The following is a 72,089-nucleotide window of genomic DNA, read 5'->3' on the forward strand; positions in this document are numbered from 1 at the left end:
ACTCTATGGTATACAACAACAACAACAACAACAAGAAGTACAATAATATGTAGTCAATCTTATTCCTGTGCAGTCCATCAAGTATAATTGCTGTCTGTGTTTCTTCAAGAAGGTATTTGCAATGAATAAGTCATTGAATGTAGAACTAATAGTGTATGTTGCTAGTAGGCACTGTGGAGTTGCCTTTGACTAAAGACCCCACATACAGCAGATTGAAACCTTACTTGTTCTTACACGTTCCCTCCTTACAATCTCCACTGCATTTAAGTTCACAGTTGCAGTTGCAGTGTCAATCATCTAATGAAGGGTCTTCCTCTTTTTTGCTGACCCTCTACTTTTCCAAGTATAACATCTTTTTATAAGAACTGGCCTCCAGATAACATACTCAAATTATGTGAGACAAGGTCTCACCATTCTTGTCTCTAACAGCACCCTGGCTGTACTTGTTCCAAGACAGATATGCTTGTTCTTTGGGCAGTCCGTGGGCTATTCAGTACTCTTTTTCAATGCCACAATTTAAAGGTATCAATTCTTCTTTGCTCTTCTTTATTCACTGTCCAACTTTCACATGAATAGGAATATGTATTTCATTTTTTTACATGAAGTAAGTTAGTAGTACCTTGAAATAGATTTTTATAAATTTAAGATGTATAATAGAACACTTAGGGCACTAAAGTAATGAAATATTGCTGGAAAAGTAAGACAAGAATTGAAGTGGGATAATAAAACATATTTAACACAAAATAACATAGTACAGTAGTAACAAATTAAAAAAGAGGGTGAAATGAGGCAAATAGAAAACAAATAACAAAGTGACAGACATATATCTCTGGAAAAAAGTAGAAATTGCAATCACAGGGCAGAGATTATCAGACTAGACGAATGAAAGCTACAACTATATGCTATATATGAGTGTATCCTAAATTTAAAGATATAAATAGTTTAAAGAAATGACTGTACCATGCAAATAAAATTCATCAGAAGGGAAAAATATAGTTACCAGAGACAAATACAACTATTTCATAAAGGTAGAACAAATAAAATTATTAATGTTTTTATACCCATCAACAGAACCTCAAAGTACATAAAGTAAAAACAAATTTGAATAAAGAAATGGAAAAAGTAAAATTTATAGTTGGACATTTAAATATTTTTATTTCAGCAGTTGGTAAAATAAATAGAAAAACCTTCGAGAACACTGGAACTGCCAGGAATTAAGTTGACCAAATTGACATCGTATAGGACACTTCCATTATCTGTGAGAGAATATCTTTATTTTTTAAAAATGGGAAGATCACAGAGTAATCCATATGTTGGTAAATAAATGTCAACAATTTAGAAATCTGAAGCCATACAGAAGATATTATTTGATCATAATGATATTAGAAATTAGGAAACACAGAAGCATGAGAAATCCACAAATATAGGGAATTTAAACAACAAACTTCTAAATATGATCAAAAGAGAGCTCACAAGAGAAATGAATTTATCCAACTGAATGAAAATGATAGCATGACTTACATTTGTGAAATGTTAACTAAAGCAGTATTGCTGTCAAGTTGAATATGATCATAGTGATCCCTTGAACAACAGATATGAATCTGTCCTAGCCTGTGCCATCCTCACAATTTCTGACACAGTCAAGCCCATTGCAACAGTCACTGTGTCATTCCATCTGTTGAAGGTTTTCCTCCCTTGCCAACTTTGCACCTTTCCAAGCATGATGCCCTTTTCTAAGGAACAGCATTTCTTAGCAACATGCCCAAAGTATGAGAGACAAAGCCTCACCATCCTTGCCTCTAAGTAGCTCTTTGGCTGCACCTTCTCCAAGACATATCTGTTTGTTCTCTGGCAGTCCATGGGATATTCACTGCTCTCCTCCATACCATGGTTCAAAGGCACCAATTTTTCTTCTATCATCCTTATTCTTTGTCCAACTCTTGCCAGCATAGCAAGTGATTGAAAAGACTGTGGTCTGAATCAAGCACACACCTTGTTGTTGTTGTTGTTATGTGCCATTGAATCACTTGTGACTCATAGTGACCCTATGTACAACAGCCCCAAACTCTGCTCTGTCCTGTGCCAATCGCACTGTCTCCAATACACCCATCTCAATTACCCCAGTCACTGAATCAATCCACCTCATAGAGGGCCTTCCCCTCCTGCACTGTCCCTCCACCCTACCAAGCATGACGTCCCTCTCCAAGGCCCGGTCGGTCCCTCCTTACAACATGTTCAAAGTATGTTAGACAAAGCCTCAGAATGCTTGCCTCCAAGGAGCAGCCTGATTAACCCTCTCCAGGATGAATCTGTTTGTTTTCCTAGCAAGTCCATGGTACCCTCAATACTCTTCTCCAGCACCACAACTCAAAGGCATCAATTCTCCTTCTATCCTCCTTGGTCATTGTCCAACTCTTGGATGCATAACAAGTGATTGCAAATACCATGGCCTGTATCAGATGCTCCATTGTCTCCAGAGAGATACCATTGATCTTCAGAACTTTGGAAAGGTCCCTAACAGCAGACTTTCCCATCGCAATATTTCTTTTAATTTCCTGGCTACTGGTGTCAAGAGTGTCGACTGTGGAGCCAAGCAAACTAAATCTGTGAACAATCTCAATCTCTTCTTCATCCATCCTGATGTTGCCAGTTGGCCCAGTGGTGAGAATCGTTATCTTCCTGACATTGAGCCTCAATCCATATTGAAGGCTGCAGTCCTTGACTTTCTGCAGCAGGGCCTCCTCAGTTTCAGCAAGCAGGGTTGTGTCATCTGCATAATGCAGATTGCTGATAGATCTTCCACCAATCCTGACCCCACATTTCTCCTCATAGATTCCACCCTCCCTGATAATCTGTTCTGCATACAGGTTGAAAAGGTATGGAGAGAGGACACATCTCTGGCATACACCCTTCCAAATTTTGAACCCAGCAGTGTTTCCTTGCTCTGCTCTGATGACTGCCTCTTGGTTCAAGTATAGGTTTCACATTAGCACAATCAAGTGCTCTGAGATTCCCATTCTTCTCAGAGTCAGCCACAGTTATGATCCACACAGTCAAACCACCTTTGCATAGTCAATGAAACACAGATAGACATTCCTTTGGTATTGCCTGCTTTCAGCCAAGATCCATCTAACATTAGCTATAATATCCCTAGTACCACAACCCCTTCTAAACCAGCCTGGATTTCTGGCAGTTCTCTACTGATGTGCTGTTCCAGTCATTTTTTTTTTATAATCTTCAGTAGAATCTTGCTTGCATGTGAAATCAATTATTTTGTTCTATAGTTTCCAAAGTGCAGAGCAATGGTATCTCTTTGGAGACTAAAGTGCGTCTGATACAGGCCATGGTCTTTGCAATCATCTGTTATGCATCAGAGAGTTGGACAATGACCAAGGAGGATAGAAGGAGAATTGATGCCTTTGAGCTGTGGTGCTGGAGAAGAGTATTGAGAATACCATGGACTGCTAGGATTTGTCCTGGAAAGGGTTAAACCGGGTGGCTCCTTGGAAGCAAGGATTCTGAGGCTCCGTCTAACATACTTTGGACATGTTGTGAGGAGAGACCGGTCCTTAGAGAGGGACATCATGCTTGGGAGGGTGGAGGGACAGCGTAGGAGAGGAAGGCCCTCTATGAGGTGGATTGATTCAGTTACTGGGATAATTGGGATGGGAGTGTCAGAGACAGTGCAATGGGCACAGAACAGAGCGGAGTTTAGGGCTGTTGTACATAGGGTCACTATGAGTCGCAGGCGACTCGATGGCACACAACAACAACAACAACATAGTTTCCACACTCTGTGGGGTCACCTTTCTTTGGAATGGGAACAAATAGAGATCTCTTCCAGTCAGTTGGCCAAGTGGTTGTTCTCCACATTTCTTGGCACAGCTTGGTGAGCACATCCAGGGCAGCATCTGTTAGCTGAAATTTGTCAATTGGGGCCTTATATTTTGCTATTTCCTTCAAAGCAGCCCGAACTTCTTCCTTCATCATCATAGGCTCTCACTCATATATTGTTTCACTAAATTCTTCTGCGTCTGCCAATTGGGAACAGAGAAGAAGATTCAATAGTTGGAAAACATGGACTCGGTGATAGAAATGAAGCTGGAGAGAGAATGTTTGAATTTTGCACAATAGATGACTTATTCATTGAAAATACGTTTTTAAAGAGACATAAGCGCAGGTTATACACATGGATTTCACCTGGTGGTATGTAAAGGAATCAGATTGATTACATCTGTGGAAAGAACCTCTGGAGAAGCTCAATATCAGCTGTGAGAACAAGGCCAGGAGCTGATTATGGAACAGACCACCAACTACTCATATGCAAGTTCAAGCTGAAGCTGAGGAAAATGAAACTGAATCCACAGGAACCAAAATATGACTTTGAGTCTATCCCACCTAAATTTCAGAACCCTCTCAGGAACAGGTTTGAGGCCTTGAACACTAATGAGCGAAGACCAGATGAGGTGTGGGAGGTTATCAAGGGTATCATTCAGGAAGAGTACAAATGGTGGTTGCAAAGACAGAAGAGGAAGAAAAGACCAAAATGGATGTCAGAAGAGACTCTGAATATTGCACTGGATCACAGAGAAGTCAAAGCAGAAGGAAGAATTCAAGATACTAAAGAGCTGAATAGAAGATTTCAAAAGGCAGCACGGGATGACAAAGCAAAATATTACAATGAAATGTGCAAGGAGCTAGAGTCGGAAAATCAAAAGGGCCAAACTCACTCAGTATTTCTTAAGCTCAAGGAACCGAAGAACAAATTCAAACCTCGAGTTGCTACAATCAAGAATACTTTAGGTAGAATATTAAATGATCCAGGAGGTATTAAAAAGATGGAAAGGATATACTGAGTCACTGTATCAAAAACATACCTTAGTCCTCAATATTGTTCCTCAGTATTTTGGAGAGGTTCCTGACTGCAGACTTTCCCAGTGCAATATATCTCCTGATTTCTTGACTGCTGGTACTAAGGTTACTAATATTGCATATTCAAGTAAGATGAATTCATTGACAGTTTCAATCTTTTCTCCATCTATCATCATGCTGTCTATTGGTCCAGTGGTGAGAAATTTTATTTTTTTGACATTGAGATGCAGTACATATTGAAGGCTGTAGTCTTTTATTTTCTTCAACAAGTGCTTCAAGTCCTCTTTACTTTCAGCAAATAAGGCTATGTCATCTGCATGCTGAAATTTATTGATGAGTCTTCCTTTAATCCTGATGCCACATTCTTCATAGAGTCCACCTTTTCAAATAATTTGCTCAGCATACATATTGAATAGGTATGGAGAGAGGATACAGCCCTGATTCACACCTTTCTTAATTTTAAACCATGCAGTGTGTACTTGGTCTGTGTGCACAACAGCCTCTTGGTCTAGGTATAGGCTGTGGCCACCAAGGATATTTTTGCTGGGTCAGAGGGATCCTGGCTGAAAGCAAAGAATACTAGATTTCTTCTATTTATGCTTATAGACTGTGCAAAGACATTTGACTGTGTAGATCATAACATCTTATGGCTACCATTGAGAAGAATGAGAATCCCAGAACATTTAATTGTGCTCATGTGAAACTTTTACCTAGACTAAGAGGCTGTTGTGTGAACACAGCAAGGGAACTAAAGCAGTAGTTAGAGGGAAAGTTAGTTTTAAACGCTTATGTTATAAAACTTTAAAGGGAGCTTTGGTGGCCTAGTGGCAAGAAGCTGCACTGCAATTCCAGAGGTACGCGGTTCGAATCCACCAGATGCTCTGCTGGAGAAGGAGGGGCAATCTCCTTCTGTACCAGTCAGATCTGGTTTGACGGTACACACACAAAAGAATAAAATAAAACAATAAAAAAAAAACCCAAAAGAACTTTAACAGTCTAAAATAAACTTCTATTTTTTTAAAATCTCATTGCCATGGAGTTGGAACTAACCCATAGCTGATCCTCCACTGGGTTTTCAGGGGCTGTAAATGGCATAGGAGAAGAGTGCCCATTTTTCTTCCAAGTAGCAGCTGGTAGATTTGAATCACCTCCTTTTGGGTTGGTTACAGCACATTTTAGTTACCTGGGGGTGGGGGTGGGGTGGGAAAGAAAGAACAAATTAAATAGAAGTCCAAACCAAACAGTGTTGTGGAGTTAATTACAGCTCCTGTTGTTGTTAGGTGCCGTCAAGTCGAGTATAACTCATTGCGACACTATGAACAAAAGATCTGAACCCAGTTCTATCCCACCCCATCCTCACACTTCCTGACACACAGGAGCCCATTGTGGCAGTCACTGTGTCAGGCCTCCTGGTTGAGGGTCTTCTTCACCTTCACTGACTCTCCACCCTTCCCAGCATCATAGTGAAGGGGAAAAAAGTTCAGCATGTTGTAATTATGTGCTGTTGAGTGTACTATGACTCATAGTGACACTACGAACGATGCTTTGAACCTTGTCCTGAGCCAACCTCACCAATAAAAGTGAAAATGTAAAAATAATGGAGAATAAGGGTAAGCCAAAAGCTCCTTCTTTGCAATGAATAATAAAACAGACAAACCCTAATGACTAACTGCTCAAGTGAAAAAAAGCAAAGTTATAATCAATTATGAATGATTCAAGGAGAATTACTAGATCACACATACACTAAAAGAGTAACAAAAATAATAATAATAATATTAACTTTGTGCCAATCAGTTTGAGAATTTAGATCAAATGTATTGATTGATATATGCAAATTATAAAATCTACTGAAAAAGAAATGGAAAATCTGAATAGCTTGATAGAGTTAAAAAGAAAAAGCACAATTTAAAGATCTTTGCAGAAAGAGCAGTCTGGACCTACATGACTTTACCTTGTGAGTTTTATCAAACATTTAACAAATGACTAATACCAGTTTTATAAAATTCTTTCAGATAGCAGAGAACAAAGTAGTAATTCCCAACTTCTTTTTAGGAGGCCAATATTATTATTATGATAGAGTCAAACGTAGATATAATATAGGGAAAAATGTAACTAAACACCCTGCATGACTATATTGCAAAAATCCTTAACAAAATATTAGCAATTCAGATACAGAAATACCTAGTGTTAGTTGCTGTTGACTTTGCTCTAGTTCATACAGATCCCATACACAATGAAACAAAATGCTGCCCAGTCGTTTTAGAGTCCAGTGCTCTAGGGGTTGCACCTCCTCCAAGACAGGCTTGTTAGCTCTTTCAGTTGTTAGGTGCTGTTGAGTCAATTATGGCTCATAGTGACCTGTGGACAACAGACTTGACCCTTGCCCTGTCCCGTGCCATCCTCATCATCTCTGACATGCTCAAGCCCATTGCCGTAGTCACCGTGTCAATCCATCTTGTTGAGGGTTGATCCATCTCGTTGAAGATTTTCTGTCTCTTTTGCTCATCCTCTACCTTTCCAGGATCTCCTTTTCCAAGTGGTAAGGAATTGCTCTGCCAGCCAAAGGTATACAGTTCAAATCCATCAACTGCTTATTGGAGAAACAGAGGCAATCAATTCCCAAGCAGTTTGCAGCCTCTGAACACACACTAGAGGGTCAAGCTATGAGTGGATTCTGACTCGATGGTACACAACAACAGCAACTTTTCTTACCAACTGTCCATTTTCTCCCTTCACTGGCTATGCTCTGGCCCTGCTGATTCCCTTGTCCTGATAACTAGCAAGCTCACAGCCTTTGCCTAAATTTCTTCCTTTGTCTGGAATAATCTTTCTTACCAACCAACTTTGATTCCAATCCACTTGTACCTGAGGGACTTTACAATGGCTGAGTTTTCAAAAGTACATTTTCAAGTCTTTCTTCCAAGGTACCTCTGGATATATACTCTCCAAGTTTTTGGTTAGCATCTAGATTGCAGTTTACAGCACTCAGAGATTCTAAGCAGAGACTAAAACCCAAGATTCCAGTACCTCTTTCAAAACTCTTTTCATTCCACACATTGACTTAGGACTTGATCAATACTTATGTTGCAATGTGAAACATATCTTAACTTTGCTTTAGCTTTAGTATTTTTTTTAAAAGCCTGTGCCTTTAGGGAGGTGTGTAGTTTTGTATATTTTGACAACAGAAAGAAATGAACACAACTATCCTATTATTGTGTTAAGTGAGATGTCTCCAAATCTCTTGTCAGGGAAGTGCTTCCTATCCACCACATTCACGAGGATGGCTATAAACCAATGCACCTGGATAAAGCACATGATAGTTTTTAAACTTATATCCTTAATCTCTGGTTTCCCCCTGCCCCCAATTTCTGCTTGTGATATATTTTACAGTAGCTCCACTGGCCAAAGCAAATCACGTGATCAAAACAAGAAGCCTTGTGGGAGGAGACCACCCATGGGCAAAAAAACAAAAAGAGGAATCATGGGAACAATTTTACAAGCAATCTATCAGAACCTCAGGGTGAGTCTAAACTGTCTAGATTTAAATTTAAAGCAATTTCGGCTAGCAGAAAAAGCAAACAAATTTTAAACTTTATTGCTTTCAAGTCAGAAAGTTTCTGAGGCAGCACATCCCTTGGGAAAAGATTGCCTGTTGTTCTCTAGTGCATTATTCTATGGCACATTATTCTCTACAGTCTCTGATGGATTCAAAGCACTGAGGAGTAAACAAATGCAAATAATTTTAACCATCCAGAAACCTTGGGACTGTCTAAACTTAGGATCAGATCCTGCCTCTCTTACTCACTTGCTGAGAATGGGAAAGCTACTTCTCCAATTTGCAATTTTCTTCATCATAAAAAAGAGAATAAAAACTTACCTTAGAGAATTGTGAGGAGGACTGAGTGGATATGAAATTGTTAGTTCACAGAAATTCAATTAAAGATCTTTCCCTTGTTACTGATGACAAACTATGAGAAGAGGTAGTTTACTAGCCTTCATGAGGGCCAGGAAGCTCCTGTGGGACCTTTCTGAGCAAGGGACACTCATCTTCCAACCCCTCCCACAGCCTGGGCGTAGCCTCTACAGGCTTTGTTTATTCTGTATCCTGAAAGTAACACTCTGTATCTGAACCATCCAGGAACCCTTTGTGCCTCCTGAGCAACTGAGATGTGGCCACTGACAAAATGCAAAAAGAGTTATTTGTAGAAATGTAAAGTTGAGGAACCACATTCTTAATTTTATTTCATTTTAAGTAATTTAAATAGCCACATATGGCCAGAGACTGCCTTTGTATAGCTCAGTCTTAAAGACGTCAGCTTAAATTTACGCGATTCGTCCAGTGCAACTTCCAGGGAGTCTCAGAAGACTTCGCTAGTCATGCAAATTCTCCAGCCTTACATTAAGCTGCTGAATCAGATACTCTAGCTAGGCCTGTGTGCCTTCTAGGTGACTCAATGTGCCTTCCAGGTGATTCTGATGTATATTAAAATGTGAGACCCAGTACAGGGCTTCTTAACTAATGTGTAGATATCATAATACAGAGCTTTGTAAAAAAATGCAGGTTCATGTTCAGTCGGTCTGTGTAGGACTGACAGTGCATTTCTAACAAGCTCCCATGTGGAGCTGATGCTGATTGGTGGAGGACTTCTGGAGAGAGCATGGAATCCCCGCCAAATACTTGATAGTGAGTCAGTTTCAACTCACGATGACCCCATGTGTGTCAGATTAGAACTGAGCTCCACAGGCTTTTCAGGGCCTTAGTTTTTGGAAGTAGACCACCAAGCCTTTCTTCCAAGGCACCTCTCTTAGATGTGAACCTCTAATCTTTAGATAGCAGCTGACCATTTTAAACATCTGCACTATTCAGGCGCTCCGCTTGGCCTATAAACGCAAACTCTTTGCTATGGAGTCAACACCGATTAATTGGTGATTTCCAAGTGGGTTTTCAGGAGGCTGTAAATCACACAGGAGGAAGTTGCCTATTTTTGGACGCTGGTGGATTAGAACTGCCAGAGCTGCACTGCCTTCAGGTTGTCAGTGTAACTCCCTATGGACTATTAACACCAAAGTTCTTACTTGACGTACAGTGGATGCTTACTACATTTATGTTGAATTGGGTAAATATTTGTTACACAGGAGGATTAATGTTAATATGGGACAATTCCAACAATAATACACCATAAACGGGTGAAAATGACCACGGTGAGCTTCTCTTTACAGAAAGTCTTAAAACTCACTGGAAATCCTTTGAACAGCGGTCTCCTGTTACTGGGGGTGGGGGTGGGGTGGAGGGGGGAAATGATTCAGGTGAGTTACATGGGATGAAAGGAATTTACACTTCATCTCCCTCATGCACTTGCAGTCCACTGACTCCTAGGGAGAGTTAAGAAAACTGAGGTGGAAGTAGGGATTTCTTTACCACACCGTTGGATGACGTTTCTTAAATCCCATTATGAGCTTCATCAAAATTATTTACTGACAGTATTCCTGTATAACATTTCTCTCTTGCAAGTAGTACTGCCGTTTCATGTTATCTTCTGGAGTGCAAGAGTGTTAAAAGAGTACAAACTATACAAGCCATATATTACTGTAGAGGTCGCTGGGTGCTGCGGGTCTGTTCAAGTACTAATTCAAAGGCTGGCTTTTCAAACTCACTCAGTAGCATCTGAGAGGCAAGGGCTTGTGATCTTTGGTAAAGATTGTTGTGCTGTTGAGTTACTTCTAACTCATAGTGACCCTATGTACCGTACAGAACAAAACATTGCCCTTTACTGTGCCGTCCTCACAACTGCTGCTTTGTTCCACTCTTGCAGTGTCAGTACATCTTGTTGTTGTTGTTATGTCCTGTCAAGTTACCTGTGACCCATAATGACCCTATGTACAAAAGCTCTGAAGCCTGCCCTGTCCTGAGCCAGTCTCACTGACTCTGACACAACAACCCCCATTACCCCAGTTACTTTATCAATCCATCTCATCCCAGGTCTTCCTCTCCTGGACTGTCATTCCACCCTTCCAAGCATGACATCCTTTTCTAAGGATTGGTTCCTCCCGGCCTTGTGCCCAAAGTATGTGAGATGGATCTTCAAAACCTAGCCTCCAAGGAGAAACGTTTTTTCACCCTCTCCAATACAGACCTATTTGCTTTCTTGGCAGTCCATGGTATGTTCAAGACTTTTCTCCTGCACCACAATTCAAAGGCATCAATTCTCACTCTATCATTACCTTCATTTTTACTAAAAATGACATCCTTCTCCAGGACTGGTCCATAACTTTTCCAAAGTCTGTGAGACAAAGTCTCACCCTCCTTGCTTCTAAGGAGCATTCTGGCTGTACGTCTTAGATTGATTTGTTTGTTTTTCTGATGGTTTATGGTATAATCAGTATCCGTAGGTAAAAATATAAATGCATCAATTCTTCATTCTTCCTTAGCCATTGGATTACAGAAAATCGGATGGAGCAGTTCTGCTCTGTAAATCGTAAAGGTTCAATGACAGAACTGACTTGACAGCAACCTCTCCCCTCTTAACATATAGGAGGCATTGGTGGTTTAGTGGTAAGGACTTGCACTGTCAATGCAAAGGTAAGTGGTCCAATCCCCAGCTGCTGTGGGAGAAAGATGGGCACTCTCCTTTTCAGTAATTACTTACCCTTGAAAAGCTGCTGGAGGGTTAGCTACGGGTCATTTCCAACAGGATGGTACACAAAAACAACAACAGATTACTATAGAGTGTATATACAGAGCACGGTGGCTTAGTGATAAGGAATTGTGCTGCCAACCCAAAGGCACACGGTTCAAATGTACAAACTGCTGCCTTGAGGAAAGATAGACAATTTCCTATTGGGTGATTTGCTGTTACTTGGCATTGAGTCAAACAAAGCCAACTCATAGTTGGCTCTCTGACTTGTAGCTGACCCTTCAGTGAGTTTTCAGTGGCTGTACATCATAAGGGAGATTACCCATCAGCAAGATTTGAACCTATGCCTTTGGATTGGCAGTACAACTCCATACCACAAGGCTGTCCCACTGGAGGGTTAGCTAGGAGTTGGCTCTCACTCAACGGTACTAAAAACAATCATGAGTATACATACAATCAAGTATCTTTTTAAAAACTAGGTTAACATAACTCTGTTAACCTAAAGGCAGAACATCTCTGGCGGTTCGAACCTACCAGTGAGTGGCTCCTCGGGAGACAGGCTTTCTCCTCCAGTGAGATCAACGGCCTCTGGGCCCTTTACTTCAACACAGTAAGTTTGTGGTTTTTTTGAGCAAGTTCTGGAAGTGATTAAGCAATCATTGACCACAAGGGGGCAATATTGCTCAATAAAGCTTCCTTTCCGCTGGTGGAAACCCTGCAGTTTCTAACCTGCTTGCTTTCAAATATGTCCTTGTGTTTGCAACAGATCAAAATCCTCTTTGTTCTTATTTCTACTAGGACCTTTCAGCAATTAATGACATACTTAAGAAATCTGTATGTGTTGGACCGTTTAAAATGTCTGTTGATAGTTTTTTTAAAAAATATTTTAAGGATTTCTTTTGAGTTCAGATTTCTTCTTAATGAGGCTTTATAGCTCACTATTACCGAAGAGAAAAAAAAAAACACCCCAAACTCACCAAAACAACCCAATACTTGCCTGAGAAGATACTGTACTTTGCTAGCAGCTCTGGAACATTCAGCCCTGCAGATACTAATTTACTAAGATTCAGGAGTTGTTGTTCCCTGAGGAGAAATTGATTTGTGTGGAAGCCGATTGATTGAGAAACTCAAGACTGTGTTATTTCATTTGTTTCAGTGGTTGCTGCAGTTGCTTCTGAGTTAAATCGTCACTCGTTAAAACTGATCACAGCTTACGATTTTTTGCTCCTAGCACCCCTCAGGTGGTTACGATTTAGTTCACGAGGATTTCATTTCGGACGCGTTTTTTTTTTTTGTCCCGCCGCATCCTTCCCACCGTTGCTCTAAATGTGCCCCCTCTTAGACTGTCTGCGGCGGGTGGGTCAGCGCGGACCCAGGCGACTGCGTCCCATTTGACTGCGGCGCTGCGGGGCTGGCACCATCCTCCCAACTGCTGATGCGCAGGCCCCCCTTGTTGGAAGCCGCTGTGTCCTCCGAATGCTTTCCAGCCTAAGGGACTCCTTCTCCAGCACCAAACTGGACAAGATCCCATTGTGATCCATAGAGTTTTAATTTTAATTAGCTAGCGTTTGGAAGTACTGTCACGTTTATTGTGACTTAACCACACTTGTCTCTTTTTAGAAGGCCTTACCTATAAGTTGTTGGAATGGCAACTATTTTTCTTACTCTGTTGAGCTATTTATCTGCCAGGTGCTGTTCCACCGGCCCCCACTTAACAAGGCTTTCCTTCTTTCCTTAATTGCCGTGGCCCTCACCGGCCTCCACTCCAGATACTGACTTCCCTCCCCCAGTATGGTTTCCATATGTGACCCCACGTGCTCTCGCGGCCACCTCTGAGGAGGCAGGCCTCCCAGGTACCCTCTCTGGAACAATAAATTGTCCTGTGTCTACTGGATTTCCTCTCAGCAGCCTTCTCCACTTCACACTTGGCCACACTTCAGAGCAATCAAAGTCGAGGCAGCAGAGGGTCCCAGCAGGTTTGATTCCGGGCCTCTGCCTACTCGGGAAGCTGAAATCACCATGTCCACGGCAGAATTGTTTTTATTTCGGGTTAACTCGCCACAATGCCGTCTCTGGAGTCTTCAGTCAGCTGAGAGCTCTCTCCTTAATGCAGAGACCAGTGAGCTGCTGGGAGTTGAACTCTAGGACTAGAGTTAAGTCTTTCCGAACAGAGAGACGGTTTTAAGTCAAAGTGGAATTCTCACCTTCTATTTGGGGGATGCAATTTGATTCCTGCACTGCTCCCCATCTGTGAGTGAAGACTTTCTGTGTGTTGCCATGATGTTGAGCATGTGTCAGTGGAGTTTCCAGATTATTATGAACAAGAAGAAAGGCCTGACAATATATGGCCAAATATTATTCAACAAACATCTTAGGATCACAGTGGTCTGATCCCTAATTAATCAGAAGCATGGTTTAGGGCCAGGCAGGATTTTATTACTTTGTGCATGGGGTCACCAAGAGTTGAGGCTGACTTGACAGCAGCTGACAAAAACGTTGTGCAAATGACACCGCCTTGCCTGCTGAATGCTAAGAAGTGCTTACTGAAGAAGTTGAAAGACTACAGCCTTTAGTAAGGATCACACACTTCAACACTGGGATAATCAAAATCCTCACAACTGGACCAATAGGCAATGTCATGATAGATGGAGAAAAGATTTATTGTTGTCGAGGATTTAATTTTACTTGGATCCTTAATACCCATAGCAGCAGCAATCAAGATGTCAAACGACTTGTTGTGTAGGGCAAATCTGCTGCCATTTAAAAAAAAATTCTAAATAGCAGAGATGCCTCTTTATAGACCAAAGTGTGCCTAAGCTGAGCCATAATATTTTCAGTAGTCCTAAAGAATGATGATGTCAGCCTAGAGACTGAGGTATGACTGATCCAGGCTGTGGTCTTCACAATTACTTGCTATGTATCAGAGACCTTGACAATGACTAAGGATGACAGAAGAAGAATCGATGCCTTTGAGTTGTGGTGCTGGAGAAGTCTTGAACATATCATGGAACACCAAGAACAAATAGGTCTATCTTGGAGAGGGTGACCATGTTTCTCCTTAGAAGCAAGGATTTTATTCATAACAACAACAATGCACATGTGAACATTGGATAATAAAGAGTAATACTAAAGAATTGATGCCTTTAAATTTTGATGATAGAAAAGAGTATTGAAGTGGACTGTTAAAACAGCAGGGAGCTCTGGTGGCCTAGGTAAGGAGCTGTGTTGCAAACGCAAAGGTGGTTGGGTTTTTTTGTTTGTTTGTTTGTTTTCTCTTTAATTTTTTAAAATTTATTATTAATTTCAATGACAATTTACAGAGACTTTGGATTTCCCTTCATTCATTGTTGCACTTTTCTCCCCACCCAACCCTCCCCCCTAAGTACACTACTCTCTTGGAAAAGTAAAATAAAAATTCTTTCATTGTTTTACAATCCCTCCCCCCAGGTCCACTCCACTATGCAGCCTTTGCTCTAGACTCCTGTCATGACAAAAATACCTAATCACATATCCCTTTGATACAGTTTCTCCCTCATCTCTTTCAGTGCAGTATGCATTATTGAGCCCATCTTTCTCAGTCTCCCCCCAACCCCGAGGTGATCCTGTTTTACAACAATGGCACCATGCAGTATTTGTAAAGGTGGTTGTTGTTATGTGCTATTGAGTCACCTGTAACTCATAGTGACCCTATGTACAATAGCTCTGAACCCTGCTCTATCCTGTAGCATTCTTATTTTCTCTGACACAACTACCTTCACTACCCCAGTCTCTGAGTCAATCCATCTCATCAAGAGTCTCCCTCTCTTGTGCTGTTCCTCCACCCTCTCAAGCATGACATCCTTCTCTAAAGACCTCCTTGTAACATGCCCAAAGTATGTCAGATAGAGCTTCAAAATCCTTGTCTCCAAGGAACAGCCTGGTTTCACCCTTTCCAGGATGGATCTGTTTGTTCTCTTAGCAGTCCATGGTATATTCAATACTTTTCTCACATACCACAGCTCAAAGGCATCAATTCTCCTTCTGTCATCCCTAGACATTGTCCAGCTTTCTTATGCATATAAAGCACGTAATTGCAAAGACCATGACCTGGTTCAAGCACACCTTAGTCTCTACACTGACATCAGTGCTCTCCTATACTCATGATTTGAATCCACCAGTTGCCCTGTGGGTGTAAGATGCACAATTTCCTCATGTGTGATTACTCTGAATATCCGCTGGAGGGAGGGTCAGTTATGAGTCAGTTCCGGCTGGACAGTACATAACAACAACTGAAACAACAAACGTGGATAGAAGTCATCCAGGGTGCTCCTTAGAGACAAAGATGTCCTTTGGGCAGGAAGGGCCAGTCCCTGGAAAAGGATGCTGCACTTGGAAAAGTAGAGGGTCAGTGAAGGAGAGAAGGACTGTCAAGATGGTATGGCACAGTGACTGCTACAATAGGCTCAATCAAGCACAGCAGAGAACGTTATGAGGGTGATGTGGAACAGGGCAGGGTTTCCATCTACTACATAAGGTCGCTATCAGTTGGAGTTGCCTCGAATAGAGTTGGCACCTCACAACATAACAGAAGCAGCAGTTTGCTGAGAGGACTCAGAGACGAGCAGAGGCAGCCCTGCTGTGTACTCTGGGAGCTGACATTGCAGGAGACACAGAACTCAGCACTGTATCTGCTAAGTGTAGGCTGGTGTGGTGGGTGAGGGTGGTGGACCGACTTGCCTGAAGAGGTCAGAGTTCCACTGCTGACTGATTCTGGAGTCATCTCTGGGTTCATATGGACACAAGAGACCCAGGGCACTGTGACCCGTGAGTGACTCTTCACTTGGGAGTGTGTTTCTACCAGCAGCTCTTGGGGCAACCTTACTGTCAGCACCTGTCCACATAACTCAAGTCCAGCTCAGTGTCTTGCAGACAGTTTGGTTGACCAAAGAAAGTTGAATGCTCATGGACTTTGGTAGTTGTTTTCAGCCTGAAAAAGGAGTGGAGCATGTTCTAAGAGTTTTTGTTTGAGTGGGAGAGACGTTGTAGGAAGGTGGGGACTCAGAAGTGTCATTGAGAATCCCACTATTTATATCTTTTTATCCCACTACAGGAACAGTCTGCCTTATCCTTCCATCATGGCAAAAAGACAACTGCACAACTCAGCAGTCTCTTCAAGAATAGTGCGGATAGGACAAGGGGTGATGATGCTTTTAACCATTTTATTTTTCTGATTGTTGAGAATATATCCAGCCAAATTTACAGCAATTCAACAATTTTTACATGTACAATTCAATTACATTTTTAATAATCATTGTGCAAGTCTCATCCTTTTTTCTGAGTTATTCCTTCTCCATTAACATACAGTCACTGCCCACTGCTTCTAACTTTGCATTTGCTGTTGTGAATTTGATTCTACATAAATAGATCTTAAAAGAGCACAGTAAGAATTCAAGGTATACTTTTTTTTACTAGTTAACCTGAACTACTGTTTGGTTTTAAGAAAGTTTTAGGGTATAATTTTGGCTTTAAGGTGTAAAGGTTACTTTGAGTCAACAGTCCCAGCACCTTTGACTCTAGTAAGTTTGGAGTTGATGAGAATTTGAAATTGTGTTCTACTTTCTCTTTTTCCTCAGGATTCTTCTGCAGAATCTTCCATGCTAATGTTCCATAATGGAAACGGGCACTGTTCATTTCTGGTCTCACGGCAAAGGAGATGGATGACGCTCATATAGGCAATTAGACAAACATCCCATTTCCTCCTCCTGATCCTGACTCTTCGATGAATAGAGACCAATTGCGGTCTTGGATGGCTGTCTGCAAGCTTTTAAGACCCTGGACAGTAGGTAATGAATGAGGAGGTAGAGATGGAGCACTAAACATGTTATCATTATTCAGCTAATTAACTGGATTGTCCCATGAAACCATGACATTTAAACCAAGAAACTAAATCATAAATAGTCTCAATAGCCACTCTTTTTGGTCACACAACTTTTGCCAATTTGATTTTTTACAACTGTACAACTTATTACCAGAAATTACAATATTCAGCTGTGCAAGCAGACCCTCAGTGCGATTTCCCCATCACTGTTAATCCCCTCATTTCGCCTCCCATCCACCTCTGGCAAATTTCTTTTCTGCAGAGTTGCTTTTTCTTCTCTTTTTATATAATTTAAACCATGCAATTTTTATTCTTTCATGTCTGACTTATTCTACTCCTCACGCTATGTCCAAGTTTCATCTATTTTGTAGCATGTAGCCACACTTTGTTTCTTCTACTGTCTGAGGACTAAAGGGTTCCCAAGGATGTTCCCTTTGTTTAGGACAGGGTCTTCTAGAAGGCCCTGCAGGGACGATCCACTTGTATCTCTTTGGCCTGAACTGCATTACATGGTCGTTCTACATGATTCCTTAGGTTAAATAACTGACAAGAAAGAAGAAATTTTCCATGACTCACTAGACCAGGGAGCTCTGGTGACCTAGTGGTCAGGAGCTGTGCTGCCAGTCTGAAGGTACATAGTTTAAATCTACCAATTGTTCTGCTGGAAAAAGATGAATAATCCCTTCTTGTGTAATTTACTGCCTCTGAAAACCCACTGGAGGGTCAGCTATGGGTTAGATCTGACTCAACGACCCATAACAACAACTTAACACTTGGCCCATCATGGCCCACTTCTAGCACTGGATAAGAGTTACCCTTCATTGCTTCAGAACACAATGGGATTGATTAGTAGAGAAGTGTGTGTGTGTGAGAGGAAGAGAAAGAGAGAAGAAAAAAGCGTATATTAGTGTGTGAGAAATGTGTGTGGTTGGTGTTGGGTGTGTGTATGTGTGTATGAGAGAGAGAAAGCCCATGTTAGTGTGTGAGTATGTGAATGTGTGTACGAGCACATACATGTGCATGGGGGGTGTATGACTATGTGTGAGAGTCTATGTGAGCGTGTATCAATGTCAGTGTGTGAGGGTATATCTACGTGATTGTGTGTCTGTGTGTGTATACATGAACAAGTATGTGAGTTTAGGTGTGGAGTGAATGTGGAGAGATAATGTGTCTGCTGTCCACAAATCACAATATAAGACCATTTTCTGGCAATAAATGATCTGAGCTGGCCAGGGAAGGGGATTCCCCTTTGGAGGGGCTTAGCACCTGGTGCTGCCATAGTGGGGCCACTAAAGGGAGCTCAGGGTCAGCTTGAGGAGAACAAGCCCCTTGAGGTTAATTGCCACATGTCTGTTACAGACATAGGTTTGAGGGGAAGGATCACTACTAGTTCAGAGAACTGATGATGGAGAACGCTGGGCTGGGCCTAGGCTGGATGGATAGATGTATAAAAGGTTGTTTTAATATATAACAGTATCAGAGACAGTTAATCATCCTTTACCCTTCATTTGTCACAGCTCTGTGGTAGAAGACACCCCAACTCTGAAGTTACTTTTTGAGCTTCTCTTGTAGCCAATCAAGACCGGCCAGTGGGATGAGAACAAACATGAGGTTAAAGGAAAGATCTCTAAGTCTTTCTCTTTCCTTCTTCTGAGGGAGTTGAGTCTGCTGCTGCTGGCTGGCCCTGCCAGTCCAGGATGCTTGCACCTGTACTGATGATATATGAGTGAAAAGAAAGGTCTTTCTCGTTTAAACCAGTGTTACTTTGGTGACCATTGTTAGTTATCATTGAGTTGGACCCTGGCCCATGGTGACTTCAAACACAACAGAAAATATATGTCTCGCAGGGTTTCCACTGTCTGCCTTTCAGAAGCAAATCACCAGACTTTTTTTTCTAGTCTGTCTTAGACTAGAAGCCCCACTGAAATCTATTTGGTATCATTGTTGTTGTTGTTGTTAAGTACCATTGAGTCACAGAGAACTCATAGTGACCCTATGTACGATAAACCTGAACACTTGTATAACTTTCATCGTTTCTCCAAGTTCATAGAGTTTCTGGAGGCAAGCTATTTCTGAAGTGGGTGCCATTCCTGCTTCCAAGCTTGTTTTAATTGGGAAGCTCCACCAAACACTGTCCACCATGGGTAACCATTATCACATTTGACACATCAGTGTCACAGTGTTTAGGATAACAACAACCACGGGTTACCTCTGTATAGCAAATGGACATCATAGTAACACACAAATCACCACTGACAGACGGTGGGGGCTGCACGTGAGGTGCATTGGTTGGAGTTGAATCTGGTCCCCTTAATAAAAGCTGAGAATTCTACCGGGGAGCCACCAATGCTCTCTATTATTTTGATTACAGCTTTGTTTAAGCTGTGAAGCTTTACTATAATGAAAATAATATACTTTAGTGTTTCTTGAAAGCCACTTTAATCATACTTACCTAAATCGATGCTCACTTAGCCTTGCAATAAGCAGTAAGCAATATTGCTTCCTTTGTAAAAGGAGTATTCTGCCTTATAGTTGCCTGATGATGATTGCAAAATTTCTGGAGTATACTTTTTTGACTATCCAGCTTGTTTTTTGTGTCTGAATCTTCCTAGCAGCTGTCCATCTACCTGACAGGTGTGGGGGAATGTTGTTAGGTGCCGCCAGGTTGATGACAGCTCATAGTGACTGTGTAGAATGGGGGAGAGCTTCCCTAGAGAGTCCTTAGGCTGTAATAATTACCAGAGCAGATCCCCAGTTCTTTCTTCCCTCAGAGCTATTGGGTGGGTTCAAACTGCCTACCTTTTAAGTAATAGTCAAGTGCTTAGCCATTGTTCCATCAGGGCTCCTGCCTATCTGGAGCATTTGGAAATGTTGAGAGGTAATTTCCCATGGCTTTTGCTCTTTGTCCTCGGACCCTTCTTTCTGATGGGCTTTCATTGTCTCAGAAGGCGTGAAGCAACAGAAAGAGAAAAAGAATTAGATTTTGGATTCTAATTTTCAAATGCTCAACCTTTGCAAAAACTGGGAATTCTCATACATGAGCATTGACAGGGTGCCCTATGAGTAGAGAAGAAACACTGCCTTTTGAAGGAGAAAAGGCAGTAACACCAAGAGAGGTAGCCCCAAGGCGTGAGGATTGACTCATCACAGACTGCTGTGAATGAGGGGGTCTCACCAACAACCAGCTGCTGCTCCCTAACTCCTACGAACTCTGAAAGTAACTTATAGCTTAGCTGCACCTTGAGAAAGTGAGGGGCTTGCACTGGACCCAGTTTCTGCCACTGATAGGATGAAGACTAGTGCTGGAAATTACCCTGAGTTGTGAAGGAGTAAACATAGGCACGTTTCTTACACATCTAAATTTATCTAACCCTGCTTGGCTCCACAATCAACATTCTTGGTATCAGCAGCCAGAAAATGAAAAGATGAATTGCATTGGGAAAGTTTGCTGTCAGAGACCTCTCCAAAGTACTGAAGAGCAAACATGTAAGTCCTGAGACTGAATTGTGCCTGATCCAGGCCTTGGTCTTTGCAATTACTTTCTATGCATTAGAAAACTGGACAATGACTAGGGACGCTAGAAGAATTGATACCTTTGAGCTGTGGTGCTGGAGAAGAGTATTTAATATACCATGGACTTCCAGGAGAGCAAATAGGTTCATTCTAGAGAGGGTTAAACCAGGTTGCACCTTGGAGGCAAGGATTCTAAGGCTGTGTCTGACATACTTCGGGCATGTTGCAAGGAGAGACCAATTCTTGGAGAGGGACATCATGTTTGTAAGTAAGGGTGGAAGGACAGTGCAAGAAAGGAAGGCCCTTGATGAGATGGATTGATTCAGTGTGTCTGAGACTATAAGTTTGGCACAAGATAGAGCAAGATTCAGGGCTATTGTGCATAGGATCACTGTGTCACAAGAAACTCAATGGCACATAACAACAACAACAACAACAACTCTCTCATTGCCACTGAGTCATGACTCAATCCATAGCTGACTGTCTAGCAAGTTTTCAGAGACTAAATCACATGGAATAAGATTGCCCATTTGTCTCCTGAAGAGCAGCTGGTAGAATTGAACTGACTGCCTTTGAGTTGGCAGTACAACTCCTTATCCACTAGGCTACCAGAGCCTAAATTTACAAATGAATTAATTATACCACACAAATATCAGACTATTCCCTCCTTTCACTCTCTAGTCTGGCTGCCAGAGTCCTAGGTGGCCATATTTGAAGGTCTTAATGCAAGTCAGCCTTTGGAAGAGAACAGGAACATATAGGATCTATGGAATGAAAATATGGGTTCCCTTTGCTGCCACACCACCACCGATCTGTCCATTTGTTTTACTGTAGCTGTGGCCCATGTGTTTCTATGATTCTGGAAGCTCTACTACCGAGATTCCAAATACCAGCAGAGTCATCCATCATGGACACATTTCAGAGAAACTTCCAAACTAGGACAAACTACAAGTAAAGGCTAAATGGTCTACTTCCCAAAATTGTCAAGCAAAACCCTTATGGGTCAAAACAAAATGTTGTTTCATCTCTTATGGAAACAGTAGCAGGAGGGTTCAATTGTTGGAAGAGGGCATTATATTTGGTGAAGCAGAAGGTTAGTGGGGCGAGTGAGGCCTGCTGTGAGACAGACAGGCACAAAGATGGACTTGAACGTGCTGGTGGCCACGAAGGTGATGGACCAGGCAGTGTTTCATTCTGTTGTACATTAGCTCACCCTGATCTGGGGTCGCTTTGGTGCAACTTCTGTCTCCCTTGCTAGTTTTCAATATGTCCTTGGGAGCTCTGATGGCCTGCTGGGTGGGTAGGGAGTGGCTCTCAACCCAAAGGCAGGGGGTTTGAGTCTGCCAGCTGCTCTGAGGGAGAGAGCTGGGCAATCCCTCTGGAGGGTGAGCTGTGAGTTTCTGAGCGACTGCAATGACTCTTTTGTTGCCAGCTGCCTGTTTTGCACAGAGCACTCACTTTACCCAGATAGAGGATGTACTAAGTATCTCCCGAAGGAAGGAAACACTGCATTTATCTGGGATTTCCCAATGACTTTGCCTTTGTCTGAGAGGCAGGCACTTACCAGCAAAAGGGAAAGAATCTTGTTGACATGATGACAGTTTTCTATTTGAAAGTAAACAGAAAGACAGCATGAGGGTGACCTCTGAGGAAAACACTTGATACCACAAAAAGTTGTACTCTGTACAAGCAAGGCCTTCAAGAACGGGAAGAAACAGTTTTACCTCCTACATGTGAATGGTGCTGATTCTGCACCAAAAAAGGCTTTCCACGGAAGTTTATTGCTTATCTTGGAGCCATATTAAGACTCACATATTAAAGGGTGAAAATAATTTGCTGAAATCCTACTTCTTCCCCTTAGAAAGTCACTGATGAGCAAAATTGTGAACAAATAGCTTTCTAAGCATGTCAGCAGCAAAACAGTTTATACAGACAAATTACCCCGGTAGTGCAGAAAAAGTTGTGAGAAAGTAGAATGCTTAACCACAATAATGTGCATTATTATGAGAGAATTTGTGGATGGAATTTTATATAATCTTGGAGGGAGAAGGTCTTTCTAGTCACGACATAAAATTCAGACCCTGCCGAGGAAAATGTTGATAAATTTGATTTCTCATAAACCGTAAACCAGTTTAAAATCCTAACCACTAAATAGCCATCAAATTAAAATGTGAAACCAGCAATTTTCCATGGTGAAGAAAAGATATTTGCAGGCATATTTTGGTGGGAATTGATAGCTGGTTATTCATTATGTTTCTTTTCTTTCTCATTGTGAAGAAATTGTAGAGAACCCTGCATGGAACCTTGGACAGGCCCTGTGGTCAAAGTGCATATTCTTGTGTGGATTCTCCTTGAATTGGACTTGGGACTTGCTTCTAGCTGTTAGGATATGGCAAAGGTAGTGGTATGTGTGTGTGTATAATTTTTTTTTATAGAAATATATTTGAATATAGACACAAAGTTGTAGCACTCGATCTTGCTGGAATATCTCTCTTCCTTGCTGGCTTTGAGGAACAAGTGTTCATGTTGAAATAAATCTATGTGATGAAGCCTCTGGGAGCTGAGGGAAGCCAGGAACTGAGGTCCACAATCCTGCCTCTGCAAGTGAACTTGGAACTACTTGAGTGAACTTTACAAGCAGATCCTTCCTCAGTCAAATGTCAGACGAGACGGCATTCAACCATTTGATTTCAGCCTTCCAGAGGATCCAGCTAAGTCTCATCATCATATGGCCCTTGGAAACTGTCGTGATAAGCCTTGTTTTAAACCAATAAAGTTTTATGGTGATATTAGGCAATAGATAATATTGTTGTTGTTGTGTTATGTTCTGTTGAGTTGCCTGTGACTCATAGTAACTCTTTGTACAACAGCTTTGAAGCCTGCCTTGTCCTAAGCCAGTCTCACTGACTCCGATGCACCTATTTCCATTGCCCTGGTTACTGTATCAATCCATCTCATCCGGGGTCTTCCTCCCTGCGCTATCCTCCACCCTTCTGATCATGACACCCTTCTCCAAGGACTGGTCCCTCCTGGCCATGTGCCCTAAATGTGTGAGATGGAGCTTCAAAATCCTAGCCTCCAAGGAGACACTTGGTTTCCCTTTCTCCAAGACAGACCTATTTGTTTTCTTGGTGCTTTAGCAAGAGATAATATTATGGGTTGAATTGTGAGCCCCTCAAGGTTATACTGAGCTTCCTCATCATGTCTTTTCACAGATGTAGTCTGTGTGTTTCCTGGATTAAGTAAAGTCCATATGTACAGCTTCTTTATGCTTCTTTAAAAACTTTGCAATGAATAAATCATTCATTGTACTAAATTCCATTTGTGATGTCCAGCCTCATTTTTGTCCTAAAGACCATATTTTCCAATTACCAGATCTCCTTCTTTATTTCTAACTTGCATTCCAGCCATTAATTATTTTGAATATATCTTGATTGTGTGTTTGATCAGTTTCAGGCTGTACAATTTAATAGAAATCCTCAGTCTCTTCATCCTTAGCTTAGTGGTTGGTGTATAAATTTAAATAGTAGTGGTATTAACAGGTCATCCTTATACACATATGGATGGTATTCTGTCACTGACAGCATTGTACTTCTAGATAGATGTTGAAATGTTTATTGATGATTATAATACTATTCCTCTTCAATTTGTCATTCCTGGCATAGAAGATTCTATGATTGTCTTATTAAAAATGATCAATGCTAGTCCATCTCAGCTCACTAATACCTAGGATCTTTATGTGTTCCATTTAATTGTTTAAAATCTCCAGCTTTCCTAGTTTCATATGTTACACATTCCATGTTTTAATTATTAGTGGATATTTTCAGCTGTTTATCCTCATTTTGAAACTTGTCACCACAGGAAATGAAGGTCTTTTGTTGAGTAGAAGCTCTAATCCATAACTAAAAGTAAACTCTATTTTGAGGAGACAGTTATTCCCAGTCATATTTTGAATGTCTTCCAATCTGAGGAGCTCTCATACATCCAGCAATGTTCTCGTGTTATTCATAGGACTCCCAGAAACCTGTTATTTCAGAAGTGAATGAAGCTCAATATCAGAAGACAAAACTAGAGCAGTTGCTGACTGTGGAACACATGTTAACTACTTATGCAAGTTCAAATTAAAACGGAAGAAAATGGAAACAAGTCTTGCTTACTGCTGAGTCAGTGACCCATAGCTGACCACCTCGTGGGTTTTCAGAGGCAGTTAATCACACAGAAGATTGCCCATCCTTCTTCCTCGGAGCAGCTGTTGGCCTCGGACTGCATGCCTTCAGGATTGTACCATAGCCTCTTGCCAACAGGCCATCAGAGCTCCCTTGTTTATCTCACTTGAATGCAAGAACTATCTCAAGAATAGGTTTGATACATTGAAGACTAGTAATTAACGACCAGATGAGTTGTGGGATGATATCAAGAACAACATCCATGAAGAAAGCAAAAGGTTATATTACAAAGACGGAAAAGAAAAAGTACACCAAAGTAGATGTCAGAAAAGACTCTGGAATTTGCACTAGGATGTAGAGAGGTAAAACACAGGGGAGAAATGCTGAAGTAAGAGAGATGAATGAAAGATTTGAAATAGAAGTGCTAGAGAGCAAAGCCAAGTATTATAATGATATGTATGAAGGGTTGGAATTAGAAAACCAAAAAGAAAAAACATGGTCAGACTTTCAAAGGCTGAGAACTAAAGAACAAATTCAAGCTGTGAGCTGCAACACTGAAGAAGTGTGTGGTCGAAATCTTGAACAGTGCAGGAAGCATCAAAAGAAGATGAAGGGAATATACAGAGTCCTTGAGTCAAAAAGCATTGGCCGACAGGAAACCACTGCAGGAAGTAGAATAGGATTAAGAATTAGTGGTACTTAAGAAAGACATCTAAACTGTACTGAAGGCATTGTTGTTGTTATGTGCCATTGAATCTCTTGTGACTCCTAGTGACCCTATCTATGTACATTAGCTCTGACTCCTGCCCTATCCTGAGCCAGTCTCCCCATCTCTGACAGACGTAAGCACTTTTTTTGTCACTGAGTCAACAGTTCTCACCTGTGACAAGCAAGGAAGCAAATGGTGGTGGGATGGGGGAGGGTGAGGGGTAGGTGTTTTCCTGTCCAAGGTCGGTGGGCCAATCTCTCTGCAAGGAGCCCAGCGCCAGTTCCCATCAGGTGGCTTGGCGGAACACCAATTGAGATGTTTCAGGATACAGTGTAGCCGTGGACATGCTCACTAGACTGTACCAATAAATTTGAAACAATTGGCCAGCTGGCCGGAAGAGATCCATATTTGATTTCATTAAAAAAAAGATGGTCCAGTCGAGTGAGGATCTGATTCTACAATATTATTAATATTATGTGCAAGTTAAATATCACTGAAGATTATTAAAAAACAACTGGAATAGTGTGTCTGCAGGGAACTTCCAATCCACAACATAAACAGTCTTCCAAGCATCCTGAAAAATCTACAACCAGGAGAGGATAAAATAGATGAATGGGACCTTCTAAGATTCAAATTCCTATGCACATTCAGAAACTTCAACAGGGTAAAAAGAGAAGCCACAGACTGGGAAAAAATATTTGTTGATGACATGTCAGGTAAGGGACTTATATCTTGAATTGATAAAATACTTGAATACCACAACAAGATAAAGGTAAACAACACAATTGAAAAATGGGCACAGAATATAAACAGACAGTTCACCAAAGAAGACATTCAGATGGCAAACAAACACATGAAGAAATGTTCAAAATCCCTAGCTCAAAGAGAGATGCAAATCAAAACAACTATGAGATATCATCTCACCCCAGTCAGAATAGCAAAATTTAACAGATCAGCATACAACACATACTGGTGAGTTTGTGGAAAACCTGGAATCCTTATTTACTGCTAGTGGGAGTGTAAAATGGTCCAACCACGATGGAAGGCAGTATGGCGCTTTCTCAAAAAAGTTGCAAATAGAAATACCATTTGAACAAGCAATTCTGCTACTGGGAACAAAGAAACCATAACTGCCACCCAAGCAGATATATGCACACCCATGTTTATTGCAGCTTTGTTCACCATAGCAAAGAGTTAGAAGCAGTCTAAGTGCCCATCAATGAATGGATAGAGAAGCTGTGGTATATTCACACAATGGAATACTATGCTGCATTGAAAAGCAAGGGACTCATGAAATATTATTCAAAATGGATGACCGTGGAGGACATTAAGCTGAGTGAAATATCTCAGTCACAGAAGGACAAATACTGCATAGTGCCACTGTTGTAAAATAGGACTGACATCAGGGTTGGGAGCAGATTGAGAAAGATGGGATAAATTATGTATACTGCATTGAAACAGATGAGGGAGAGAACTGTTTAAAAGGGATATATGATTAGGTATTTTTGTCATGACATGAGTCCAGAACAAAGGCTGCATAGTGGAGTGGACCTGGGATGAGGGATTATAAAACAATGAGAGAATTTTTCTTTTACTTTTCAAAGAGAAGAGCGAACTGGGGGGTAGGGGTGGGCAGGGAGAAAAGTGCAACAATGAATGAATAGAAATCCAAAGTCTCTATAAACTTTCATTAAAATTAATAATAAAAAAGCAACATGTATTTGAACAACAACAGCAAAAAACGCTGAAAACAAAACAGGGAACTTCCAGAAACTCAGCTGAGTTCAGCAGACACTGCGGAGATATGATGGATTTCATTGCTGATATAGGATGGATGTTTGCTGAAAGTAGAGAACAACAGAAAGAGGTTTTCTTGTATTTTATTGAGTATGTAAGGACATTTGTGTCTATCATAGCAAACTATAGCTAACATTGAGAAGAATTTGAATGCCAGAACACTTAACTTCGCTTGTGTAAACGAATTCACAGACCAAGAATCTGTTGCTTGAACAAAAGAACATTTCCTCATTTAACATCAGAATACATTTGTGTCTGAGTTTTATCTTTTCTTCATACCTGTTCAGTTTGTATGCTAAGCAAATCACCTGAGAAGTTGGACTACATGAACAAGAATGTGGCCTTAGAATTGAAGAAAGACCCATCAGCAAACTGTGATGCAGATGACGCAACATTGCTTGTAGAAAGTGTAGAAAACTTGAAGTATTTGCTACAGAAGAACAAAGACTGTAGGCTTCCCCCCCGCCTTGTTATGGATCTGACTAGAACATGAGGAGATTGCCCCTCCTTCTCCAGTGGAGCATCTGGTGGATTTGAACTGCGTGCCTTCGGGATTGTAGTGCAGCTTCTTGCCACTAGGCAACCAGAGCTCCCTTGACTATAGTTTGAAATATGGATTACATCTCAGCATCAAGTAAACAAAAACCCAACTGCTGGACCAATAGGCAGCATCACAGTAGACAGAGAAAAAACTGAAGCGATCAATTATTTCATTTTACTTGGATTCATAATCAACATCCATTGTAACAGCAGTCAAGAAAGCAAAAAGTTGTTGCACTGGAAAAAAAAATCTACTATCAAGAACCTCTCCAAAATGCTAAAGAGCAGGAAGGACAATTTAAAGTCTAAGGTGCTTCTGATCCAAGTCATGGTGTTTGTAATTACTTCATGCACATCTGACAGTTGCACAATAAACAAGGAAGATGGAAAAAGAATCATTGCCTTCGAATTTGGTGTTGATGATGAGTATTGAATGTGTCACAGACTACCAGAAGAACAATTAAATCTTGGAAGAAGTGTGATCAGGGAGCTTCTTAGAGTCTAAGATGGTGAGACTTTGTCTCCCATGCTTTAGATATGTGGTCAGGAGAGGCCAGTCTTGGAAAAAGACATTATGTTGATGATCAAAGTGAGAGGTTTAGCAAAAGCAAGGAAGACCTTCAATAAGAAAGACTGACTCAGGGATTGGAACAATGGGCTCAGGCATGGTGGAGACTGGCAGGAGGACGCAACTTAGAGCAAGGTTCTGATATGTACTCAAACAGGTACTATTAATAGTAGTCACTCAAAGGCACCTAACAATGATGAGGGAAAAACTGCTGGAACTTCCAACTATGAGTTCATCGACAGCAATGAGTTTTTGAGTTCATACCTGAACCAAAGTTGTGCAGTAACTTGTTGTTCGGTTGAACAAAGTTGTTCAGTAAGACTGAAATATTGATGTTTTTGAATTGTGGTGTTGGCTAAGAATATTTTCTTTTCATGTAAGTGAGATATTACTATGCTTGCCCTTTTGTGATTGACTTAGTACACTTAGAACAATGTTTTCTACTTCAATCAATACTGTAGCATACACCAAGACTTTATTTATCCTATTGGCTGAGTAGTATTCCACTGTATGTAAGCTTCATTCATCCATTGTTGGGGATTTAGGTTATTGGCTGTTTATTTTATTATTTTTGGGTTATTCAGTTAACCTTTTGGCTATTATGTGTAATGCTGCAATGGATAATGGTATACAAGTCTCTGTTTGAATATCTGCATTCAGATTTACCTAGGAGTAGAATTTTTGGATAATAAGTTGTTCTAATTTTAATGTTGTGAACAATTATCATACTGTTTTCCAAGATAATGGAACAGTTTTGCATTCCCACCAGCAATGGGTAAGCATTCCAATACGGCCACATCCTTTCAATATTTTTTATTTTCTAGTTCCCCCCGCCCCCCTTAGTCATCCTACTGGGCAGCCTGTGTTGATCTTTAATTATCAATCTCATGATTAAAAGTACTTTAATTACCCCTTGGTGGTGGTGTGTGCCATTGAGTTGGGACCTATCCACAGCGGTCTCTCCTCCAGCGGGTTTTCAGAGGCAGTAGATTGTATGAGAGGAGACTGACTATTTTTCTCCTGTGGAGCCACTGGTGGATTTGAACCATGTACTTCTGGGATTGCAACACAGCTCTTACCATTAGGCCACCAGAACTCCTCTCATTATCCAGTTAGATAAAAGAAATGTTAAATGAGACCTTCCTTATGCTTAGGAGAGAAAAGAAGCAGCAGAAATATATTTTTATCTCCTTGAATGGTTCTACATAAAAAGGTTTAGATTTGGAAGTGCTTAAAAGTTCAAAAAAAAAGAACAGCCATTAAGTAAAACAGCAAAGGATTGGCAGGGATACCTCACACAGGCTGATAAAAGAAGTTTCCTGAAATGCACATGAAACAATGCCCAAATCCATTGCTGTGAGTCAATTTGACTCACCTTGATTCTGCAGGTCGGAGTAGAAGTGCCGTTAGAGTTCCCAAGGCTACAGATCCTTACAGAATCGGACCACATTGTTAACCCAAGGGAAGCCTGGTTGGTTTCAACATATTAGCAGTGGGATTCCTAACCACTGTGTCACGAGGGCTCCGTAAGGTACACATATGCCCTGGAAAGCATATGGCTCCATGTTTTGTCAATTTGATCTTGTGGCTTGGATATTTAAGTGTATGCATCATACACAGATGTATTTACATCATAACACAATTCTCCTTTGCTTACTTAAAATGTTAGATTTTATTTTTTAAGCTACAAAGTCCACTCATTTAAAGGCACATTTACACTACAATTCTACTACTGAACATTCAAAATAAGCTTTCTCACAGTTTTTACTGCTAACAATTGACATTTGGGACTAGATGGCTGTTTTCTACATAGTTTATTTTGTACATCATAGGAGGCTTACCAGCATCCCAGGCCTCTACGCACTAAAAACCAGCGGCACCTTCCTTCCCAGTAGTGGCAATTACTATACCTCCAGACATTGCCAAATGTTCCCAGGAGAATCAGCCTGGTTGAAAGCAACTGGATTAGAGAGTAAAGTTGGGGAGAGAGCAGGGATGGGGGGGGGGTGACCATGTCTGTGCTTTTACTGAGCCAGTTAATGACCTGACCCTTGACCTTTCTTAAAACCTCCTCATACCCTAAGCATACCTGGTCAGGGTGCAGAACTTCACCAGACAGTGTGGGAGCCAACAGGGGTTCAGAGTGTTCAGAGCTTTCATTTTAGCCATCTGAGGCCGCCCGTGGATCCTGTGGTGAGTGTGGCTCTGTACGGCATGCTGAGAGATCAGGAGCAGAGGGTAGTGGTAAAAGTCATATACTTAGTTGGTGTTCCCCCACTCTCCACAGGACACAGATTTTACGTAAGCTTTTCTAGTGGGTGTGTACACCGAGTGAAGTTTCTGGGTGAAGGAGCTGCTCTTTTAGCTTTAATAGAAAAATGTCAAATGGTTTTCTGAAGTGATAGACTCTGGTCACTCCTAGAAGCCAGGCATGAGGGAGTTCCTTCTGGTGGCTTCACATTTTCACCAACAGGTGATATAACCCATGTTAGCCATTCTGGTGGGCATGTATGATTTTAGGTTGTGTTTTTTATGACTAAGGATGTTTAGCATCTTTTCAAATGCTTTACTTTTACAATTGTTGTTGTTATGTACCATTTAATCAGAACCAACTTATCGCTGATCCTCTAGTGGGTTTTCAGAGGCAGTAAAAGGAGGTTGTCCACCTTTTTTGGTCAATTTGCACAGAAGCTGGTGTATTTGAACTATATGCCTTTGGGTTGGCAGTACAACTCTTTACCACTAAGCCACCAGAGCTCCCTATATTTACAATTAATTGTTGTTGTTGTGTACCGTAGAGTCAGAACCAACCCATAGATGATACTTTAGGGGTTTTTCAGAGGCAGTTAATTGCAAAGGGAGAGATGGCTCCTCCCTCTCCCGTGGAGCAGCTGGTAGATTCAAACCATGTGCTTTCCGTATTTCAGTGCAGCTTCTTGTCACTAGGCCACCAGAGCTCAGCACAAGTACACAGGCACACACTCCATATATGTGTGTATATGTATGTGTGTACATATACATATACATGTGTGCATATACATATACATGTGTACATACACATACATATACATATATATGTATATACATAAAAATATTTCTATTTCCCGTCTCGTTTTTATCACTAAGCCTATATTTTCCAACCACTTGGTACCAGCAGTTCAGGAAATAAGGAGATGCTTTGCACTGGGAAAATCTGTAGTTAGGGACCTCTCCAAATTATGAATGTATGCATGTATACTTATTAAAAAGGAGGTTATAATGATATAAAATAGGGGGAGCACAATTGTGAGGTGTATTGAATACTTTCAGCTGTTGGGGTGTCTGTCCTAAGCAACACCTCAAATGGCATCCCGGGCTCCCCAAGTTCTAATAAGAAATGGATCTGTGGTCCCTTTTCTGTACTTTAGGATCTGGATGTCTCCCCCAACACAGGAACAGTTCAGCGGAGCTGCCTCTAGGTGGCGCTGGATCCTGGCAGGTTGGAAGACCGCTAATTCAGCCTATAAAGGGAATCTACTTTGTTTGGCTGAGAATGTGTCATATGCGCTTCTGAGTATGTGTAGGAAAGAATATTATATGCTTGTCCGTATGAGTGTGATTGTGTGTGTGTGTGTGTGTGTGTGTGTGTGAAATAGAGAGAGAGAGAGAGAGATGGAGAGATGGACAGGGGAGGGAAGGGCACTGTTTGCTGCTGAGAGTTGTACCAAGATCTCTTGGAAGATGCCTTGCTTATGGGACCACAAAACCACAGCAAAATATTAAAGTACAAAATCCCAAAGGGAAATGCAACAAAAAGCATTTCCTCCCACTCTGTCTCCGGAAACGACTTGTCCATATTCTGTGGTGGGAATCAATGAAAGCCTGTATGGGATTCTGTTTGGCGATGATGAGGGATTTTGCATGGTGGTGACGCACCTCACCTGGAACCCTGGGAGCAGCTCTTGGCAGCCTTGGCCCTGCAGCTCCATGGGCCCCTGACCCACTCACTGTACATGGCTCTTGGGGCCATGAAAAGGAGGTGACTTTCTGGGAGGCCTATGTCCTCTCCTTCCCTCTGAAAGCACACACTCTCATCCATTCTTTGGCATTTATTCCAGACTCAGTCATTTACCAGACTGGGCAGGGGCCTCCCAATAGGAATTCCCTTCCCCTTCCCCTGAATATGGAAATGTTCTCAGCACTGTTGTTTCCTTTCCTTTGTTATGCTTGTCTCAAATGGAAAAAAAATCATAAATAAATTCAAAAGGAGAATTAGCACACATTTGACCCCTAGATGATTTGAGGAACAAAAGGTCAGATTTCTTTAATTAGAGTTTCCATCTGAGCACTTTCTGAGTCTTGGTGTTAAAAATAGCAGTTTTCCTACAGTGTGGCACTGAGGCTGGACAGGGTATCTGCTCTGACCACAGGGCCCTGTGTGGGGAGACAGGCTTTGAGGTGAAAGGCTCCCAACACAGCTGCTCTCTGGGCTGTGTGTGTGCTGTGTGTATGTGATGTGGGAAGTGCATGCATGTTATGTGCATGATGTCTGTGTATGTGGTGCCTGAGCTACATGTTGTGTATATATGTTCATAGACTGTGTTGTCTGTCCATGTGGTATATGCATGAGCTGTATGTATGTCATGTGGATGTGACATGCGTGTGGTGCACACGTGTGATATATGCTTGGTGAATGTAAAGTGTGTGTGATGTATGCATGGGATTTTATGTGCATGTGATGTATATGGTATGTGATGTGTAAGAAGAATATGAACGTGATGCATGTGTAATGTCTATTCAAGTGATACATGCACATGCGTGTTGTGATTACACATGTGATGTGTGTTGTACATGTTGTTGTTATGTGCCGTTGAGTCGCTTGCAACTCATAGTGACCCTATGCACAACAGCCCTAAACCCTGCTCTATTCTGTGCCAATCGCACTGTCTCGGACACTCCCATCCTGATTACCCCAGTCACTGAATCAATCCACCTCATAGAGGGCCTTCCCCTTCTGGCCATCCCTCCACCCTCCCAAGCATGGTGTCCCTCTCCAAGGACCGGTTCCTCCTTACAACATGTCCAAAGTATGCCAGACAAAGCCCCAGAATCCTTGCCTCCAAAGAGCAGCCTGGTTTAACCCTCTCTAGGATGAATCTGTTTGTTTTCTTGGCAGTCCATGGTATATTCAGTACTCTTCTCCAGCACCACAGCTCAAAGGAATCAATTCTCCTTCTATCCTTCCTAGTCATTGTTTAATTCTCTGATGCATAATAAGTGATTGCAAAGGCCATGGCCTGTATCAGACGCACCTTAGTCTCCAGAGTGACACCATAGCTCTTCAGTATCCTGAAGAGGGCCCTCACAGTAGACTTTCCCATAGCAATACATTTTTTGATTTCCTGGCTACTGGTGTCAAGAGTGTTGACTGTGGAGCCAAGCAAACTAAAGTTGTTAACAATCTCAATCTCTTCACCCTCCATCCTAATGCTGCCAATTGGTCCAGTGATGAGAATCTTTGTCTTCTTGACATTGAGCCTCAATCCATACTGAAGGCTGCAGTCATGTGCATGTGATGCATGTGTAATGCATGTGCCTGTGGCATATGCATGTGTGTTGCACATGATGAATACATGTGGTCTATGGGTGCATGTGATGTGTATTGTGTGTGACATGTGCATTAGCTGTACTTAGATGTGTACATGTAATATTTTCATGTAACACATGTTACATGTAGTTACTGTGTGTGATATGTGTGATGTATATGTAGGTTTTGAAATGCCTGATACTGTTTCGAGAAATAAGTCTGAGGAAGCAGTCATTGGTGGAAGTGGTAGGAAAGAACTTGCTTCCTTGGTGACTATGACTCTGAACAGATGCTGGTTGGGTCTTCCTGCATTTCTTGGACACGTATCACATCTTTTTGGCTCTAAGTTTGAGTCTCCTTCTGTTCCTCTGACCTCTGTCAAAAGATGGGCTCACTGTGGCTTGTTAAGATTGGCCACGTGTGCTCTGTTTAAGTAACAAGTAGATTTTTATTTTTATGAGTCCTGCATGTGTTGACCTTCCTGTTGACCAGACTGCAGCCCTCTAGACCGGGTGCCTAAAGTTAGCAATAGTCCACTGTGGCTTGCACAAACATGCTGATCATTCCTCTCTGCTCAGTACCAGCCTTTCATTCTAATTGTATGCTACCTGAACAGCTTGCTGCAGAAGATCAAGGACTGCAGCCTTCTATATGGATTGAGGCTCAATATAAAGAAAAAAAAGATTCTCACCACTGGGCCAATTGGCAACATCATTATGGGTGATGAAGAGATTGAGATAGTTAACAGTTTTAGTTTGCTTGGCTCCACAGTCAACACTCTTGGTACCAGCAGCCAAGAAATCAAGAGATGAATTGCATTGGGAAAGTCAGCTGTGAGGGATCTCTCCAGAGTACTGAAGAGCAACAACATCAGGCTGGAGACTGAGGTGAGCCTGATCCAGGCTATAGTCTTCAAAACTACATGTTATGCATTGGAGAGTTGGACAGTGAATAGGGATGATAGAGAATTGATGCCTTTGAGCTGTGGTGCTGGAGAAGAGTGTTGAATATACCATGGGCTGCTAGGAGAACAAACAGGTTTGTCCTGGAGAAGATGAAGCTGAAATGCCCCTTGGAGTCAAGGATTCTGAAGCTTCGTTTGACATACTTTGGGCATGTTGCAAGGAGGGACTGGTCCTTGGAGAGGGACATCATGTTTGGCAGAGTGGAGGGGCAATGAAGGAGAGGAAGACCTTTGATGAGATGGATTGATTCTGTGACTAGAGTGGTGGGAATGAGATGGCTAGGTTGGCACAGGATAGAACGGTGTTTAGGGCTCTTGTACATAGTGTCGCTATGAGTCACAAGCGACTCGGTGGCACATAACAACAACAACAACAACAACAACATACCATGGACTGCTAGGAGAACAAACAAGTTTGTCCTGGAGAAGGTGAAACCAGGCTGCTCCTTGGAGGCAAGGATTCAGAAGCTTCGTCTGACATACTTTGGACATGTTACAGGGAGGAACCAGTCCTTGCTAGGAAAGTCATGCTTGTAAGGGTGGACAGATGTCACAGGAGAGGAATACCCTTGATGAGATGGATTAATTCAGTGACTGGGGCAATGGGGGTGTCAGAGACAATATGGTTGGCACAGGATAGAGGAAGGGTTAGGGCTTTTGTACATAGGGTCACTATGAGTCAAACGCGACACGACAGCACATAACAACAATAACAACAATCCAGATTGCTAGAAGGTTCTGACTCTTCTTTGGGAGTCTATGACCAGCTGAAATGTGCAGACAGTTCCTGAGTCTCTTTCACACCCCGTGAGAAAGCGTCTCATTATTGGATGGTATCAAGCAGGTACTAACTGGCCCTGTGACCACAGGCACTTGTGAGAGTCAGCCGCTATGAGTAAGCACATAGACTATAGACTTTTCCTTGAAGGCCAGAGTGAAAGCAGACTCAAGGGGGTCCCATGCTCATGATGGCCCAGTCTGCATGTCAATATTTCCTGAGCCTCACTTGACTCCTGGCCCAGGCTGTGGTTTCCCTCTGGTCAATATGACTGTTGTAACAAAGAACCACAAATTGAGTGGCTTAAAACATCAAAAATATATACTTTCCAGGTTCTCGAGGCTACGACTCCAAACTCAAGCTGTGTAATGCTCTTTCTGAAGGTTCCAGAGGCCAGTCTCCTGGCCTGTTTTCAGTCGGGTATCTTTACATGTTCTCTGGCTGGCAGCGGTATCACATCACTTTGGTCTGTGCCTCAATCATCACACGGCCATCTTCCCTCCATGTGGCTCTGCCTCCGTCTCTTTTCCTTTCACATACGGACACAAGTCATACTGGATTAGAGTCTCCACTTATCACCAGATCAAAACAATGTTGTGTAAGTTTTTATTTCATTTTTTGGTGAACTGTGGCTTCTTGTGCTGCTTGGTAGAAAAGGTTAGTATTGGCCTACTAACCTAAAGATAGGTGGTTCAAACCCACCTAGGGTTAATGAGGAAGAAAGGCCTGGTGATCTGGTTCTGTACAGATTACAGCTGAGAGAACTCTCTGGAACAGCTCTATTCTTTAACACATCAAGTTGTCATGGTCAGAATTGAGTAGTGGCATTAGGTTTGGGTATGGCTTTGGCACTTACTAATGTGTATTTACTATGATATTTCCCTAGTGGTGGGGCTAATAAGGTTACATTGATAAGTTTCAGGAGTAAGGACATCAATTTTCAACTTATTTTGCTTGTACAACATATCTCAATCCATTCCATTGGGTTAACTGGGGAACAATTCTGTCATAGGCCATGGGCTGAGCATGGCTGAGGACTACAGACGTGAATGGAGGTCAGTTTCTGCTGATTGTGGCTTGCAATCTGGATGGTGTTTGAGGAAGTCCAAATAGATGCAAACCAAACCTATTGCTACTGAGTCAATTCCAAATCATAGCGACCTTCCTTTGGGTTTCTGAGGCTGCAAATCTAAATGAGAAGAGCCTTGCCATTTTACTCCCACAGAGTGGCTGACTGAACCCACTAGCTGAGTTTAACATTATAACACACTACGTGTGGCACCATGACAGCTCTCCCATGGATACCATTCACTCATTGCTGTTGAGTTGGAGCAGACTTACAGGTGACCCTCCAGCAGGTTTTTAAAGTCTGTGAATCACAGGAGAGATTGTCTTTCTCCCATGGAGCTGCTGATGGATCCAGATAGTGTCAGGGAAGTCCTGGTAGAAACCAAAACGAACCCACTGACGTCGAGTAGATTCCAACTCATGGCTATCCTTCCTTAGGTTTCTGAGGCTGTAAAGTTTAAGGGCAGGAGACTTGTTGTAGGATGAACTGTCAGAAAGGTGCTGCTGCCTTCAGGTTGACCATGCAGCACTTGTAGATTACACTGCCAGCACTCCCTTATCTAGATCCCTGCAACCATAAACGGGCATAAAGGACTCAATGATAGAATTCTCTGTCCATGTAAGAAGAGATCTAGATTTCACCCTAGTCGATGCACTACCCACCTCTCATTGGTGACTGTGTGCTGCTGAAGCACCTAGGCTGAGACAGGCTAGAGGGACGCACTAATGACTGCTTCTGAAAATCAGCCTGTGAAAACTACAGGTTTCTGTGGTCGGACTCTGGGGTGATCATAGGGATGGTACAGGACCGGGCAATGTTTCCTTCTGTTATGTGTGGCGTTGCCAGCCACAACACTGTGTGAAGAAAATGGGATGAACTGAATGATATGAGTGGGCTGTGAGCACACGAAGGTCCCAGGACCAGCATCTCGAAGGGAACTTAGGGAGAGCTACTTGGATGAGGGCCTGGAGTTTGGAAGGTAAGAAGGATCCCATTAGGTTTAGCATATAGTGAGGCAATGAGGAGGCACCCCTAGCTTTGTTCCTTCATCCTCAACTCTGCCCTTTGACTTAGGATGCCAAAGAAGTTGGAAAGACCTGGGGCTCACTTGTGTGCTTGAAGCTGTGTGATGCATGGAAGACCCTCAACAACCCCTGCCCTGGGGTGTATGCCTTTCCAACTAAGGTTCTCAATCCTGCCTCATTGAAGTAGAAGCATTGAGGGATAGGAAGGGAAATGGGACTAACTGGTAGAGTATAAACTTCATTGGACGACTCATTTCTACTCTGCTGACCCCAGTAGCAAGTTCAGGGAGTTAACCTCCCGATGTTCAAATACAGAGATGGGACATCTGTCTTGTGCCAGCACAGAGTGTGAGTAAAAGGTTTCTGCCCAGGGCCGTGTGTGAGTCAGCACTATATATGTTTCAAAATCACTCTTTTTCTGGACTAATTTCTGCTGTATGATTTGAAGGGTGGTCAATATTTTCACAGTGAGGTTTTGTTTTCTACTCATCTGCTTCTGCCGCCTAAAAGGAGTAAGCTATCCTTTTAAGCTTTCTCTGTGAGTGACACAGCACCGTCTTTGAGAGGACAAGACATTCACTGAACATTTAAACCCTAAACAGAGATGCTCTCTGACAGTGTGCGGGTCAGAGGGAGCAGGCGCAGCCGGGTGTTCAAAGTGATAGCTCCTTGGCTGGGTGCTGGGTTGCAGAAGGCACCCCGTCAGGCAGTGTTCAATGGCCACCGCTGTTCATTTCCAGATTGCATTCTGGGGTCTGAAGACAAGAGAGCTGCTGGAGAGGGTTCACCTCTTAACATGCTGAAGGATGCTGTGTGAGAAGGTAGGAAGGAGGACTACGTGGAAGTGGCTGTGTGACTAAGGTGGTGTGTCTTAGCTTAGGTTTAGGGTCAATGCTGCCTCCAGGTCAAGTCAGAGGAGTGTGAAACATCTGGGTGCTGATCCCAATTGGATATACCTTTGTCGGCTTGAGACCATTACCTGAAAGAACTTCTTAATTTCAGATGCTATTGTAAAGTCTCTTCTTCACCTTGCCATTGAATTGGAATAGACCCACAGCTGACCCTCTAGGTGATTTTCAGAGGTGTAAATCACACAAAAGGAGATTGTTCATAGTCTTCTGAGTAGCAGCTCTGGTGGCCTCGTCTGTGAGGAGGTATGCTGGCAATCAAATGGCAGGTAGTTCAAACCCATAAAATCCACCAGCTGCTTCAAGGGAGAAATATGGACAATCACTTTTTGTGCAAGTTCCAGTTTCTGGAAACCAGCTGGATGGAGGGTTAGCTATGAGTCAGTTGTGTCTCACTGACAATGTAGTTTGTTTTTTTTTTTTACTTTGTAAATGCATATAAAAAAGAAACTTGAGCTTTGCCCTATCCTTTCTCATCCTCATGATCTCGGATATGCTTACCCCATTGTTACAGTCACTGTGTCAACTCATCTTTTTAAAAAAATGTTTTAAAAAATTTATTTTTATAAAAGTTTACGGAGACTATGGATTTCCGTTCATTCATAGTTGCACATTTTCTTCCCTGCCCACTCCTCCCCTCCAGTTCGCTTTTCTCTTTGAAAAGTTAAAAAAAAAATTGTTATATAATCCCTCCCCCAACCCCAGTCTACTCCACTATGCAGCTTTCATTCATTCTTATGACAATAATACCGAATCATATATTCCTCCTAAGCAGTTCTCTCCCTCATCTGTTTCAATGTAGTATACATTATTTATCCTCTCTTAGTTTCCCCTCAACCCAATGTCAGTCCTGCTTTATATCAGTGGCACTACGCAGTATTTGTTCTTTTGTGACTTGAGATGTTTCACTCAGCATAATGTCCTCCAGGGTCAACCATCATGCATATTTCATGAGTTCCTTGTTCTTCAATGCAGCGTAGTATTCCATTGTGTGAATATACCACAGCTTCTCTATCCATTCATTTGTTGATGGGCATTTAGGTTGTTTCCAACTCTTTGCTATTGTGAACAAAGCCTCAATAAACATGGGTGTGCATATATCTGCTAGGGTGGCAGTTATGGTTTCCTTAGGGTGTATCAACTCATCTTATTGACAGTCTTCCTCTCTTTTTCTGATCCTTCACCTTTCCCAGCACAATAGAGTCTCTATGAGTCACAGTCAATTTGACAGCACCTAACAACAACAACATCATATGGAGAAATATGTAGTGTCATGATTGGAGAAAGACTTACCAGCAATTTGTTCTGCAGTTCACATAACCTTGCTTGCAGAAAGTGAAGAAAACTTGAAGCACATAGTGAAAAAGATCAAAGACTACAGCCTTCAATATGGATTACAACTCAACTCAAAAGCAAAAATTTCATCATTGGACCAATAGACATTATAATAGATAGAGAAAAGATTGAACTTGTCAACTATTTCATTTTACTTGGATCCACAATCAACACTCATGGTAGCAGCAGTCAGGAGATCAAAATATATGTTACATGGGGAAAATGTGCTGTCAAAGACCTCTGCAAAGTGCTAAGGAGCAACAATGTCAGTTTAAAGACGAAGGTGCACTTTATGTAAGGCATGGCATTTTCAATTGCTTCCTATACATCTGAAATATAGACAATGAGTAAGGATAATGGAAGAAGAATTGAAGTCTTTGAATGAAGGTGTTGGAGAAGAATACTGAATTACCAAAAGAACAAATCTGTCCTGGAGGAAATGCAACCATGGAGTTCAGCAGGGGCAAAGATGGTGAAATTTTATCTCACCCATTTTAACTGTGTTGTCAAGAGGGGCCAGTTCTAGGAAAATAATATCATGTTGGGAAAGGTGGAGGGTCAGAGAAAGAGAGGAAGACCTTTAATCAAATGGCTTGATACCGTGACTATAACAATAGGCTTGAACATGTTGGGGATTATGAGGATGATAGAGGATAGCATGAGGCTCAGATCTGTTACTCGTAAGGTTGCTATGAGTAGTAGTTGACTCAATAGCCCACCACCACCACCATTACCACAGTTATCATTTTAGAGGTTGTGATTTACCTGTATGAAGAGGAAGATAATATCATTAAGGAGTGAGAATGGATCATAGTCAGGCAGTCTCCCAGTTTGGTGAGAGTTCTGTGAATGCAAGTTTTTGGTGGGCTGTGTTAAATCAGCATACATGGAGAGTTTGACCTTGCCTGGAACTCTCTTGAATCTGTGACTGTTCTTAAAAGAATCTCAGACAAGAAGTCATTGTTCCCCTCATCACAATATTACATGATTGCTAAATACTTTCACCTTAGTGGGCTGTGGTTGAATAGATAGAATCTTTGCCTTATTTCCCAAAGAGTGGAGTAAATTTGTTCTGAGACATTCTTCATAGACTTGTTCTCCTTGTGACTTGTACAAAGCAGTCTGTGGCACACCAATAGGGCCTACTATTGTGGTTGTTAGATGCTATTGAGTTGACTCTGTGTTATAGCAATCCCACGCACAACAGAGCGTAACCTTGCTTGGTCCTGTGCCATCCACACAATCTCTGCTGTGCTGGAGCCCATTCTTGCAGCCACTGTGTTAATTTATCTCCTTGATAGTCATTCTCTTCTTCAGTGACCCTGTACTTTACCAAGTGTGATATCCTTTTCCAAGGACTGGGCTCTCCTGATAATATATCCAAAGTTTGTGAGACAAAGTCTTACCATCTTAGCTTCTAAGGATCACTCTGGTGTATTTTTTTCCACACAGATGTGTTTGTTCTTTTGGCAGTCCATAGAATATTCAATATTTTTCACCAACACCACAATTAAAGACATCAATTGCTGTTTCATCTTCTTCATTTGGTGTCTAACTTTTACATCCATATGAAGTGATTGAAATACCATGGCTTAGATCAGATGAACTTTAGTCTTCAAAGTGGCACCTTTGCCCTTTAGAACTTTAAAGAATTTCTTCATGACAGATTTACCTAATGTAATACATCAATTTATTTCTTGATTGCTCTTTCCATGGGTGTTGATTATTGTTGTGTTGTTATGTGTCATTGAGTCACTTGCAACTCACAGCGACCCTATGTACAAGGCTCTGAACCCTGCTCTATCTTGAGCCAATCTCTTTGTCTCTGACACACTTTCCCCAAGTACCCCATTCACTGAGTCATTCCATCTCATTGAGGGTCTTAATCTCTTGCACTGTCCCTCCACCCTTACAAGCATGATGTCCCTTTCCAAGGACTGGTCTCTGCTGGCAACATGCCCAAAGTGTGTGAGAAGGAGCTTCAAAATCCTTGATTCCAAGGAGCAGCCTGGTTTCACCCTCTCCAGGACAGACCTATTTGTCCTTCTAGCAGTACATTCTTTTTCTATTATCCTTAGTCATTGTCCAGCTTTCTGTTAAATAACAAGTAATTGTGAAGATTATGGCCTGGATCAGGTATACTTTAGCGTGTACTGTGATTCTCTTTTAAAGCAGTTGTATCCAGAGGATACATAAATGGATCTTATTCTTTCTTTCTTTTACCCACCATCCTTCTGTTATTTTGTTGTATTGTGGCAACTTGAATGTTGCTGTGATGCTAGACGTGATGCCACTGATGTTTAAAAATCCCAGCAAGGGTCACCATGATGCACAAATTTCAGTAGAGCTCTTAGACTAACATAGATTAGAAAGAATGGCCTGGCAATCGCCTTTAGAAAATTAGCTAATTAAAAGTATGTAGGAGTATGCAATGAGGGTTGTAGAGTGGATTATATTTGGGGCTAGGGGGTGGGGTTTGGGGAGGTGCAGGGGCGGGGGGGGGATTGTGTACCAATGAGGGAGTTTTTCTTTTGCTTTTCAAGGAGAGGAGCAAATGGGGGGAGAGGGGGGAGGGGTTTGTGCGGGGAGAAGGGTGCAACAATGAATGAATGGAATTCCAAAATCTCTGTAGATGTTCATTGAAATGAAAAATAAACAACCTAAATTAAAAAAACAAACAAACAAACAAAAAAACCAACAACAAGCGAACGAACAAAAAAAAAACCCACAAAACAAGGCAAAAAAAAAAAAAAACAACGAAACTGGGAGGGAATGGAGGGAAGGGGTAAAATGTGCAACAATGAATGAATGAATAAAAATATAATTTTTCTGTAAACTTTTATTTAAAATCACAATTAAAATAAAATTCTTTTTAAAAAAATAAAAAGAACTCAAAACACACACACACACACACACACACACACACACACACACAAAGTATGAATCACTACAGAACGTTGTCTAATTTTGTGCTAGGAGATATGATCCCTGGTAAACATATTGGTGAACTCATTGTCTGTGGAGATGAATGAGGTAGCATCTTACACTGTTGGGCATGGAATCGCTATGAATTGGAGCTGAGTCTATAATAACTAGCACCAACGACACACCTATTCTATTGGAGTTTTGTTAATGCCTGATAAAGTTTTAACTAATAGTGAATGAATAATACATATTGGAGTAATAATTATAATTGATTCTCTTTAAGACAATGATGAGCTGAAGCTGGCTTGAATGAGATTCTAAATGGTAATTTTTAGATGTTCAGAAATTTTGTGATCTGGTTTTTAAACTGTGGATAGTTTGACAGCGAGCCATGATAAAGATATTTATGCCACAAATATTGGTAGTTACCACAACTCACGGTCCCCACCCTCACTTAGAGAGCTGGATTATAAGCTCACTACTACTGTAAATGAAAAAAAAAACCCTTTTGTCATTCATTCCTGGAGAAACTTGAGGAAGGCATTTTTCTCTTTGTTTAGTGGAGAAAACCCAATTATGCTCTTTGTTTCTTGGAATGATTTTTTTCCCCCCTCAGGAAAACTATTAAGTTGCTCTGGGTAATAGATCCAAAACAAAATCCAAACCACACCATTGAGCTATTGCCAGCTCCTAGTGACCCTATGAGACAGACAACTGCTCCCTAGGGTTCCCAAGGATGTGTTCCTTATGGATGCACATTGCCACAGCTGTCTCCTGTTATGTGTTAGCAGCCTACTACTTAATCCACCGTGTCACCAGGCTTCTTTGGACCACAGATGAGCAGCTGGAAATAATCATAATATTCCCAGGCACATGTGCCATCGGAATAAAGCCGCCCCCTCTTCCTCCACCCTTTCTCATGAAAGCTTTGAGCCAGGAAATCTTGCTGAGAAAATGCAAGCCCATAAAAACTGAAGGTTTTACTGTCATCATTTTAGACACTTATTTACTTTAAAGAAACTGTGGGGCTGAAATGTGAAATTCAGTTAGCATTCAGGTCTGGTTTGCTGAAAATAACTTGCCATTGGGGAGGATGATAAAGGATGTTAATCTCAACTGTTTGGCTGAATTCTCTAGTAATGTTTTAACTCTGCCAATCTCAAGATTAGGAGCAGAATTTCCCAAGGAATGATTCATTTATAGAGTCTTCCTTGGGCTATGAAATTTCAGTATGCCAATGCTAAACTATTCCTTTTGGGAGAAGTAGTCTCTCTTAAGACTCTCCAAGGCTCAATGTTGCTGGGTTTGACTGATGCGCAAAACATTGAAAGTCTTATTTTTTCCCTTTCAAAATATATTTAACTTCAGTAAACCTTAAGCCAAGCCTCTTGCAGATGGCAGACAGCTTAATTGCTGTGGTAAACTTGTGTGACGTTTTTGGGGAAAGTTTGGGTGCTAAAATAATCCACCAAACCCAGAGAAAATAGATTTCAACCCACACAAAGACCTGCATATGGTTTAGCATCGTAATTTAGCAGCTCAAATTTTGTCCAAGGGTGTTCCTTTTCTCTGTTCTCTTCTCTTCTCAGAGTTTCTTGAACAGCATTGCAAGTCCAATCTGTATTATTTGGACAGCAAATTAAAAGAGAGGCCCAAGATGAAATGAATCAGCGTCACTGTTCCTTTCCCCACCCCATCTGTCTTCCTGGAAAGTCTGAGCTGGTAGATGGCAAGAAGAATTGACTACATTCATGTATTCTTTTTATTTATTTACTTACTTGTTTGAAACTTCACAGGCGCTATATGCTTCTAGGTAGCTTAGACCTTGGTGTAGCAATAGTGTCATGTCTTTCTTGAGGACCACCCATGTACCTGCATTTTATAGGCTTTGCTTTCTCCCACCCCCTTTATTTTGAAATTATTTTATGCTGGTAAAAAAATCTGTATAAATAAATTAAAAAATGCTACATTTTCACATGTACAATTCAATGACTGGTTATGTTCACCATCTGGTGCCACCATCATTATTATTCAATTTTTTCCAGTTAAGTCTACCACCTTAATAGAAACTCAGTGTCTCATAAAGGAATGACCTCCCCTCTCCATCCCTTCTGCTGACCATAATGATAACCACTTCTATCTCTTTGCATTTATCTAGAATAGATATTTCATATAAGTGGAATTTACTCACTAGGTGTCCTTTTATTTTACATTTACTTCACCCAGTGTAATGCTTCACTCAGAATAAGGTACATCCATGTTATAATGTGTGTTAAGACTGTATTTCTCTTTAAGGCTGCATGATATCCTGCATATTATTCTGGGCAAGGTGGAGGGTCAGATAAAAAGAAGCCCTCTAGAAAGATGGATTGACATGGTGAATATAACAAAGTGCTGAAGCATGTCAGAGATGATGAGGATGGATTAGGAGAGGGCAAGGTGCAGACCCTCAGTTTGTAGGATCACTATGAGTTGTACTTGACCTAATAAAACCTAATGACAACAACTATAGTCTGTTGTCCAGATATTCCAGTTGTTTCCACATGTTGGCTGTTGTGAGTAATGCTGCCATGTAGATTGCTATGTAGGTTTCTGTTTGTGTTCCTACTTTTCATTTTTCTGGGATTGGAGTATTGATGGCCCATTGGTTAAGTCTGATTGTTAACCAAAATGTCCATGGCTTTGAAGGGGAAAGTACCTGTGATCTGTTGCAGTAAGTGTTACAGTCTAGGAAACACAATGTGGTCGGAGGAATTGGAATTAATTTGACTGCACATGACAATCCCCTGGGATTGAGGCTGCTGGCTTGGTTATATGGTCGTGGTGGTGGCTGTCATGTGCTGTTAGAATCAACTTACAATTGTTCCTCCAGTGGGTTTTCAGACACTGTAAGTCCATAGGAGGAAATTGTCCATCTTTTGCTTAAAAAGCAACCGATGTATTAACCCTGTGAACCTTAGAGTTGGCAGTGTAATTCCAACCACTTAGCCAAAAGAGGTTGGTCATAGGTAGTTCTAGGTTTGACTTTTAAACCACCCACCAAACTTTTCCACAACCACCATGGAAGGTGATCTGGTGCTTTCTCAAAGAGAATATACACTAAGGAAATGATGCAAGAGATGTATGCACACCCATGGCTATCACAGCATTATTCACAGTAGCGAAGAGATGGAAGCAGCCCAACTGCTCGTCAAAACAAACAAACAAAAAAACAAACAGACAGACAAACAAACAAACCAGGTAGAAAAACTGTGGTACATTCACACAATGGACTATTACGCAGCATTGATACATAGTGACCTTGTAAAACACTACACAACATGGCTGAGTCTGAAAGATGTTATGCTGACTGAAATCTCTAAGTCACAAAATGACAAAAACTGTATAACACCACTGTTATAAAATAGAATCAAAGTGTGGGTGGGCGGGGGAGAACAGGAAAAAGTGGAAAGGAAAACTGTTGTTGATGATTGCCTTCGAGTTGAGCACGACTCATGACTTCCCTATGAACAAAAGAGCTGAACCTCCTCTACAACTACTGACATCAATCAAAGTTCATAGAGTTTCCAGAGACATGTTATTTAGGAAGTGGATGCTACTTCTGCTTCCAAACCTGTCATAGAATGTTATTGGCTGAGTTGCCTCTGATGTGTAGTGACCCTATATACAGCAGCTCTGAACCCTTCCCTGTCCTGAGATAGTCTCACTGATTCTGACCCACCAACCCCCATTGTCCAAGGAATGTATGAGTAGGCATTATATATGTGACAATTAACAATCTGGAATAAGACATGCATAACAAAGTGAATTGGGGGAGGGGAAAAGAAGAGGGAGGAAAATGTGCATCAGTGAATTAATGAAAACTCATCCTTTCTGGAAACTTTCATTAAAATCACAATTTTAAAAAAAAAGAGTTCTAATTCCCCCCCCCCCCCCCCAATTCTTGCTGACCTCTGTTATTTGCTGTTTTGGAGTTGTTGGTGGGTTTTTTTCCCCCTTTCCAAATCGCAGTCATTGTAATATGGGGAAGTGGTGTCTGGTTGTGACTTCGTGTGCATCTACCCAGGATCTGTTTGTTTGGGTAAGAATATCTATTTGTCTGTCTTAGAAAAGGAATGTTTTCTGAGTGAATGACTCCTGACTCAACACAGAATTTTTAATCTCGGATATAAGAATATATTCATCATGAAAGCGGCAGCTAATCACTGCCAATAAAATTGTTATTAACTTAATGACTGAGTTAAAAGTAAAACTTATGAGAAAGTATCCTTGTTTACTTCAACTCCAAAAGTTTATAAAGCTTGAGTACTTCCCCCCTCCACGGTGTTTATCAAGACTGGCAAACACCCTGTTTTGTGAATAGCCAACCAACCCATGTTTATATTTCAAATGGATTTATTTGAACCATTTTCCCTTTGATGTGTCACTGTGTGTACTGTTGAAGAATACTTGGTTTAGACCAGTGCTTCTCAAATTCTACTGGGGAGCTTGTTAAAGCATGCATTTCTGGGCCTTGCACAAAAGATAGTTTGGTCAGTATTTACGGTTCCAGGTAATCTGCATTTTTGATACATCTCCCAGTGGCTGTAATGCTGTGGTGGAGGTAGTCAGTACATCACACACTTGGTAAAATTCTGGCATTATAGCTCACAGTATCATCAACATGGTTGGAAGGTCAGTTTAGTCACATAGTAATGGTGTGTCCCTTGGATAAGCCATTCTACCTCACTCAGTCTTTGTTTCTCAGTTTTTGAAAGCAGTGGTACTAATGTATCAGTTGGGTTATATTCAGCTGCAAGTAAAACTTAACTTTTAGTGGCCTTGGCTATTTAAAAGTTTAGGAATGGGTGCATATATTAATCAGAGTTGTAAGCACCAAAAGAGGGAAGCATAGTAACACAAAGTTTTACTTCTTGCTCACTGACTATCTGGGCAGGTTGGTGGGGCCCTGCATGCCCAGTGCAGAGAGCCTGACCTCTTGTAATAGGACCATCTTAAAGCGTGGCAACTCAGAGCTTCCTGGGCTGGAGAGAAGGTTGGGACTGGCTTACTGGCTCTTAACTTTTTTAGTCATATTATTTTAATTTGTCGTCTACTAACTAGAACTATATAAACCCTGGAGGCATAGTCATTAAAATGCTTGGATGCTAACCTCATGATGGATGTTTCGAACCAATAAGCCCCTCTGCAGGAGAAAGATGAGGTTCTCTGCTTTTAAAACTTACATCTTGGAAATCCTACAGTAAAATTTTACTCTGTTGGAACTGACTCAACAATGATAATCCTGTTGTTGTTAGGTGCCGTCAAGTCACTTGCGACTCATAGCGACCCTATGTACAATAGCCCTAAACCCTGCTCTGTCCTGTGACAATCGCACTGTCTGACACACCCATCCCCATTACCCCAGTCACTGAATCAATCCATCTCATTGAAGGTCTTCCTCTCCTGCGCTGTCCCTCCACCCTTCTAAGAATGACGTCCCTTTCCAAGGACTGATCCCTCCTTGCAAAATGTCCAAAGTATGTCTGATGGAGCTTCAGAATCCTTGCCTCCAAGGAGCAGCCTGGTTTTACCCTCTCCTGGATGAACCTGTTTGCTGTTTTAGAAGTCTGTGAGGGCAAATAGGAAATATAGGTGAGCACATGGACTATTTTGTGAACATTAACTGCTTCTTCCATATTGGAGGTGAGGTACAATTAAATGAGGTATAATTGGGTTGGTTTCTCTACACTGCCCTACTTTTTGCACTTTCTTTATCCTTAAGTTGGTGTCCTTCTTGGTTGCAAGATGGTGGCTGTTATAGATTTAATTGTGTCCTTCAAAATTATGTGTTGAAATCCTAACCTCTATACTTGTGGATGAAGAATTGGTGCCTTTGAATTATGGTGTTGGTGAAAAATATCAAGTGTACCATGGATTGTCAGGAGAACGATGAAACTGTGGAAAAAGTATGGCCAGAATGCTCCTTTAAACATGTCATCAGGAAGGACTAGTCCATGGAGAAAGATATTATTCTTGGAAAAGTAGGTGAGTGGAAAAAAGGAAGATCCTCAGCAAGGCTGAATGACGAGTGTCAGCTACAATGAATTCACACAGTGAAGACTGTAAGGATGGAACAGGACCAGCAGTACTTCATTTACAGGGTCACTACGGATTGGATCCAACTTGATGGGAACTAAACATACTTTTGTAAGTAATGTGATGTGATGATCAACCCCATTATGTAATCTATGTAATCAATCAGTTGAGGTCATGCTGTTGTGGTTTGGTGCCATTGAGTTGATTACAACTCATAGCAACCCTGTGAATGACAGACTTGAACCTTCCCCTATCTTTCACTATCCTCATGGTCCAACACGCTCCAGCCCATCGTCAGACACTGTGTCAATCCATACTGGTTTTTTTTTTACAGTCCATACTATTGAGGACCTTTCTTTCTTTCCTTCTCAAACCCTCTACCTTCCCCAGTATGATGTCTTTTCTCTAGGACTGGACCCTTCTGACAACATGCCCAAAGTATGTGAGACAAAGTTTTACCATCTTTGCTTCTAAGGACTATTCTGGTTTCACTTCTTTCAAGACAGACTTGTTTGTTCTTTTTGTAGTCCATGGATATTCAGTACTTTTCTACAACACCACAGTTCAAAGGCATTTGCTCTTTTGAAAAATGGTATGGCTTGGATGAGATGCTCTTTAGTCTTTAAAATGGCATTCTTGCTCTTTAGCACTTTGGTGAGGTTCTTGACAGCAGATTGTCCCAATGCAACATGTCTTTTGATTTCTTGACTACTGTTACCATGGATGTTGATGGTGGATCCAAGTAAAATGAAAAGTTTGACAACTTCAATCTTTTCTCCATCTAGTATGATGTTGCTGAAGATTATAAAAAAATGACTGGAACAATCCATTGACAGAGAACTATGAGAAATTCAAGACAGTTTTAGAAGAGGTCATGGCACTAGAGATATTATTGCCAACGTTAAATAGATCTTGGCCAAAAGCAAAGAGTACCAGAGGAATGTCTGTGTTTCATTCACTATGCAAAACATTTGACTGTGTGTATCACAATAAATTGTGGCTAACCTTGAGGAAAACAGGAATCCCAGAACACTTGATTGTGCTTATATAAAACCTATAGTTGGACCAGGAAGCAGTTCTCAGAACAAAGCAAGGAAACACTGCATGGTTCAAAACCAGGAAAGGAGTGTGTCAAGGATGCATCCTATCTCCATAACTTTTCACTCTATATGTAGAACAGATCATTTGGGAAGCTGGGCTTTATGAGGAGGAGTGTGGCATCAAGATTGGAGGAAGACTCAGCAGCAACCTACATTATGCAGATGACACAACGTTGCTTGCTGAAACTGAGGAGAACCTGAAGCAATTGCTGCAGAAGGTCAAGGACTATAGTCTTCAATATGGATTGAAGTTCAACATCAAGAAGACAAAGATTCTCACCACTGGACCAATTGGCAGCATCATGATAGATGGAGAAGAGCTTGAGGTTGTTAACAGTTGCAGCTTGTTCAGCTCCACAATCAACACTCTTGGCACCAGCAGTCAGGGAATCAAAAGACAAATTGCATTGGGAAAATCTGCTGTCAGGGACCTCTCCAGAGTACTGAGAAACAATAATGTCAGTCTAGAGACTAAGGTGTATCTGATCCAGGCCATGATCTTCACAATTACTTACCATACATAAGAGAGGTGGACAGTGACTAAGGATGACAGATGAAGAATTGATGTCTTTTGAGTCATGGTGCTAGAAAAGAGTATTGAAAATACCATGGACCACCAAATAGGTCTGTCTTGGAGAGGGTGAAACCACATTTCTCTGTGGAGGTTAGGATTTTGAAGTTCCATCTCACATACTTTGGGCACATGGCCAAGAGTGATTGGTCCTTGGATGAAGAATATCATGCTTAGAAGGATGGAGGGACAGCACAAGAGAGGAAGGCCCTGGATAAGATGGATTGATATAGTAACGGGGGCAATGAAGGTAGGTGTATTTGAGTCAGTGAGACTGGTTCAGGACAGGGCAGGCTTTAGAGCTGTTGAGAGTCGCATATGACTTGATGGCACATAACAACAACCACCACCACCACCAACATGATGTTGCCAATTGGTCCTGTGGTGAGAATTTTTCCTTTCTTGATGTTTAAATCACACCATTGTAGAAAATTCATAACTCAAATTCATTGGTGGGGATTTGAAACCCACTCACATCTGGTGCTGCTAGTGGGTTTTTGGAAGCTATAAATTGCCTGGGAAGAGATTGCTTGCCTTTCTCCTGTGGAGCAGCTAGTGAATTCAAACTGCCCAAACCTCTAGATTAGCAGTGCATCTTCTTACCCGCTAGGCCACCAGAACTCCCTATGCTTCTGCAGGGTTGTTGTTGTGTACAGTAGAGTCAGAACCGACTTAAAGTTGACCCTCCAGCAGGTTTTCAGAGGCAGTTAATCGCACGGGAGGAGATTGCCAATCCTTCTTCTGCTGAGCAGCTGGTGCTCTCGAACCATGTGCCTTTGGGATTGCAGCACAGCTTCTTGTCATTAGGCCACCAGAGCTCCCTTGGTGGTCTTAAAAATATTCAGAGCAGAAGAGGCATAGAAGCCAAGGAATACACATAGGAGCCAAGGAATGCCTGGCGTATCTACAAGGAAAAGACACTGTGAGACTCTGATTTGGTCTTTTAGCCCTCAGAACTATGTGACAATGAAATTTCTGTTCTTTAAAATCACTCAATTGTGGATTTGTTATAGCAGCATTAGGTAGCCAAGACAATCTCTACTTACTCTTGCCCTGAACCTTCAACAAGAAGGGGTTGGCCTAACTAGAATGCTGTTTGTAACTTCAAGCTTTTCCAAGAGATTTTAAATGTATATTGTCATTCCCTATTGCTCTCACTTAACTTGTTCAAAACAACCTCAAACTGGTTGTTACTACTATTGCCAGGTCACTGTAGGTGTAGTTAATGCACTGAACCATCCAGTTGTATTAAGTGACTGTTGAAATGAGTTTGAGCTTGATGGAGACCAGGAGGGTGTCTCAGGCTCAGACAAAGCTCTGAACTGTTGTGCACAGGGTCACTATGATTCATAACTGACTCAACAGCACCTAACAACAATAACAGAAGAAAAAGAACTAAACAATTGTACACACAATTGGGCCAGGGTCTCCCAAGATATTTCTAGACAACAGAGCATAGTAACCACTCAGACAGTGTTTCTCTGACAGATGGCATCTCCATAGCCACTACTCTTCACATTCCTTCTAGTAGTTGCTGAAAAATGTTACCTTCTAAAAAAAGTCTCTGGGTGATGTTAATGGTTAACGTGTATGCCTGCAAACTGAAAGTTTGAAGGTTCAAACTCAGAAGAAAGGCTTGAAAACCTTTGGAAAAAAGCCTTTGAAAGCCCTGTGGAGTGCAGATCGGCTCTGAAACACCCGGGATCATCATGAATTGGAGTTGACTTAATAGTAACTGGCAAGAAAAATCAGAAGGTTGGCAAGAAAACCACTACGGACATATTTAAGCATTATCTTTGTGCTCAGAACTGTGCCAGGTTCTGCCAGAGGCAGAAAATGATAGGGCATGGTTCCTGTTCATGGAGCTGTGAGGAGAACTGAGAAAATAAGATTACAGTGAAGAAATCGGCAATGAGAGAGCACATAGTTTTATGTTGCAGTATGTGGAAAGTCTCAAGCACAGTTTGGCAAACTTCTCCTTTAAAGAGTCAGATTGTAAATATTTTTGGCTTTGTGGGGCCATATGGTTTCTCTGTCATACCCACTCAGTCGTTGTAACATGAAAGCAGTTGTAGGGAATAAATACATGAATGAGTATGGAAATGTTCCAATAAAACTTTATTTATAAACCTTGAAATTTGAATTTCATATAACATTCAAGCACCATGAAATATTTTCCCTTTTTCAGTTATTAAAAAATGTAAAAACCATTTTTAGTTTGCTGACCATGTGGAACAGGCTGGGGGCTGAATGTGGTATGTGAGCCGGAGTTTGCTGACTCCTGTTCCAGAGCGGTGTTTCCTGAATCTTCACAAGAAAAGGCTCAATTCATGAGCTACTAGCAGTAGGTATTTAAAGAAGACAAGTTTGGTACCTGATACATATCTTACATCCTTCACAGAGCATCAACATGCACATTAAATGCTTTAATTTATTTGCTCAATTCATGAGCTACTAGCAGTAGGTATTTAAAGAAGACAAGTTTGGTACCTGATACATATCTTACATCCTTCACAGAGCATCAACATGCACATTAAATGCTTTAATTTATTTGCATAAATATTTACAAAATAATCTTTAATTTAAAAAATTCCCTCTTTATTTAAATAATTTCCCCATGTTGTATCTTGCTTTGTACATTTATATCTTTTTTCCATTAAATTAACTTGTGATTTATTTCATTTATCCCTCCCATGTTTGATTGAAGCAACTATTTTATGTTTCTACTTTATTAATTTTTTCTTTGATCTATTTCATTTCTTCTTTTGTGCTTTTTGGGGAAAGTTTCTTTTGTTGTGCTTATGTTAGCTTTCTAAATTGGGAATTTAGTTAGTTTCATTTCTTTTTACTTTCCACTTGAGTGTAAGCTTATAATAATTTTCTTTTCATGTTGCAATTTTTACTGAGAAGAGTTTTGTGTATATACACGTGTATATATAGGGAGCTCTGGTGGCCTAGTGGTAAGAAGTTGCACTGCAAGCCCAAAGGCATATACACACATAAATGTACATACAGTTTACTTTGCTCCACAATCAACACACTTGGAACTAGCAGCCAGGAGATTAAAAAACAAATTGCGTTGGGAAAGTCTGCTGTCAGAGATCTCTCTAAAGTGTTGAAGAGTAACAATGTGAGCCTGGAGACTAAAGTGCTCCTAATTTAGACCATGGTCTTTGCAATTACTTGCTATGCGTCAGAAAGCTGAACAATAACTAGAGATGATAGAAGAATTGATGCCTTTGACCTGTGGTGCTAGACAAGAATATTGAATATAACTTGAATGGCTGGAGAACAAATAAGTTTATCCTAAAGATGGTGAAACCAGGCTGCTCCTTGGAGGCAAGGATTCTGAAGCTTCATCTGACATACTTTGGATATGTTGCAAGGAGGGATGTCATGCTTGGGAGGGTGAAGGGACAGCACAAGAGAAGAAGACCCTGGATGAGATGCGTTGATTCAGTCTGAGGTGATGGGGGTAGATGTGTCTGAGACAGTAAGATTGGCACAGGATAGAACAAGGTATAGTGCTGTTGTACATAGGGTTGCTATGAGTTGCAAGGGACTCTAAAGCATATAACAACAAACAACAAACATACATTGGAGAGAATGAAATTAGCTCTGGATAAGGTAGAGTTCAGAGCTATTGTACACAGGGTCTCTATGAGTCACCGGTGACTTGATGGCACAAAAACCCATCTACTTATCAGGCTATACATTATGCTCTGACCACTGCTTTAGGTACGTCCTATTTTGATATCTAATATGTTTAAAATAATGAATGTTTCAGAATTCTATTTTTCAGCTTTACTTGTGAATTACCCAAGAGTTGATTAATTGAAAGGTTTTGAAATTTCCAAGTCAAAGAGCCCTTTCAAAAAGTCGTCATTAACTTCTACTTTTATTGTACCATGGTCATAGAGTCTTTATAAGGAAATGTCTACTCTTTGGACTTACTGATGCTTTCTTTATGATCTAATGTGTGATTAATTTTTGTGAATGTTCTGGGTCCATATGAGGAAATATATGCTCTATGATCAGGGTTTAGTGTTTTATACAAATCCATAAATTCTATCTAATGAATACATAGGAAGCTGTGATAGCCTAATCAGTAAGGAATTGTGCTGCCAACCCAAAGCACATAGTTGAATCCATGAACTGCTTCATGGGAAAAAGATAGGCAATCTCCTGTGTAATTTACTGCCTCTGAAAACTCACTGTAGGTCATCTGTTAGTCTGTCCTGATTTAAGGGCACCTAACAACAGTAACACTATATATATGTTTGTTTTCTTGGAAGTCCATGGTGGGTCTTCTTCTGTCATCCTTAGTCATTGTCCATCTCTCTGATACATAGCAAGTAATTGCAAAGGCCATGGCCTGGATTAGGCTCACCTCAGTCTGTAGGCTGAGAGACATCGTTGCTTCTCAGCACTTTGGAGAGGTCACTGACAGCAGATTTTTCCCAGTGCGATTTGTCTTGTGATTTCCTGACTGCTGCTGCCAAAAGTGTATGTATGTATGTGTGTGTGTGTGTGTATATATATATATATATATATATATATATATATATATATACACACACACCCACACACACCCTTAAAAAAGGTTTCTGAGAAGCCTTTTAGCAAAGTTAACTTTGTTTAATGCTTTGTTGTTGTTGTTAGGTGCCACGAATCCACAATGACTCATAGTGACCTTGAAACAACAGATCCAAAACTTGCCCTATCCTGTGCCATCCTCATCATCTGAGACGCTCACGCCCACTGTTAGAGACACTGTGTCAGTCCATCGTGTTGAGGATCTTCCTCTCTTTCTCTGACCCTCCATCTTCCCCAGCATGATGTCTTTTCCCCAAAACTAGCCTTTCTTGACAACATGCCCACGTTTCACTATCCTTGCCTCTAAGGAACATCCCGGTTGATTGTCCACCACAATAGACTTGTTTGCTCTTTTGACCATCATGGAATAGTCAGTACTCATCTCCAACACCACAACTCAAAGGTATTGGTTTATCCTCTGTCACTGTTTAATGTAGTACTCCTCAAACTTACAGTTGGCAACAACAAAAGAAAACATCAAATCAGCATACTACAGCTATAGGCAATGCTATAGATAGTAGACCTGTGCTTCATAGGATTTTGAATGGCTGTGGTCTTCCCAAAGTAAAGACCCAAACTTTTCTTTGGAGGCATCTCAGGGTCGAGTCAAGGCACCAGCCCCTTGGTGAGTAGCCGATTATTTAGCTGTGTGGGTAATCTGCAGACTCCTTTAATCATAAGGTTTTTTTTTTAAATTTGAAAATATGAAAAAACAAGTTTCCACATAATGAATATTTATCTTTCATGGAAGTGCCATTCTAAGAACTGAAATTGGGAAATACTGGCCCAGAAGCCCTAAAATTGTTGAGAAGGCAGTTTGGAAGTGGTGGCAGGCATTCAAAAGAAGTTTTTGGAAAGTTGAGATTTAAGTTTGCACAACTTTCAATTGCACATGCATTCAAATTCAGTTTGAAGGAGCTAGTCTGGCTTTTCTAACCTTTGGCAAATTGTTCTCACTTTTTGAGGGTCACATGGTCTGCTGTGTCATTGAGGAACATCAATTCTGAAATGTGAAGGAGTTCTTTAAGGAGAAGCTATTGCCCACTGAGATTTTAGGATCTCTAAAGTGTTGCTGTGGACATAGCAAAGAGTTGGAAACAACCCAAGGGTCCATCAAATGAGGAATGGTTAAAAATATTAATGGCATCTCGGTATCCTGTGGAAGCCTGTTATTTTCTGAGTAGATGTTCTCATAGAATATTGCCTTTAAAATCAGATTGTCTTTTCTCTATAGTGAAAGCATTTTTATGCTTTCTAATTTAAAAAGTAATATTTTCTTAATAGATAACTGTGCAATAAAGCTGAAGTAGGAGGTGTGGTTTTTGCAAATGCTTTAACAGCTGATAAAATTTTACATTTGTAAGATTAATATATTGTACTGGTACAGAATAGTTTTAAATTATATTTTAAAAAGCTAAAAATATTAATGGCACATTCATGCAATGGAGTGTTACATGCTACTAAAAGTGACTAAGAATTTGTGAAATACTGCACAACATGGGTGAACCTAGAGCACATAATGCTGAGTGGCATAAGTCAGTCACAAAGGGCAATTATGGTATGAAATCACTACTACAAAAAGCTAAGAAAAGATTTACAAAATGGAATAAATCTTGGAGAGATAACAAAAATGGGAAGAGAGGAAGGTGGGAAACAAAAAGATAAGTAGGTAAGTTGGGCAAAGGGTAAAGAAATACAGGGTAGAGAGTTGATTAGAATTATAATTAATTACATTAATGATGACAATTAATGTTATAAAGCAAAATGTCTATGAATTAGTGTATTAAATCCTGTATGATTTATAAGCCTTAACAATAATATTGGTGATGATGATGTTGCTGTGGGAAATAGACGCCTATTCTCACTCTGAACATGGTCTCCAAAGTCACTCATTTGCTCAGAGCACAATCATGGCATGTGCCCTCCTACCTGTGGGTGTTTCATGTGTGTCAAGAGGACCCATGACATTAGACACACAGACTCACAAGCCCTCCCTGATGTTCCCATCTCCATTTCTGGCTTCTCCTGAGGTGGATGGATTCATGAGGCACATGGTTTAGCAGAAGGTTTTCAGACCACACTCTTTTTGTTCTTTCTAGAGCATACTTGATAGTGTGCATAGTTTCATATATGTTCAGATTGCCTTTTCCTTAACAATTCCTTCCTTCGACATCTCCACATAAAGAAGACAAATAGCCTCACCACTAAGCCCACAGACAGGATCATGATAGATGGAGAAAAGTTTGAAATTGTTAATGATTTTATCTCTCTTGGATCCACAATCAACACCCTTTGTACTAGCAGTCAAGAAATCAAAAGATACGTTGAATTGGAAAGTCTGCTGTTAAGGACTTCTCCAAACGGCTAAGGAACAATGGTGAACAATGGTGTCAGTTTAAAGAGTAAGGTACATCTGACTCAGGCTATGTCCCCCCATCACCTCCCAATCACTTGCTATGCATTGGAAAGCTGGACAGTTAGTAAAGATGACAGAAGAAGAATCAATGCTTTTGAGTTGTGGTGTTGGAGAAGATCCAAATATCCTATGGACAGCCAAAATAATGAACATTTAAATATATCTTGGAAAGAGCGCAGCCAGAGTGCTCCTTGGAGGCAAGGATGATGAAGCTTCATCTCATATACTTTGGGCATGTTTTCAGTAGAGGCTATTCCTTGGAAAGGGACAACATACTTGGAAAGGTGGAGAGTCAGTTAAAGAGAGGAAGACCTTTGATGAGACGGATTGACATAGTGACTATGGCTCCGGCCGCAAGTATGTCAGAGATAACAAGGATGATACAGGAAAAGACACAGTTCAGATCTGTTGTTCATAGGGTCACTGTGAATCATACTCGACTCAACAGCACCTAACAAGAACAATAGGAGAAAAAAGGCAGTGCATTCAACACTTTGCTTAGATATTTCCTCAGCTAAATATTTAGTTAGGTGCATTGCTCACAATTTCTCTTTTCCAGTACACTCTAAGCCACAATTCAACCAATAGTAGTCTGTTGTTGCTAGGTGCCATTGAATTTAGTATGACTCATAGCAACCCTATGAACAACAGATCTGAACCTTGTCCTATCCTGTGCTATCCACTTCATTTCCGAAACACTTAAAACCATTGCCATGGTTCATATGTCAATGCATCTTGTTGATGGTATTCCTCTCTTTTGCTGATCCTCTCTGTTTCCAAGTATGTTATCTTTTCCCAAGGAATAACTGTTTCTAGCAACATGCCCAAAACATATGAAATGAAGTTTTGCCTCCTTGCCTCCAGGGAGCACTCTGGCTGCACTCTTTGTAAGACATAGCTGTTTTTTCTTTTAGCAATCCATAGGATATTGAGTACTCTTCTCTAACACTAGCAACTCAGAGGCATAAATTCTTATTCTATCCTTATTCATTGTCCAGCTCTCAGATGTACAGCAAGTGACTGAAAAGACCATGGCCTTAATCAGGTTCACCTTAGTCAACAAAATGACAGCATTGCTCCTCAGTAATTTGGAGAGATCCCTGACAGCATATTTGCCCAATGCAATATGTCTCATCTTCTGACTGCTAGTGCCAAACGTGTTGATTGTGAATCCAAGTTAAGATGAAATAATAATTCAGCCTTTTCTCCATTTATCATATTGTTGATTGTTGATCCTGTAGTGAGGAATTGTGTCTTCTTGATGTTAAGATGCAACCATAATTGCATAGTCCTTGATTTTCTGCTGCAAGTGTTTCACATCCTCTTCGCTTTCAGCAAGCAAAATTGTGTCATCTGCATAACAGGTTGTTGCTAATTCTTCCTCCAATACTGATGCCTTACTCTTCTTCATAGAGTCCAGGTTCTCTAATAAAGTGCACAGCATGTAGATTGACTAGATATGGGGAAGGACTACCTTTCCTGATTTTAAACTTGATTTTGAGACCATATTTTCACATAAGAGGTTAGATTCTCCATCCTCAACCATGGAAAAGGAGCCTATGTCCTTTAAAACATGAGCTCCCTGAGGGCAGGAACTTTGGTATGCTATTGGATTAGAGCACTTAACACCAATGGCTATTAAATTGACTCCAGCAATCGCCTGTGTGTCAGAGCAGAATTATGTTCTCTGCAATTTTCAATGGCTGATTATTTTGAAGATTACCAGGACTTTCTTCCAAGGCACCTTTGGGTAGACTAGAATCTCCATCTTCTGATTAGAAGCACTAACTATTTGTACCTCCCAATGATCTTACACTTTGCATAGTGATTAACAAAGAATAGACTCTCTATAAATATTATCAGATGTATTAATGAGAAAATAGATGAATGAGTGCATACTTGACACTTGCTAAGCTTTGTAGGCAGGTAAGAGATTTTGAGTCATCTTGGACTCTGAGACACAAGGCACTTCCTTCTAGGGACTAATCAAGAGGCATTTTCTAGGATATATAAGCAATGTCAAGCAAGCAGGGTAATATCTCTGTTGTGGTAGTTAATTTTATGTGTCAACTTGACTAGGCAATAGTTCCTAGTCATTTAAAACTAACACTAGACTAGTTCCTGGTCCACAATGTAGACTAATGTAATGTTATCACTTTCCACAATGTACCTTAATGTCATGTAATCAATCCATCGGTTAAACAGAGTGGTAATCAATTCTCAGGATACGGTCTTCCTTCATAACACATATATTGGTGGGACTCTTTCTCTTGACTCTGTCTATTCTTTCCCTTGGGTCTTGGGACACAAATCTGCAGTAGTCTCCAACCTGCTTGCCTCATTTACAGATACATGTATGTACATGCACACATGGATACACACATACATGTCACTGGTTCTGTTTCTCTAGAGAACTTTGACTAAGACTCCAGATTACTGAGGAAAAGCTTTCCTTGTATAGTAGGATAATGAATAAAGAAGACTGAAGAAGAAGAGATTGTTTCAAATTATGTTGGCGAAGAATATTCAGCCCCATGGCCTACCTAAGAACAACCAAGTCTGCTTGGAGGACACACAACCAGAGTGCTCCTTCAAGTATAGGGAAACTTCATCTGGCATACTTTGGGTCTGTTGTCAGAAGCGGAGAGTCCTTGGGGAAAAACTTCATGCTGAGAGAGTTAAATGGTCAATGTAAGAGAGGAAGATCCTCAACAAGATGAATTGACGTGGCAACTATAACAATGGGCTTGGGCATAGCAGACATAAGGATGGCACAAAATAGGGCGAGGTTCAGATATGTTGTTTCTGTGATTCATAATCGACTCAACACTGCTGCCACCACCACATAGTCAGAGACCGTTGTGCACTCCAGACCCCACACTTCAAATACAATGTTAAAATTTCAGAGCCTCATGGGACAATCAGGTCCCTTTCAGAAACCAACTTTTGCTGTGATGAAAACTATGAATTTAATAATTTTTGCACTTGGAAAATTTCATAAGAGTAAATGAATGTATTTTAAAAGACCTGGTCAATGTCACTGAGACTCCCCCGCCCAAGATAATGGAGATGAAACTTGAAAAGATTTTTGTTTAACTACATAAAAACCTCTTTTATTTATTGAACAATTAGTTAAAGGCAAAGCCATCTGTTTCCATAACGACCGTCTATAGGGGGAAACCGTAAAGATGCCAACAAGTAAATACATCCGTGAGATATTCACCAAGGCCCTGGAGAAGGCTGTTCTTTCTCTGACTCTGTCTTTTGGTTGTGCGGGGTGAGGGGAGGTAGGATAATGGAGGAGGAAATGACTCCAAGTGTTGGCCAGTGTCATTGATAAGTGCAGAGGTTAAGTCAGACTCAGGGGCACTCAGGGTTCAGGGGGTGAACATCTGACTCGTCAGAAGGCAGTTTCCTGGAGCCAGAGATGGAGGCCCTTGGTTGATAGGACTAAATTTCCTCTTGTGATGTCTTTGACCCCATCTTTTTCCTATGGATAGCTGACACAATATTTTCCTGTTCCTGTCAGATAAAACCATAAGCAAAGTAAGCACAGGCTTACTTGTGCTTGCTTACTAATCTACAGGGGGCAATCTCATAGTTTTCTACCACGTTAAAGGCTCTGCTTCTAAGTATGGCTGGCAACTTTCTCCCAGTCCCATAGAACCTCCCTACAGAATCAATGCCTCTTTTTCCATTTACAGTAGGGGAGCTCTGGTGGCCAAGTGGCAAGAAACTGCACTGCAAAGGCACCCAGTTCGAGGCCACCAGCTGCTCTGGAAAGAAGGATGGGCCATCTCCTCCCATGTGATAGGGTCAGCTCTGGTTTGGTTGGTTCCTACTCGACAGTACACAACTACAACAACAGGGAAAGAGTCTCCAGGGAGCAGGTAAATACGGCTGTAGAATGGATCACCACAGATTAGGAAGTACGCATGGGTGTAGGCTTGTGCTTATTTTGATTACTTGAGAATCTACTTCTCAGGTTGTTTGAGTCCATTTTCACCAAAAATAAATAAGCAGGGCTGGGAGACCCAAGGATAATTGAGACTCAGATGCATCATTCTGGCGGCTCACCAGTGATCCTCATGTCCACAACCACACTGATATTTTCAGAGTGTTGAGACCTAGGTGGACGCTGTATGGTGAGGATATGATATCATGGATTTAGAGTTGACCTGGAGGCGACCCTGGCTCGTGTGACCTCACGTGGGTCAGAGTAGAACTGAGCTCCACAGGATTCACAATGCCTGCTTTTACAGAAGGGCACTCTGGTGGTGTAGTCTGTAGGGAAGGGCACTGTTTAAGCCAAAGGTGGCCCTTCTCTGGTGGTTCAACTTTTCAGAAGAAAGATGGGCAAGCTCCTCCCTTAACATTCACAGCCTCTGAAAACTCTCTGGAGGGTCATTTCTGAGTTGGTTCCAAATCAATGGCAGTGAATTAGTGTCAGTTTTTAGAAGTGATTGTCAGATTTTGTTTCCAAAGGACCTCTGGGTGGATTTGAACTGCCAATCTTTTAGGAAGTCAATGACTTAGACCCATTATTCAATTGGAACTGACTCCTCCATTGGGTTTCTGAAGGTGCAAGTCACACAAGAGGAGACTGCTCATCTTCCCCCACCTCCCTATCTGGCTCCCCCCACCCGTCCACCTCCAAGCAATTCTCTATAGGCTGCACCACTGAGTGCTTTGATGGTTTGCACCACTCAGAGACTCTGGATGTAGAGCTGGTGTTTGGAAACTGGAGACTGCATGCAAAATTATGCTTTAAAAATGGCACGTGTGCTGTGCAGGCCTCTTTTTTGGCCCTCCTTAAGCCGCCTTCCTTTGAATCAACAGGGTTTAACCAAAACCCCAGCCTTTCACTCTGCTCTTTTGAACTTCCTTGCAGGTTTCAGATGGAGGCAGTTTTCATAGCGAGGATCATTTTCACTTAGCAAATAAATGTGCAGGAGATTTGATGTCAGCAGAATCTCAGAGACACTTGACTTCCTGCTCCCTGGCTTAGGTGAGTGTGGAAAATCTCCAGACCGTACTTGATTGAATTTTCACCCCAGTCAGGCAGGGCTGGTCCCCTGGAGAGCTTGCACTGCACAGACACTGTAATTAGGGAGAGGGATTGCCTGCCTCTCTCGCAGTGCTCTTTCAGGCATAAGGACCAGCTGGGTGGTGCCAGGCTGACACTGAACCTTCTGATGGAAAACAGATGCAAAGAGACCATGTAATTGTAGGAAACCTCACTAATAGGATCGCAGCTCTGCACTCAACAACAGGGAGAAGTCAGGCTTTATTTTGTTTTGCTTTAAAATGAAAGAGTTATTATTTTTTTTTATTTGCCAATGCTTTGACAGGCTGGAAATAAAATGGTCAAGTGTCAGGGAAAAAATTACATTTAGAAAGCTTTGCATATTGAACACTTTTGTACTTGAACAGTAACCATTGGGAGGACAATCCAAAATGTCTTTGCTTTTGTAAGAACTACATTTGGGTCACGATTATTGTGCCAGTTGATGTTATGCATTGGATTGTATACCTCAAAATATATGCTGGAATTCTAACACCAATCCACAATCAGCACCCTTGGTACCAGCAGTCAGGAAATCAAAAGACAAAATGCCTTGGGAAAGTCAGCTGTCAGGGACCTTTTCAACGCATTGAAGAGCAATGATGTTAGTGTAAACAATAAGGTGCGCCCAATCCAAATCCAAATGGTCTTTTCAATTACATGTGATGCATTGGAAAGTTGGGCAGTGAATAAGGATGGCAGAAAAAGAATTAATACCTTTGATTTGTGGTGTTGGAGAAGAGTGCTGAATATAACAAATATGTCTTGGAGAAGGTGCAGAAAGGTTGTTCCTTTAAAAGTGAGGTAGTGAAACTTTGTGTTGCATACTTTGGGCATGCTTTTAGGAGAAGCCAGTCTTTGGAAACATCATGCTTGGAAAGTTGGAAGGTCAGTGAAGGAGGGGCAATCTCAATGAGGTGAACTGACATAGTGACTATTGCAATGGGCTCAAGTACAGCAGAGATGAAGAGGATGGCACAGGATAGAGCAGAGGGCAGATCCCCATTCACACGGTTGCTATGAAACGTCCAGCAATATAACTATGGATAAAATCCAGGGCTCTGAATCAGTTAACTCTGACTCAACCTCTTGCTGAAAATTTGCAGTTCTCACCCCTGGGCCAATTGGCAGCATCAGTATGGATGGTGAAGAGATTGAGATAGTTGACAGTTTTAGATTGCTTGGTTCCACTGTCAACACTCTTGGTAACAGCAGCCAGGAAATCAAGCGATGAATTCCATTGGGGAAAGTCAGCTGTGAGGGATCTCTTAAGAGTCCTGGAGAGTAATGACATCAGGCTGGAGACTAAGGTGCGCCTGATCCAGGCTATAGTCTTCGCAATTACGTGCTATGCATCAGAGAGTTGGACAGTGAATAGGGATGATAGAAAGAGAATTGATGCCTTTGACCTGTGGTGCTGGAGATGAGTGTTGAATATACCATGGACTGCTAGGAGAACAAACAGGTTTGTCCTGAAGAAGGTGAAGCCAGAATGCTCTTTGGAGTCAAGGATTCTGAAGCTTTGTCTGACATATTTTGGGCATGTTGCAAGGAGGGACTGGTCCTTGGAGAGGGACATCATGCTTGAGAGAGTAGAGGGGCGGTGCAGGAGAGGAAGACCTTCGATGAGATGGAATAATTCTGTGAGTGGAGTGGTGGGGATGATTGCATTTGAGATGGAGAGGTTGGCACAGGATAGGACACAGGGTTGTACACAGGGTTGCTATGAGTCGTAAGCAACTTTATGGCACATAACAAAACAACAACAACAACACAACCCTAGAGACACTGGACCAGACCTTTTAACAAAATCCCAAAGCAGGGGCAAAATCACAGGTTTGTGATTTTTTTCTTATATATACATGTTAAAAGGTAGATGCTGCTTCAGTACATCTGAGAACACTATTATTCACTGTTGGGTCAGTGTATACTTTATAAAAGTTCTGATAATTCTTCTTCCCCTTTCCTTCATTGACATTATGTTTCATACAATCATTCCCATGTATTGGGTTTAGGTCCCTGCTGGAATTTTCCCATCTCCTTTACTCCCTCCATCCATCCACTGAATTGTGCAAACCTATGATTTTGCCCCTGCCCATCCTCACCCCATGCTCCACTCCTTTCCCCTTGGATTCTCATACATATTTTACTAGTTATCCTTCTATTTTCACAATCATGGTCTTACGCATTATTTATCCTTGTGAGACTGAGTTAGTCCTCTCAGCATAATGCTCTCCCATCTCTCCCAAGTTATGTAGTATTTTTCTCCAGCGGGTTTTCAGAGGCAGTAAATCACATGAGAAGAGATTGCCCATCTTCCTCCAGTGGTGCAGCTGGAGGAGTCAAACCATGTGCCTTGAGTTGACAGTGCAAGTGCAGTTCCTTACCACTGGGCCACCAGAAGGATAGAAAAGCACACTTCCAGGATGGGGTTGCACTGGTCTGAAGTCCTGACAAAATCCCATTTTAAACTAGGGTTTTCTTGATTGTGTTCATGAGGCTGCATTAGCATAAGGGGTGCTGATGCAGCACTGTCAGGATACAAAGATGGCAGATTAGATGCAGAGATAAGTAACCGCTGATGAGGGCAACGATAAAGGCCGCATAGAAATGACCAGGAAGCAAGGCATGCCAGGGCTAGAGAAACTGAGGCAAGGACCTGCCCTCGAGCCTCTCCTAGAGCTGATGTCCTCAAGCTGGATTTTCAGCCTCCTGAACTGTTAGAAAGTCACTTCCTGTCCTTTAGTGCCTCTCACTGTGGTTTTTCACAGGGTTTTGAAACAATCTTGATTGTAGAATGTGAAGAAGACTTTGAAGCACTTACTGGATATAAAAATCTTCAGCCTTCAATATGAATTACATCCCAACATCAAGAAAACAAAAATCCTTACTACTGGACTAATAATAGCAACATCAAGGTTGTTGTTGTTGTTGTTAGGGGTTTTTTTATTTTATTTTTTTTATAGAGGAGGGTTTTTTAAATTTTATTTTATTTTATTTTATTATTTTTGTGTGCGTGTACTGTCAAATCAGATCTGACTGGTACAGGAGGAGATTGTCCCTCCTTCCCTGGCAGAGCAACTGGTGGATTCGAACCGTTCGCCTCTGGGATTGTAGTTGTAGCTCCTTGCCACTAGGCCACCAGAGCTCCCCTTGTTGTTAGGTTTTTTATGTGCTGTCGAGTGAAAGAAGACTATAGCAACCCCATGAAAAAAGGCTCTGAGCCCTACCCTATCCTGAGCTGACCTCACTGTCTCTGACACATCAGATCCCACTGACACAGTCACTGTGTCAATCCATCTCATCCAGGATCTTCTTCTCCTGCACTGACCCTCCACCCTTCTAAGCATGATATCCTTCTCCTAGGACTGGTCCTTCCTGGAAACAACATACCCAAAGTATGTGAGATGGAGCTTCAAAATCCTTGCCTCTAAGGAGTAACCTGGTTTCACTCTTTCTAGGACAGACCTGTTTGTTCTCTTGGCAGTTCATAGTATGCTCAATACTCCAGCACCACAACTCTAAGACATCAATTCTTCTTCTGTCATTCGTGTTCATTGTCCAGCTCTCTGATGCATAGCAAGCAATTGAGTCTCTAGACTGACATCAAAGCTTTTTTTCAATTCTACAGAAGTTTTTGTCAGTACAACTTGTTTTTTTGATTTCCTGACTCCTGTGCCAAGGGTGTTGATTGTGGATCTGAGCAAGATGAAATTGTTAACAATTTCAATTGTTTCTGCACCTATTGTAATACTGTCTCTTGGCCTGGTGGTGAGGAACATCATGGTTAGATGGAGCAAAAATTGAGGTTATTAACAATTTGATTTTACTTGGATCTACAATCATCACCCATGGTAAAAGCAGTGAAGAAATCAAAAGATCCACTGCATTGGGAAAAATCTACTGTCAAGGACCTCTTCAGAGTGCTAAGAAGCAAGGCTGTCAGTTTAAAGACTAAGGTGTTCCTGATTCAAGACACAGCATTTTTTCAGTAGCTTCCTATGCTTTTGTAAATCGATCAGTGAATAAGGATCACCACAGAGGAACTGATGCCTTTGAATTGTGATGTTGAAGAAGAATATTAAATATCCCATGGACTGCCAAAAGAGTAGACAAGTCTGTCTTACAGAGAGTGCAAACTGGAGCTTCTTGGACAAGTATGGTGAAACTTCATTTCACATACTTTGAGCATGATGTCAGGAGGGCCCAGACCTTGGACAAAGACATCATAAGGTGGAGGGTTAGCCAAAGAGAGGAAGACCCTCAATGAGCCGGATTGACACCGTGACTGTAACAGTGGACTTGAGCATCTGAGGGCATGGGCATGGTGAGGAACAGGGCATGCTTCAGATCTGATTCCCAGGATTATTGTGAGCTGTAGTTGTCTCCATGGCACCTAACAACGACAACATTGTGATGTTTCTGTTCCAGCATCACGAGATGACCAACAGAACTGGGGTGTAGCATCAAGTCACATGTTACACTGACCTCTGAGGCATCAGAGTCCAGGTAAGAAAGAAAAGCAGCACGCTTGTGCTTATTGCTGAAAAATCTCAAATTCAGAGTCAACATCCTCTCCACCTGTTCTCACTTTCTTAGTATCTTGTTTAGGTTGTGGGAAAAGAAATAATCTTTTCTTGTCAAAGGTTATCTTTTTTTTTTCTTGCTTAGTAACGTCTTTTAAAAATTTTTTTATAATAATTATTATTAATTTCAATGAACATTTACAGAGATTGCAAATTTCCATTCACACATTGTTGCAGTTTTCTCCCCCCCACCCCACCCCCCAGTTCACTCTTCTTTAAAAGCAAAAGAAAAACTCCTTCATTGGTATACAATCCCCCTACACCCCCCATCACCACCCCGAGTATACTCCACTCTGCAACCCTCATTCCAAACTCTTATGATAATCGTAATGCCCTAAAATATATTACTTTTAAACTGTTCTCTCCCTCATTGGCTTCAATGCAGTATGTGTAATTTATACAGTTTTTCTCAGACTTACCCCCATCCTGACATCAGCCTCATTCTACAACAGTGGCACCAGTATTTGTAAATGTTATCTTTTTTTAAAAACCTCATTAAATATACACATTTGTTTCATGACATTGATTACACTCTCCTCTTTGTAACAGCACTCTTCCTACTTCCTCCCTGACTTTCCCAATTCCATCCATCCTTTCAAGGGTCATCTTTTGAGAAAACCATACTTAGCTTTCAAATATGTTAGATTTCTGGACTTGATGGAGCAATGAAATGAGTAGAAGAACTCCTGAGCTGAACAAAAACACAAAGGGGGACAGACATGATAGAGGTCTGAGAGTCAGGACAGGCTTGGCCCTAAGTGTGGCTGAGCTCCTGGGATGGATGCAGAACTGATGGGAGAACTAGAGACAGAAACGAGGTAAGAATGACATGGAGAGTGAAAAATAGGGGGAAAGATGCTGAAATTATAAAACGAGACCCAAAGTACCATATTTTAATTGCTTTAAGAATGACAACGTGAAACTAAGGATGCAGGCACTCCTTCTGCTCATCTCCTTGTTAAAGATTAGATTGTGTCTCCCCCCCCCCCCTTCCTTTTGTGTTAGAATTCTAAACTCTTTACCAAAGTGGATGTAATACTATTTGGAAGTTAGATATTTGGTTTCATTAATAAGGCTGTGTTAGCATAGTGTGCACTCTAAACCCAGTGATTCAAATTATTAAAAGAGCACATTGGGCACAGAAGCAAGGACAAATGGGAGGATGATAGACGCTACATGAAGAAGATGACTAAGGAACAGAGGAACACGAGGCTATGGAGCCAGAAGGAGACAACCGTCCTTCCCGGTGAGGGCAGATGGAGCCTGACGCTACAGCAGGAGCCTGAATGTGGACTTTGAGCCTCCTCAACCTTGAGGAAATACATTTCTGTTCTTTAAAATCCTCCACTTGTAGTACTTGTGCTACAGCAGCACAAGGAGACTAACACACGCCTTTTACCTTCTCTGATGAGCTGACCCAGGAGACCAGGTTTTCTTTCTCTGAGAAGAGGCCAAGGCTTCTCTGGGAGGTCAAAGAAGTCTCACAATTTATAGACATGCTCTGAGGGTATCAGAGACTCCCATGGCCACCTGAGTGAAGTCTCACACTGTAGCCCAGCCCAGCAAGCCTTCAACCCCTGTTCACCCCAAAGTTCAGCCCCTCCTCCAACCTCAGAGTCTCTCTCCACTTGTCCCAACAGCTACAGATAACAGATGTTCAGTGGGCCCTAGCTGGGTTAATGAATGGTTTTGTGGTAGGATTCTCTTCCAGATTTTAAAGAAGAAACCCAAAGAAAACAAACAAACGAAAAAAAGAGGCTTTCAGAAGAGGAAAAGGACCTGAGATGAGAAGACCTAGCTTGGCAACCCTGCTCGCCTGACTCTGTAAATGATCCCGAGGGTGGGAGAAAAGTGTGGACTGAAACTTTTAAGTACAATTTTATTTTAACTGTAATTTTAATGAACATTTATAGAGAAGTTAGATTTTCATTCATTCATTGTTGCACATTTTACTGCCTCGCCCTCTCTTCCCCCTCTCTCAGTTCATTTTTTTTAAAAAAATATTCACTTATTGTTGCACAATTACTTACCTATTCTCCCCTTCAGTCTTTTTTGCAATGATATAGCTATTATTCTGGGCTGCTGTTGTATGTATAATGCTTAATTGTATATTCATTTTAGATTTGTATTGGCACAGATGAAAGAAAGAACAGTTTAAAACTTTTTTAAAAGAAAATTTTACTTGTTATTTTAGTGAATGTTTATAGAGAAGTTAGATTTTTAATTTATTCATTGTTGCCTATTTTACCACCTCTCTATCTCTTCCCCCCTCCCTCAGTTCACTTCTTTTTTTAAAAAAATATTCATTCATTATTGCACAATTATCTACCTTACTAGTCTGACAGAGATGATGAACTCAACTTCCAGCTAAATAACAGATGGGTCTCTAACGTGATTAGTAACACCTGGGAGGAACCCAAACCTTAGAGGAACACAAACAATCATACAAGATCAAAGGGCAGCATTTGCTCTGGGATAAAGCTCAGAAGGCAGGAAGGGATAGAGAAGAAGAATAAGTGGAAACAGGAAACACAGGGAGGAAGGAGGAAGTGTGCTGTTAACAATGTTGGGATTGTAATCAATGTCACAAAGCATAGTATGAATGGTTGAATGGAAAGTCAATTTGCTGTAGAATGGTAATAATAATAATAAATTTTAAAAAAAGAAGAAGTGGGTGAAGACTGTGCCAGAAAGATATACACAAAGATTCAGCTGTCATTTCAGAAACGGCAGGCAATCTGTATTCTGGTAGGAGAGATTGTGTATGAATGTGTATATGCACAGAATTCTGAATCAAAAGAAACAGTTAAAATCTCCAATTCATTCACTGAGCCATCCATTCATTTCCTCCAAGTCAGGGCCCATGGCACTGCAAACAGTTAAGCAATCAGCTGCTGACCTAAATTTTAACCTAACCTAAGTTCTACTCAACACTTTTGATACCAGCAGTCAAGAAATTAAAAAAATGAGTTGCACTGGGAAAGTTTGCTGTCAGAGACGTCTCCAAAGTGCTGAAGAGCAACAATGTCAGTTTGGAAACTAAGATGAACCTGATTCAGGCCATAGTCTCTGCAATTACTTGCTATGCATCAGAAAGCTGGACAGTGAATAGGGATGATAGAAAGAGAATTGATGTCTTTGAGCTGTGGTCCTGGAGAGGAGTACTGAATATACCATGGACTACTAGGAGAACAAACAAGTTCGTCCTGGAGAGGGGGAGGCCTCGTTCCTTCTTGGAGGCAAGGATTCTGAGGCTTTGTCTGAAATACTTTGAACATGTTGCAAGGCAGGACCAGTCCTTGGAGAGGGACTTCATTCTTGGGAGAGTGGAGGGACGGTGCAGGAGAGGAAGACCCTCAGTGAGATGGAATGATTCAGTGACTGGGGTAATGGAGGCAGGCATGTCAGAGGTAATGATTGGCCCAGAATAGAACAGGGTTTTGGACTGTTGTACATCGTGTCACTATGAGTTGCAGGCGACTTGATCACATGTAACAACAACAATAAGTTCTAGTCTACCAAAGGAGCTCCAAGGGAGAAAGAGGAGCAATCTCCTCCCATGTAATTTATAGCCTGTAAAAACCCAACAGAGAGTCAGCTATGAATCAGTTCCAACTTGATAGCAATTGGTTGAGTTTGTTCAGAGGTACTTCAGAAGAAAGGCCTAATGATCTATTTCTTTTTAACTAAAATTTTTTATTTTGTACTGGTTTATGTTCAAAGTTCATATGCATTGTTTTTTACACTGGATCGTTCATGTTTCCTTTACCCACCCCTCCACCCATCACAATGTATGAGTATGAACCTATGATTACCCCAACCCCTCTGCCTTGAACTCATCCTTATTATTTTACTCCCCCTTTCCCCCTTGGATTATCACACAGATTCTACTATAACAGTCCTATACAGTATATGTCCCCTTGGGACTGAGTCAGTTCACCTAATGCTCTGGTTTTGAAAAATTAACCAGTGAAAATTATGAAGCACAGTTCTACTCTGACATGCACGGAGTAGTCATGAATTAGAGTCATTTTAAAGGATACTGCATTTTTTTGTGTGTGATGAGATTATGAAGATACTTAAGATGAAATTTTAAACTTGAGAAGAAAACAAATGTTTGTCCATTTACTCCAACCAATGGATAACTGAGCTTGAACATTCCAAGAATCTAATTATTTGTAAATTGTACGTCATGGTGTGTCACTGAGTCAGTTCAGACTCAGAGCAATGCTGCATGGCACAGCAGAATGGGCCCACAGAGTTCTCTAGGCTGTAACCTTACGAGAACAGATTGCCAGGTCTTTTCTCCCATAAAGAAGCTGGTGGGTTTGAACCGCCAAACTTTCATTTTGCCATCAGAAAGTAGTGGAGCATCATTTTTAGTCCCCATTTTCAATTTTATGAAGGGCAAGAAGACATAGACAAACATGTATGAAGACATTGATAAAAT

The sequence above is a fragment of the Elephantulus edwardii genome, unplaced genomic scaffold, assembly GCF_000299155.1.
Source record: "Elephantulus edwardii isolate Elephantulus edwardi_28Jun2011 unplaced genomic scaffold, EleEdw1.0 scaffold00051, whole genome shotgun sequence".
NCBI classification, from domain to species: domain Eukaryota; kingdom Metazoa; phylum Chordata; class Mammalia; order Macroscelidea; family Macroscelididae; genus Elephantulus; species Elephantulus edwardii.